At 44.9% G+C, this 71,338-nt stretch overlaps 7 protein-coding genes across 7 annotated transcripts; 4 read left to right on the forward strand and 3 right to left on the reverse strand.

Annotated features, from left to right (window-relative positions):
- Window positions 1-16,048: 16,048 nt before the first annotated feature.
- PtA15_9A700 (uncharacterized protein) lies at window positions 16,049-17,499 on the reverse strand (the record flags this gene model as incomplete). The annotated part of the gene is made up of 6 exons (XM_053172938.1): window positions 16,049-16,262; window positions 16,404-16,564; window positions 16,637-16,846; window positions 16,952-17,002; window positions 17,079-17,227; window positions 17,313-17,499. The coding sequence occupies 6 exons, from the start codon at window positions 17,497-17,499 to the stop codon at window positions 16,049-16,051; spliced, it is 972 nt and encodes a 323-aa protein (XP_053024128.1).
- A 35-nt stretch (window positions 17,500-17,534) lies between these two features.
- PtA15_9A701 (uncharacterized protein) lies at window positions 17,535-18,384 on the forward strand (the record flags this gene model as incomplete). The annotated part of the gene is made up of 3 exons (XM_053172939.1): window positions 17,535-17,957; window positions 18,037-18,177; window positions 18,244-18,384. 3 exons carry the CDS (start codon window positions 17,535-17,537, stop codon window positions 18,382-18,384), a joined length of 705 nt encoding a protein of 234 aa, XP_053024129.1.
- A 1,686-nt stretch (window positions 18,385-20,070) lies between these two features.
- Window positions 20,071-21,346, reverse strand: PtA15_9A702 (uncharacterized protein; the record flags this gene model as incomplete). Its single annotated transcript, XM_053172940.1, has 5 exons — window positions 20,071-20,156; window positions 20,254-20,271; window positions 20,364-20,894; window positions 20,993-21,201; window positions 21,276-21,346. 5 exons carry the CDS (start codon window positions 21,344-21,346, stop codon window positions 20,071-20,073), a joined length of 915 nt encoding a protein of 304 aa, XP_053024130.1.
- A 22,326-nt stretch (window positions 21,347-43,672) lies between these two features.
- Window positions 43,673-44,993, forward strand: PtA15_9A703 (uncharacterized protein; the record flags this gene model as incomplete). Its single annotated transcript, XM_053172941.1, has 5 exons — window positions 43,673-43,747; window positions 43,836-43,941; window positions 44,046-44,272; window positions 44,350-44,613; window positions 44,700-44,993. The coding sequence occupies 5 exons, from the start codon at window positions 43,673-43,675 to the stop codon at window positions 44,991-44,993; spliced, it is 966 nt and encodes a 321-aa protein (XP_053024131.1).
- Window positions 44,994-46,728: 1,735 nt separating this feature from the next.
- PtA15_9A704 (uncharacterized protein) lies at window positions 46,729-47,639 on the reverse strand (the record flags this gene model as incomplete). Its single annotated transcript, XM_053172942.1, has 2 exons — window positions 46,729-47,235; window positions 47,310-47,639. The coding sequence occupies 2 exons, from the start codon at window positions 47,637-47,639 to the stop codon at window positions 46,729-46,731; spliced, it is 837 nt and encodes a 278-aa protein (XP_053024132.1).
- Window positions 47,640-48,259: 620 nt separating this feature from the next.
- Window positions 48,260-48,933, forward strand: PtA15_9A705 (uncharacterized protein; the record flags this gene model as incomplete). The annotated part of the gene is made up of 4 exons (XM_053172943.1): window positions 48,260-48,306; window positions 48,395-48,489; window positions 48,628-48,719; window positions 48,787-48,933. 4 exons carry the CDS (start codon window positions 48,260-48,262, stop codon window positions 48,931-48,933), a joined length of 381 nt encoding a protein of 126 aa, XP_053024133.1.
- Window positions 48,934-64,885: 15,952 nt separating this feature from the next.
- On the forward strand, window positions 64,886-67,806 carry PtA15_9A706 (uncharacterized protein; the record flags this gene model as incomplete). The annotated part of the gene is made up of 16 exons (XM_053172944.1): window positions 64,886-65,000; window positions 65,115-65,454; window positions 65,557-65,618; window positions 65,721-65,773; window positions 65,842-65,896; window positions 65,966-66,057; window positions 66,171-66,223; window positions 66,297-66,433; window positions 66,493-66,592; window positions 66,701-66,770; window positions 66,855-67,132; window positions 67,217-67,331; window positions 67,400-67,464; window positions 67,529-67,577; window positions 67,664-67,682; window positions 67,754-67,806. 16 exons carry the CDS (start codon window positions 64,886-64,888, stop codon window positions 67,804-67,806), a joined length of 1,656 nt encoding a protein of 551 aa, XP_053024134.1.
- Window positions 67,807-71,338: the final 3,532 nt, after the last annotated feature.

The raw sequence follows: 71,338 nt of genomic DNA on the forward strand, positions 1-71,338 counted from the left end.
CACAGACCAGCTCCTAATTGGGACAGTGCCCCTTTACCTGACTCCCATCAACATACCAGAGCCAATTCCTATAAGCCAACTGTTAATGACAATAGTCCTAATGCCAATGATGAATTCCCTTATATTGATCATGGAACAATTGATTATGACATGAGGAGAGAGCTGTGGAAGAGCATACCAAAGAATAGTGAATGGGACAAGTTCTCAGGAGAATTACCCTATAATCATGAGCTTTGGATTAAGAACACAGACATCCTTGTTAGAGACTACTTGATGCTTGATAACATGATAATCAGTAGATTGACAATACTGTTAACTGACACTGCAAGAAATTGGTATCTTGGAATCAGAGATAAGTGTGGGAACAAGTCTTGGGCCTGGTGGAAGAATGCCATCAGAAACAAATTTGGTACTGAAAACTGGAAATGGAAAATGCAACAAGAGTTTGAAGGTGATCACTTTGCCTATGATGGGAGGAAAATCCATAAATGGTTTGGTACCCAAAGAGAAAGACTGAAAGCTTACCAACCTGAGCTCAGTGAGTATCTCATTTGTGAGAAGATCCTAAAGCAATGTCCTGCAAACCTTGAGCATGCTGTTAAAAGCAGATATAAGAGAGATGCTACTGAAATGAGCTTTGAAGACATGGTTATAATTGCTGAAGAGGTCATAGACAGAGTTATGAAAAGAAACAAGCCTGTGACAAACAATTATAATATTCCAAATAGATCCCAATGGAGAAATAATTCTGCCCTTGAGAAAACTGATAAGCCAACTGAATCTTCCTCAAGAAGAAATCCTGTCTCTGCTCCTGAAAAGGAGAAACTTATATGTCATTTCTGCAAACAAACTGGCCACTTCTCCAAGGAATGCCCTAAGAAGAAAAGCAGGATTAACAATGTAGGAATGGATGAAGATGATGATCCCAAGAGTGAAAATGGAGAAGATCAAGGTGAACAGCAAAAGTCTGAATCTGAACTAGATGAAGAAGAAGAGAACCATAGAACCAACCACATGATCTTAGCCATGGACAATGAAAATGGTGGCAGCTATGATCCTTTGGTTGACTTTGGTTTTGGAACTCATGCTGTAGAATGTGAGATAAACCAAGACTTCTCCATGGCTGAAATCCAAGCAGAGACTCATCAACCCCAGACCTGGGACAAATCCTGTCAGTCTTCTCATATAGAGGATGCCAGACTCATGAAATGCAAACCTGATAGAGGGAAAGCTCATCTGACTGGAAAAGCAAATCTTACTACTGTCCTTATTGATTCCAGAGAACACTCATGCCTTCTTGATAGTGGAGCTTCTTGTTCAATCATCAGCAACAAACTGCTCAATTCTATAATACCAGAATGGGAAAACAAACTCATGCCAATCAATCATGCTAAATTTCACAGCTGTAGTGATCAATTACAGCCAATGGGCATAATAGAAATGGCTTTAATTTTCCCTCACACTAAAGGTTCCATTAGAATTCTAGCAGAATTTTTAGTCATGAGAAATGCAAGAATAAACTACCTTATCCTTGGAAATGATTACATGTCTCTTTATGGTTTTGATATCACAAACAGCAAAGAGAGATTCTTTACCATTGGGAATGAGAACAAGAGGAAGAAATTCAGCTTTAAATCTCATCATCTGGAGAAAATGAGTCCTTCCAATGAAATTTCTGCTGTAAAGAAGTCCCACCCTCAACTACAGCAATTTATTGTAGAAGAGCTCTGTGAAGCCAAGTTCAGTGATAAGTTAACCATTGAACAGAAAGAGAAGCTATTTGAAGTCCTCTTTAATAACAAACTTGCTTTCTCTAACACCAACCAACCTCTTGGTGCCATCAAAGGTCATGAAGTTCATCTCAAGTTGACAACTGAAAGGCCTTATCCTCCTCTTCTCAGAAGACCTCCTTATCCTGCTAGCCCCAAAAGCAGAGAAGCTCTTGAGCAACATATTGAAGAGCTAGTAAAACTGAATGTTCTAAGGAAGGTTGGCCATAATGAAGTAGTTGAGATCACCACTCCTGTTATCATTGCCTGGCATAATGGGAAGTCCAGAATGGTAGGAGATTTCAGAGCCCTAAACTCCTACACTGCTTCAGACAGATATCCTATTCCCAAAATCAGTGAAACTCTGAACAATCTAGCCAAAGCCAAATTTCTGACTAGCATGGATGTACTCAAAGGCTTTCATCAGAATGTCATTGCAGAGGATTCCAGACACCTGCTTAGGATCATTATGCACAAAGGAATCTATGAATATCTGAGAATGCCCTTTGGAATCAAGAATGCCCCTTCTCATTTCCAGAGGATGATGGACATTGAGTTCAGAAAAGAAATTGATGAGAAGTGGGTCATTATCTACATTGATGATATTATCATTATGTCCAATACTTGGGAAGAACACCTGACTAGGATAGACAGGATACTTAAAGTTGTCATCAACATGAACATGAAAATCTCCTTGAAGAAGTGTAACTTTGGGTTTGACCAGATCAAAGCTCTAGGCCATCTTGTTTCTGGAATTGCTATAGGAATAGATCGGAACAAAGTAGCTGCTGTCCTCCAAAAGCCTGTGCCTAGTAGCAGGAAAGAAATGCAATCTTTTCTTGGTTTTGCTGGTTACTACAGACAGCACATTGAGAAGTTTGCTGAGATAGCAAAACCTCTGACTGAGCTCACAAGGATAGATGTCATATATGAGATGACTCATCATAGGATAGTGGCATACAACTTGTTGAAAGAGAAACTGACTACAGCACCCTTACTACTGTTCCCAGACTGGGCCCATCCCTTTACACTATATGTAGATGCTAGCATGACTGGTCTAGGAGCTGCTTTACATCAAGTCCAAGTCATTGATGGAGTGAGGAAAGAAGGACCCATTGTTTTCATATCCAGACAACTAAAGGACAGTGAAACAAGATATGGTGCTAGTCAACTTGAGTGCTTATGTCTAGTTTGGGCCCTGGAAAAACTCCATTACTACTTGGATGGCAGTGTCTTTCATGTTGTAACAGATTGCACAGCTTTGAGATCTCTGCTGAACATGAAAACTCCCAACAGACATATGCTCAGGTGGCAGATTGCCATTCAGGAATACAGAGGCAATATGACCATCATCCACAGAGATGGGAATATTCACAAGAATGCTGATGGACTTAGCAGATGGGCTTTACCAAATGATCCAAGTAACCCTGCTTATGACCCAGAAGATAAAGATGATGATAGGTTCCCCATCATGGGCATACATGTCTCTACCTTCAAGAATGAATTCTTTGACTCAGTAAGAGAAGGTTACCAGCAAGATAAGAACACTACTATCTTGTCTGAGCTTTTGCTAAAGGATGCCAAGGATTCTCAACTGAAAAACTCTCTACAAGAACCTTGGAGAAAGTTATATGATGAAGGAAGATTCTCACTGTTTGATGGCCTCATCTACTTCAGAGAGAAACACAATTCTGTGCTGGTACTAGCTGACAAAAACAGCATTAACACCATATTGCATGAATGCCATGACAGTGTATACTCTGGTCATCTTTCTGAAGACAGGACTTTAGAGAAAGTAGCTGATACTGCTTGGTGGGCTAATTGGAGACAAGACACAGGTGAATACTGCTCCTCCTGTGATAGATGCCAGAAAGCAAATAAAGCCACAGGCAAGAGATTTGGACTGCTCATGAAAATTGAAGAACCTTCAAAGCCATGGGATGTGATTAACATGGATTGGGTAACTTCCTTGTCCCCTGGAGGAGCTGCTAGTTTCAATGCTTGTCTGGTAATAGTAGACAGATACTCTAAGACCCCAATATTTGTACCCTGCTTCAAAGATGACTCTGCCATGGACACTGCCATACTGTTTTGGAACAGAGTAATGCCTAGAACTGGTATCCCCAGAATCATCATCTCTGACAGAGATCCCAAGTTCACATCTGAATTCTGGACTGGCTTACATAGCATGCTAGGAACAAAACTCTCCTTCTCCACTGCTTACCACCCTCAGACTGATGGATTAGCTGAAAGGATGATCCAAACACTTGAAGACATGATCAGGAGGTTTTGTGCATATGGTCCACCAGGAAAAATCAGTAGTCACTAGATGACAACTGACATGACACCTGCTCCAGCTGGCTATCCAGCCTCTAGTGCAATTTTCACGAGCTGATCCTCAGCTTTGTCCCAGGCACAGCTGCCTCCAGTCTTGGCACAGGACAAGCCACTGCTCAGCCTTTGCCTGAGCAAGAACAGGCATTGATAAATGCACACCTGTCCTCCGGGGGCACGCCCACGACCACGCCCTTTGAACAGGGTGTGTGGGACCGCGCACCCTTTATCAAGGGCGTGCACGCCCCCACATAGGCGTGCACAAGCGTGCACCGTGCCTGCTCGCCGAGAGCCCCTCGGTGGGCAGGCGCAAGTACATATACCTGCTCGCCGAGAGCCCCTCGGCGGGTATGGTGTATGTATCCCTGCTCACCGACAAGGATAACTCTCGGCGAGCAGGTATACAAACACCTGCCCGCCGAGCCTGCTCACCGAGAGCCCCTCGGCGGGCAGGTGCATCTATACCTGCTTGCCGAGAGAAATCCTCGGCGAGCAGGCATACAGATCCCACCTCCTCTCGGCGAGCAGGTATACATACACCTGCCCACCAAGCCTGCTCACCGAGAGCCCCTCGGCGGGCAGGTGCATTTATACCTGCTCGCCGAGATAAATCCTTGGCAAGCAGGCATACATATCCCACCTCGCCAAGAGCCTCTCGGCGAGCAGGTATAGTTGAACCTGCCCGCCGAGGGGCTCTTGGCGAGAAGGTATACTTGAACCTGCCCGCCGAGGGGCTCTTGGCGAGCAGGCTCGGCGGGCAGGTGTTTGTATACCTGCTCGCCGAGAGTTATCCTTCTCGGCGAGCAGGCAAGGCTCTCGGCGAGCGGGGATATGTATGCCTGCTCGCCGAGGATTTCTCTCGGCGAGCAGGTATACATGCACCTGCCCGCCAAGCCTGCTCACCAAGAGCCTCTCCGCGGGCAGGTGCAAGTATACCTGCTCGCCGAGAGGCTCTTGGCGAGGTGGGATATGTATGCCTGCTCGCCGAGGATTTCTCTCGGCGAGCAGGTATAAATGCACCTGCCCGCCGAGGGGCTCTCGGTGAGCAGGCTCGGTGGGCAGGTGTATGTATACCTGCTCGCCGAGAGGCTCTCGGCGAGGTGGGATCTGTATGCCTGCTCGCCAAGGATTTCTCTGCGCGAGCAGGTATACATGCACCTGCCCGCCGAGGGGCTCTCGGTGAGCAGGCTCGGCGGGTAGGTGTTTGTATACCTGCTCGCCAAGAGTTATCCTTCTCGGCGAGCAGGCAAGGCTCTCGGCGAGCAGGTGCATGTATACCTGCTCTCCGAGAGGCTCTCGGCGAGGTGGTATCTGTAACTGCCCGCCGAGGGGCTCTCGGCGAGCAGGTATACTTGCATCTGCCCGCCGAGGAGCTCCCGACGAGCCATGGTGCACGCCTGTGAACGCCCATGTGGGGGCGTGCACGCCCTCGCACGCCCATACAGGGGTGTGCATGCCCTTTCGCCCTTTATCAAGGGTGTGCGGTCCCACACGCCCTTTTCAAAGGGCGTGGGCGAGGGCTTGCCTCCGGGGGACGGGTGTGTGTTTATCAACACCCGTTCTTGCTCAGGCAAAGGCTGAGCAGTGGCTTGTCCTGTGCCAAGACTGAGGGGCAGCTGGACCTGGGCCAAGGCTGAGCAGCAGCTTTGCCTGGGACAAAGCTGAGGAGCAGCTTTTCCTGGGACAAAGCTGAGGAGCAGCTTGTGAAAATTGCAAGCTAGAGGCTTCAGCTGTGCCAAAATGGGCACTGAGCTGTGTGCCAGCCAGCCCTGAACTAGCAGATGGAGTAGCTTTGGAGCTGAAACCAGAGCTGTGTTATGTCAGTTGTCATCAACTGACTACTTTTTTTTCCTGGTGGTCTAGAATTCAAAGACAATGATGGTTACACTCATGACTGGGTTTCACTTCTACCAATCCTTGAGCTAGCATATTGCACCAGCATACATTCAACTACTGGAAAACCTCCTGCCATCCTGGAGAAAGGCTGGATCCCAAACCTTCCCAGGAATTTCTTGAAACAAGATTCTGTAGACATTCATCCTACTGCTCTTGCCTATGGGAAAATCTTTGAGAAAGCTAGAAAACATGCTGAGCAATGCATAACAGAAGCTACATCCTACAACAAAGAGAGATGGGACAAGACTCACAAAGAACCATCCTTTAAAGTTGGTGACAAAGTCCTAATATCCACTGCAAACTTTAACAACCTGTCTGGCCCTAGGAAGATGAGAGACTCCTTCACTGGACCATTCCTTGTGAAAGCTTTACATGGGAAGAATGCTGTAGAAGTGATTCTGACTGAAGAGTTCAGCAGAAAACATCCTACATTTCCTGTCAGCTTGGTGAAACCATACAAATACCCCAATCCAGATAAGTTCCCCTTGAGACAGAAGGTTAAAGTTGTTATTCCCCCAATGGATAATACCCCTCAGAGTAAAGTCATACAGAAGATTCTCAGAGAGAAAAGATTGAGAGTAGAGAACAGAGATGTGATGATGTACTTAGCTAGATACAAGGGTATGAGTGCTGACCATGATGAATGGCTCTTAGAGAAGGACATTCCAGACTCTGCTATCCTTCTCAGGAAGTTCAGAAGTGAGAAGAGGTCTACCCCTATGGTTTAATTTCTTACAAAAATCCAACCTTTTTGGTGGTAGGGAATGTCAGCCTTAGAGTCATCACAGCTGACCTAAAGTCTGCCTTTTATCTACTTTTACATATGAATTGCTTTATATCTTTTCCATCTTAAGAGATATATTTGTTTTGAATTCATATTGTGTTTCCTCATGCAATTTTAACCCTAGTTACAACTTAAAGATTCTTTGTAACTCTACCCCTTCCCTGAGTTCTTGAGTTGTGGCGCGCATGCACAGTTGTGACGTGTCAGCGCTACCAGGCGCGCCAAACCACATGTACATAGGTAATTACATAAGCAAACTGTGAAAATTTTCGAAGTCAGGATCCCCCTTGCCTGAGGAGGATCTACAGACTTCAGACCACCCAGAACCACACCGTAGATAACCCAGGATCACCCTACAAGAGGATACCACGCTCCCAGTACACCTACCGTCACAGGCGCCTAGGTTATTGACAGTAAGTATACTCTTCCTTTGAACCTTGATTATCCAGAGTGATTCTCTGTGTCTCTTGATTGCTCCTCTGTCTTGCTTTCACTTCAACTCTGCTCAAGATCACAGGTTACTCTGTTAATCCTAGACTCAGTCTAAAAATCAGAGCAGATTAGTATTACTATTCTGTGTCCCCCCACCGTCTCCTTGGTGCGCGCGGAGGCTGTAGCCCCTGTTGGTCTGGCACAGCTGTCCTTATCACTTTTCCAGGTGATTCAAGTTGACTTTTGAGGATCCTCCTATAAGGAGTAGATAGACCCCCTCCAGATCATATATTTCTCTTTCCTTTTTCTCTTTCTTTCTCTTTCTCTCTCTCTCACTGTTTGTAGTTCTTTATCCCAAGAAATACAACCAGTGTCCCCCTTTTTCTTGTGTCCTGTAGCCACTATAGAGGCTCAGGCTCACACAAAACCAGATGATGCTCAGCTTTGGCCCTGGCCCAGCTGATGCTCAGCTTTTACCCTGGCTCAGCTGATGCTCAGTTCTTTCCCTGGCCCAGCTGATGCTCAGCCTTGGCACCAGCCACCTGATGATCATCTTTGGCCCTGGCACAGCTGATGCTCAGCCTTGGCCGTGGCTCAGCTGATGCTCAGCCTTGGCCGTGGCTCAGCTGATGCTCAGCTTTGGCCCTAGCCTAGCTGACTTTCAGCTCTGGTCCTGTCCAAGCTGATCCCCATCTTTTTACCTGGTCTGGCTCAGGTGATACTCAGCAAGCTGAGCATCAGCTGGCCAGCTGGCTCAGGACTGGGTCAAAGCTGAGCATCAGCTGGGACAGGACTAGGAAAAGGCTGAGCAAGGCCTGGTAAAAAGCTGAGCATCAGCTGCGCAAGTACTAGTACAAAGCTGAGCATCACCTGGGCAAGGACTGGTCAAAAGGCTTTATTCCAATTCTGAGAGTGAGCTGCATGAAAAAGCTGAGTATGAGCTGGGAAAAAAAGCTAAGTGTGAGCTGGGTACCAAAGCTGAGTATCAGCTGGACAGAACTGAGGATCATTTGAGCTCATCAAAAACTGAACAGGACCTCCTTGGTAAATTTTAAGTTGAGGAGATTGTTGGGAGATTGGGGTAGATAGTGGATAGATATTGGATAGATGGTGGGTAGCTGGCTGGAGCTGGTGTGATGTCACTTTTCATCAACTGAATATTTTATTTTCCTGGTGCTAGTGTTGATGAAATGTAAGAAGCAGGAAAATACCAATGAAACTATGAATGCTAATAACTTCTGATCCAAAGGGAATTTCAGGGTGGTATGAGTGAGTGACTAGGGATGAAATGAGGTGTAGAATCTGATTCTGGAATAATAATGATGGATATGTGAAGGGTTTTGTATGATATGAGAATGATGATGTGAGTGGGAACAGGTTTACCACACTGGTAGCATCCTGCAAGCAACTGCGCTTGCGGGGATGGATATCCATCTGTCCAACCTTGTTTTTGGATATACACAAGTTGGAAATTCCAATGAGAATTTCTGCTGGGAATCCCCTCCAAAGAAGTCAAGCTTTTTTGGAATGGCTGCACCATCATTTTTACCATTTACAGTGTTTACCAAGCCACAGTATCTAACTCCATGAATATTTTACACATTTTCAGTTACTTGCTCTTTTCACAGCTGTTCATGAATCATGTTTGAGTGGTTTTATGTATATATATTTCACACTATAAAATTGTACATATAGTGATGTGAAGTTTCCAGATTGACATTTACCTCAGAATTTTTATGAGCAAAGCTGGTCCTCTGCTGATTTCCCCAATGATAGCAGGCTCCCTCCAGTTAGAAATTTAATTTATAGCCAAGCTTTGGAGTTCCTTTTGCACCAATTTTGGGTTATCTATCTCCAGAAGGAACCCTTTATATTTATTCATTCTATAAAGCAAGTTAACAACTTTTCTGGAAGGCCATCAGAAATTATGAAATTTTCCACCTGTTTTGTGTTTCTGGTATCAATGTTTGCCATTGCCACCAATGCAATGGATGGTTTGTCCCCCAGTCATTTTTGGAAGCATTTGGAATTATGGCCCCAGGATGATTTGACTAACTTTGATTCAGTTGATCAACATCTTTCCTTCTGGGACAATGCCACCCCATCTTACTCTCAGCTGAATGAGAGCAGCCAAGAAGAAAATCCAACAAAATCTATAAAGGCAGACGAAGCAACCCTCTGGGTTACCCAAGATGAAAAATGCAAAGGACTGGAAAAAGAAAATCACATGGATTCCCTGGAAAATTGGGAAATTCAGGGATTCAAGGGCAATTTCCATGTGTCTGAGGACCCTAACATAGCAAAAATCAATTCTATAACCCAGGAATCTCCAAAAAATATTTTTTCTCCTAGCCCCACAGCTGATTTTTTTAACTCACATGAGCTTGATAATTCCATCATTCCTTGCAATACAATCAATTCTGCCATAGGATTTGACAATCTTCAAAATTTTATTGATTCATCAGAAAGTAAAATCAAATCTCCATCCAACTTGAGCCAACAAGATGATGCCTTTGACCCTTTTGAAAGCCTCTGTTATGAATTTCCTCAAATCACAAAGTTTTCTATAGCAGATCCTCAAATGGGCCATATAGTACCACAGAATGGTGTTAGTAGTCTAAAGGTTGGAGGAAATAGTGAGGTATGCAACACAAATTTAAAAAACAGGGAATCTCATTCTTCTCTTGAAACAAATATCTTACCAGAAAATAAAAACAAACAACCAATTGGAAATAAGAGAAAAATGTATGATTCACCTGAAGCTCTGATTATTTCTCCCACCAAAAAAAACAGAAGCAAAGAGCAAGGTCACAAGAAAGAGAAATCTATAAATTCAAGAATAAATCCTGTTGATCTTTCCATGGGCAAAATTGGGGAAGGATTTCATTCAGAAAATTTTAAAATCTTTCCCAAACCCAAGGAAAAAATGGTTCAAGATTCCATACCTTCATTCTCATTCAGTGACTACAGTAAAGGACCTTCACACCAATATCTAGTATATTTGATTCCAGTTAATGTAAACTCAGACTTGAATATTCCAAGGTTAACATTTGATCATAGAGTTGTTGACTTGCAAAAATTGAACCCAGAATTTAGAATTAAAGTAGAGGCAATGTTTGAACTCAATGGCCTGTCTCCTGACAGACCATTTGTTATGCATCTGAATAAATTGAAATTTTATCATAAATTTATAAGAAACTCCCCAATAAAAACTGGTAGTTCACAATCTAAATCAGAGAGGAGAAAATACTATCAAGATTTGCATACTTCTAGCAGGAAGACCGTTAAGTCAAATTTAGATACCTGGTTCAGGTACTGGAAACACCAAACACAATCTGATTTTAAAATCAACTTTCGAAAACTTTTTGGATCCTCCCCCATTGAATTTAAGCACTTTAAAATTGAAGACATATACCCTGTTTTCTTATTTTATGTTGAGATGATTATCTCAATTTTCCCCCGGCCAATTGAACAAGCAGTAGAGAACCACACACCAAATCTTTATCATGATTTAGCATCTGCAAGAGAATCATTCTTGGAGTCAATTGTTCCTGGTGAATGGAAACCTAAATTTGAACCATTGGATTCAAAGATCAAGCCAAAATCTGCTCTGATGAGGAACTTAGAAAAACAACACCAATACAACCCTTGTCTTGTTTGGAATTTTGTTGAACGCTGGATGCAGAAACACTATCAGCTACTCTGGTCTGTTGGAAAGATTCATAGTGGAAAACTCAGGGAGGATTTTAAATTCTTCATTAACACACTCTTCAGTATTTCAATTGAAAAACTAAGTGAAAAATATGGAGATCTGATTCCTAAAGTTATGTAGTAATTTTTATTGGGTCTGCCTTTTTGCACACCAAAAAATTTTCCCACGCACACCAAAAAAGGCGTGCACTCCAAGGTTTTTTGGAGTGCACAGGTGTGCACTACAACATTTCTTGGAGTGAAAATAGTTCACTCCAAAAAGATGTGGTTTTTGGAGTGAAATATTTTCACTCCAGGAAATATTGCAGGGCGCAGAAGCGCACTCCAAAAACCCTTGGAGGACACCCTGCCGCACTCCCCCGGTTGATGGCTGGCGCAGACCGGACATTGAGGGTAGACTGGTCATTGGGAGGAACTAACCCTCTCAATGACTGGTGCTGGTCATTGGGAGGAGAGATGAGTCCTCCACATGACCAGTATAGACCGGTCACCGGGAGGAAAAAACCCTCTCAATGACCAATGCTAGTCATAGGGAGGAGGGATACTCCCAATGACCAGCACCGGTCATTGAGAGGGTTGTTTCCTCCTGGTGACTGGTCTATACTGGTCATTGGGAGCTCATCCCTCTTGATGACCGCTGCTGTTCATTGGAAGCCCATCCCTCTCAATTACCGGTCTGTGTTGGAGTGAGAGCTCAGAATAGTCGATGGATTTCACATGTAAAGGGGAAAACAGACTAAATACTAGGGGGATTCAAAGTTGGCCATGCACGACTTGCATGCACTTTTTCAAGTTGATGCTCAAGGCTTTTATTGAACACCAAATTTCAAAAAAAAAAAAAAAACATTCAAGCAGGCTTAGGGCGTGTATTACAGTGTGGCTTGGATGCACTTTTGCAACTTGTTTTTCCAGAATGAACTTGAACACCAACTTACAAAAGTGCATGCAAGTCACATCTGGCCAACTTTGAAACCCCCTACTATCTACAAGTGACCTGTGACATGTGTCGCAGTCAAGCTATATGACTATGTCACAACAGTCTGTACCGGTTGTCAGAAGGACTTATCCCTCTCAATGACCGGTCTGTACCATTCATTGCAAGTCCCCTCTTTGTGGAGGGGGGACAACGTCCCGCAGGGACCCTCCAAAGGAGGGACTTATACGCTAAGTGGACCCCGCGTCCTGAGAGAATCAGGAACTTGGCCTTTTTCAATCCTGTGCAGCTTCATCACATCACATTATGTGATTGATTTGTAGGGGAACAAAAGATGCAGAACATCACGGAGAATCTTTCCAGCTATTGTCCTATTTTTAGGGATATGTAATGACATTTAAATTTCTTTGTTTGCAACTTCATTAGTTGGCTATATCCCGTATCACACATGTTGCACCGTACAGAATCTGGAATCCATGATGTTACAAATCTGATTACAGCTCAACAAGAGGTGTTGAGGATGGGAAAAAATAGTAGAAAGATAGGGACAGCTTGGGCCGTCCAAGAAATTTAAACAATTTGAAAAATGGTTCAGAGGCTCATGAGGGATATTGATTTTAAAAAAGTCCCCACCAAAAGTCATAATTCTCTCAGGCCACGGGTTCCACATAGCGCAAAACTCCCTCCTTTGGAGGTCGCTTTGCTCCCCCAAGGAGGGAATTAGTTAAGTTAGATTCAAACACCACAGGAGCTTTCTTGACTAGATTTGAATTGAAGGGTTGTATTACTAACTTGAAGGTAAAATTGTCCATAGTTTGAGCTTTCCAATCAAATTTTCTGAACAAATCCAGAGCACTTTCCCTGGCCCAGGTTGAGAGTTCACCTTTGAGTAATTCCATGATTCCTTGAGGTGACATTACCAAAAATTCTACCATTTCATATGTAAGTACTATCAATGATGTGCTTGGGGATAAGGATAGTGATCTTAAAAATATTCAACTGATGCATGCTTGTGATAATGGAGGTTATATGATAATGTTGATATGGATGGGAGGATCATCAAGGGACCAGACCACCATTTCCATGAAAACAGCTTTGATTTTTACACATATGTAGAATAGAGGCTAAGGCAGCCTTGCCACTGTAAATCTCAAGGCTAAATATCTGCCGCAAAGGATCCAGAAATGCCCTGGTGATGGAACATAAAAATTTTGGTTAGGTTTTCAGTTTCTCACTCTTTAAACAGCTGTTCATGAATCTTGTTTATGTTTAGTGGATAAAAGATCATGTGATTTGCATACTCAATCTTTACACATAGTTTGTCAGAGTTTACAAATTGAGACTTACCTCAGCATCTGTATGGGTGGAGCTAGACTTCTGACAATGTTACCAAATTCACTGGGTTACCTCTGACTATCTGGGCCATTCATAACCAAGTTTTTGAATTTCTTCTCCACCAATTCTGATCCCACTCTAGATAAAATTAATTACATCAATCATTTTCAAGAACAAGCAAACAATTTTTTCAGAAGGCAATCAGAAACTATGAAATTTGCCACATGTTTTGCATTCCTGAAATTCCTGGTTGCCTTTTCCACCAATTCAATGAGTGGTTTCACCCCTAAGAAATTTGGAAAGAATTTGGAGTCTCTGCCACACAATGATTTTACTGAATTTGATTCAGTTGATCAACATTTTGCATTCCAGGAAAATGCCACCCCATCTCAAACTCAACCACCCAAGAGTGGTCAGACAAAAAATCTAATGAATCCTTTGAAAGAAGTTAACCCAGATGAAAGTTTTGGAGGAATGAAAAAAGAAAACCATGTGGCTTCTCTCCTGGAACAATGGGAGCACCAGGAAATCAGGGGAAATTTCCAGATGTACAAGGATCTTAATATAGCAACAAACAATCCTATCACCCGGGAATCTTCAAAAGATTCTTTTTACAATAGCCCAACATCCAAACTTTTGAAATCAGATAAATATGTTCATTCCCACATTCTGTCCAACATAATCAATCCCACCATTGGGCTTGAGAACATTGAATTATTTCTTGATTCACCAGAAAATGAAATTCAAGATCTACATAACTTGACATTACAAGCAGAAGCCTTCTCCTCTTTTGAACGCCTATTATCTGAATTGCCTCAAAGCACAAAGGATTCCACAGTGGTGCCTCAAATTCCAGATGTGATATCACATAATGAAAGCTTGAATGTTGGTTGTAGTTTAAAAAGTGGAGGAAAGAGTCAGGTATCACACTCCAAAAACCAGGAATATCATTCTTCTGATGACATGACTATCATGCCAGACAATGAAAACAAAAATCATCCTGGAGATAAAAGAAAAATTCATGATTCACCCAAAGCTCCAATTCCTCCTCCCAAAAGAAACAGAAGCAATCAACAAGGCAAAGAGAAAAATTCTTCTGTAAATTCTCTAATACTACCATCTAGTCATTCTTCCATGGAGATGATTAGGGAAGCAGTTCATTCAGAAAATTCCAAAATCATTTCTGAACCCAAGGAAAAAATGGTTGAAGGGTCCATAACTTCAGTCTCCACCAGTGACCAAAATCAAGGAGCTTCCCACCAAAATCTAATATATCTGATTCCAGTACAAGTCAAACCAGACTTAAATCTTCCAAGGTTAAGATTTGATCATACAATTTTCAGCTTTGAAAAATTGGATCCAGAATTTAGAAGCAAAGTAGAGATAATGCTTGAACACAACAGGCTGTTTTCTGACAGAAAATTTATTATACAACTAGATGAAGCAACCAGGTGTAACAGATTTACAATAAATCCTTCAATAAAAACAGGCACTTCGAAATCAAAATCAGAAAGAGAAAAATACTATCAAACTATGCATACTTGTAGCCAGAATACTTTTAAAGAAAATCAAAATATCTGGTACAAATACTGGAAATATCATACACAGGCTAATTTTAAAATTGACTTTCAAAAACTTGTGGAACAGTTTGGCATTGAATGTAAACCTTCCAAGATTGAGGACATATACACTGTTTTCTTCTTTCATGTGGAGATGATCATTACCATTTTGCCCCGCCCAGGTGATGAGAGTGCTGTTGAAAACCATGCGCAAAATCTTTGTCAAGAGTTAGAATCAGCAAGAGGATCTTTCTTAGAATCAATGTGTGATATTCCTCAGGCTGGGGTATTGGATCCCAAATCCAAGCCATCTGGTCATTTACAACCTGCAAAATCTACCATGATCAAGAACTTGGAAAACCAACATCAAAACAAACCATCTCTTATTTGGAACTTTTTGGAGCCCTGGATGGAGAAGCACTATGAATCACTTTGGGCTGCTGAGAAGATGCAATCAAGTGCTAAACTCAAGACAGAATTTAAATTTTTGTTAAACTCAATCTTCATCATCTCAATTGATAAAATTAGTGAAAAATATAGAAATCTAATTCCTGAAGTCATGTAGCCCCCATGTACATATCCTTCTCTGGAAAATTGAAACTCACAGGAGCATGCAGGATTGAGGAATTTTGGGCAATGCTTAGTTGGATTTTATTAAATATTAAATTGAAGGGAAATTAATTCATAGCGTGTCACTTCAGTGCCAACTTCCAAGTGTTCAACCAAACCCCCAGGCCGGGAGCAATAGTTTAGCTTGGTACAACTCCAGAATTCCTCAAGGTGAAGTTGAGGATACTCTTGCATGTATGCATAGAGTGCTTGGAGCTTAGGAGAGTGATTTCAACAGCAGATTCAACTGATTCACACTTGTGAGAGTGGATCAAAAATCTGCCTGGGACCCACCACAGCCTTTTACATGTAGAAGAGACATCACTCAAACAGCTCCATTCATGAGCCATGGGGTCTTGCCCGATTCCCTTGATTGGGGCCTATGGCTCTGGCAAAAAAGATGAGCCACTTATAAGTATCTATGTGTAAGCCCAGTCAGAAAAAGATGAAGTCGCGCTCATCTTATTTACAGTCTTGATCTTTTTCCTTGAAAGGAAATAAATAAGTCAGGAAAAGTAGAATTTGATTGAAAACATGAATACATCTTACACATCATCGACTGGATCAATGTCATTATAAAAAAAAAAAAAAAGAAAAAGAGAGGGGGAAAAGGTACGTGAAAGTTTTTGTAGGATGAAGGAAAGAAAAGATGATTTTTTGCAACGAAAAAAAAGGAAGGGATGAGCTATGGTTGGTCTTGTTGAGTTTGTTGATCAGCGGGGAGGGTTTGGTCGGGTGGTGGCTGGGGATCGTGATGGATAAGAGCAGTCCATCCGTCGATCTGTTTCTGGTGATCGGGTTGGCCAGGGTTATCTGAGTCTTGACTGAGCTGGTGCTGATCGTCAGCCGCCTCGTCTTCTTCCTTGATGACCTCCGAGACGACGTTACTGAGCTTAGTCCTACTAAACGGCTCAGTCAACTCGGTGATGTTGGCTGTGGTCTGGGGGGGCTGATGTTGATCTAGAGTCTCCTGGTTGTTGTTGCTGAGTGTGTTGATGCTGCTGCTGTTGTTAGAAGAGAAGTCATCTGCGATCCCTAACATCTCCCTCAGGTAGTCGTTCTCCCGCCGCAGCCGCTCCGTCTCGATCGCGCTCAGCAATGCATAATCTGATAGTGAGCCGTTCCGTCTGCCGACGTACCCTCCACTGGATGGGTCCCTGATCCGGGGCCTGTAGTCGATGACCGAGGTGGACTTGCGTCTCTGTTCGGGGTCGTTTTTCGCCGTTGTCGTGGTCGCCGCCGCCGCCGCCGCCGCCGCCGTCGTCGTCTGGGCCGTTTGCGAGAGAGTGGGTGGGGGTGGTTTGAATGGGTCTTGGAAGGCCACCGGGATTGGTGCGGCTGGATCGGTGGGGGAGGCGGTTGCTAGTTCTGAGTCGATGATGGCCTGCTGGGACTCGAGTTCGTCGACCTCGTTCAGGTATGGCTCTTCGCCCGAGAGTTCTCGCATGGCTTTTTGGATGAGGATCGATATGTTTTGGATGGCCTGGAAGGTGTTGGGATCTAGTTCGGGGGGTCGATCGGGAGGGTATGGACAGCTGATGTTCTGTTGATGTTGTTGTTGTTGCTGTTTCTCGAGCAGGGATAGGACGAGGGATTCGTAGTACTTGGTTAGTTCGAGTTCGTGTAGTTGGGTAGAATGCTGGTTGTAACATAGTAAGACATGTCAAATCAGTCAGTCTTCTGGTTGTAAAGAGATGGAGATGATTGCTGCATACTGCATGATTCCTGAATCGGGTCATGATCTGTTCGAGTGTGGTTTCGTGATCTTTGAGCAGGATGGTCAGATTGCGGTTCTCGTGCTGCAGGGTCTGGTTTTCGATGACCAGCTGGGCGTTCATCCGTTCGACCTCTGATTCGAATTGTTCTGTGGCAGACGAGATGGTTATGTGTCGGTTAGTGGGTTGGTTGGTGTGCTTGGATGGTTTGCTTGGTTTGCTTGGTTTGCTTACCCTTGCTGAGGTCGACATTGAATCGTTTGAGGGCATATCCTGTTCCGGTGTGGATGGCCTGTGTCTTGAGCTCGTCGGCCTGCTTCTTGAGCTGTTCGGTCTGTTCGCGGTTCTGGGTGAGCTGGGAGGAGAGCTCGGCGAGCAGCTGCCACAGCCGTTGCAGTTCGTCCTCCATCCCGCCAGCCATCTTGTCGTGGTTCGCGCTGAGGTTTCCGCCAGCTGATGACCCCGCACCGCTTCCCCCTGAGCTTCGTCCACTCGGACGCCGGCCGGGCCGAGCTGCTCCCCGCCGGCGCCAGCCTGCTCCTGCTCGACTCCATCCACGCCCCCGCCAGCTTCATCCTCCTCCACTTCCTCGCAGCCGCCCTCCGCAAACACCGCCCAGTCATCCTCCTCAACCTCAGCCAGCCCGCCGGATACTGGACCAGCCTCCTCCAGAAGCAGGGCATCCAGCCAGAGTCGGCCCAGTACAAGCACCTGCTCACCACCATCGACCAGCTCGAACAACTCGAACCATCCATCAAGCTCCAACAATCATCTCCACTGGTGATCATCGATGACCTCAGCTCGATCATCTGGGCGAGCGAGCGGCCAGCAGACCAGCTGATCGACGCATTCCAAGCATTCCTACCCGCCCAGCTCAAGGTAAGTCCACGCTCACCATAAACAGAAAACAGAAACAAAAAAAACTAAAAAAACTCATCCAAAATCAATGTTACAACAGTCTCCATTCTCGCTCGTCTCCGTCTTCCACCAAGACCTGGTCCACACAAACAAACGAGACCGAGAGATATTCAACCATCTCATCAACCGATACCACATCATCCTCAGAACGAGAGCATTGGGTGGACAGGGACGGGGTGAAGTAGGCAGATATAGCTGGTGTATGTAGATGCAGAGACCTCAAAACTGACACGCTCTTGCCACGTAGTTGATCATCCAGAGAGGACCGGGATATCTCAGCGATCTCAACCTGCCCATCACCCTGTCCAGCGAGCAAACCACTCAATACAAGATCACCGATAACTCACTCTCATTCTATCCAAAAGGCCTCGATAAGGCCTTCATCTAATCATGATCATCATTCTTCTGTTGTTTACAAGCAGCTCACATCCGAGCTTCCATGCAGATTTGCTTGGTGACCAGATCAATCACAAAAAAAAAATTATTTGGAAGAGAAGTCACTCGAAAGCTGCTCTGGTTCCAAAACTGCACCCATCTTTCTTTTTCATAACAATCTGGAGGAGGATGGCAAACAAACTCCACAGACAAAGAAAGAAAAAATATGAGATCTACAAGGGTGATTGAGAAAAAAGCCCAGTTTCCTCATTTACCAGGTCATGTGTGCAAAAAAGTGATCAGCCAATCCACCGCTGGAGCTGCCTCAACAGTGAGTCGAACACTGGACCTTTTGCTAGCGCACATACTAGGCAAACGCTCTACCACTGGGCTACTGAGGCTTGCTGCGCAGTTCGGGTCGTGTTTTGACTACCCCTAGGCATTTGGAGGATCTAAATAACCCACCTGGCTAAACGAGAATGTGAAGCGCGATGACACAGATTGTCAAAATGTTGAAAAGGCACCTTTAAAGTGTTGAATTTGAGCATGGATGTCATCTTGCAGGGACTTTATTTACTATGTTGATCGTCAGGAGAGAAAGAAATGAGACTGTCACAACAATAGCCCGGTTCACGTTGGGGCATTTTATGCCCCCGACTAAAATTGGTGTTGCTGATTGATAAAAAAGTAAGCTTAAAGCTTTTAAAAATGGCCGTGTGAGTCTGACTTATAAGATGCCGTATGGAGTAAGGCAAATGGGAACTGGACAAAACAGCCCCGTCGCTGATTAGCACTCGGCACTAGTCGATCCCGGTCTCCAAATCTCGGTGACATTGCTGACAAACTCCGGAACAACACTCACCTGGACAAAACAGCCCCGTCGCTGATTAGCACTCGGCACTAGTCGATCCCGGTCTCCAAATCTCGGTGAGGAAAAGATTTGGAGCCGGGGCGCGGGAATGTCCAGGCTAAGTAGCTGCCGCAGTCCTAACCCGGGGAATCCCCCGGGGTAGGATAAACTAAATACAGGATTATGGTTGTAGATAGTTTTTGTAATCTTGTAAACCGTGTTTCTGCCGCCTCTACTCTAACACAACTTTCAGCAAGAGCTGACATTAAACACGCATGATTCTAATTAAAATCTTGCTGGTCAAAGCCCAACGTGAACCAGGCTAATTCAGCGAGGCCAATTTACATCTTACTCTCGTGCTACAAGTTACTTCCTCTGCAAACCTGTTTACCTCAGGATTCAAGGTATCAACTGTCGCGATGTCAACAAAAAAAAACCCCGCGAAATGTTGAGCTGAGGATGAGTGTTATTGCAAGTGAACAATTATCTGGTGGGTTGAGGTAAATTCTCTGGAGGCGAGAAGGGGGGATTGATGATTTCCATTGAGGTGCCATCAACCCAGAGAGAATCTCAGAGAAACGCGATGTGAAAAAAGCTATGTCAAGTAAGGTAGAGAGGGGAATGAGGACAATGTGCCGAGAGATGGAGAAAAGGAAACAATGTATGACAATTCTATGAATATATAAACGTAAAAGACCGCTCGCTCTTTTTTCCTCCTACCGATACATTTCCTTCTTGGTTTTCATCCGATTATCAGTCTTGTAGGAGTGGAAAATAGAAAGAGAAAAGTCAGTCGGATGATGGCGCGGAGTGAGAGCGAAGAGACGATGGAGCGACATGCTGAGAAACTTACTTTCCCTCTTCATCATTGAAGTCGTAAGCTGGTACTTCCAAGTTCAAGGGAGCAGGCCCTCTACGAGCTCTACCGCTGATGTCTGGAATTGGGAAATGGAAAACAGATAGGGTTTAGAACTATATGTATCACTATTGCTTTTCAAATTGAATGATGCAAGGCTGCGAAGGATAACCAACCGTAGTGAGAACCGTGACCTGAAGAGGAAAAAGAACGCAAGGAGTGGGTGCGCAGGGTTCAATCTCTCTGATCTTTGGAAATTAAAGAGATAACTGCTTCGATGACTTACAAGGACAGTACCATCCACCAAAATCACCAGCTTCGCCGATCGGCACACAACCGAGATGGGTACAGACACCCAACATGACGAGCCACTCGGGACGCTTGGCTCTGTCCGAATCGGCTTGAGGGTCTCTCAAGGAGGAGATATCAACCGAGTTGGCTTCATCGATTTCAGCAGGAGTACGATGACGGATAAACACGGGTTTGCCACGCCATTTGATGATCACGTTTTTCCCCTCGGGGATATTCGCAAGATCGATCTCGACTTTGGCTAGCGCCAAGACATCGGCCGAGGCGGACAGGTTCGTCAAGAAGTCCGAGACTAACGATTTCGCCCCTGATGCGGTCACTAATCCCATCGATCCGACCATCAAGTATGAGAACGCTCGTCCGGTATCTTCAGAGACGGTCTTGTAGTTGCTGTAGTTCGGAACTTCTCGTGTATCCTGGAAGGTTGCTGACCCCGAGGTCTTCGGAATCATACTGGCCTTCGCAGTGCTCGTTCCGAATTGGCGTTGGTGAGGGAGTGTCGGGTTGGCTGTTGGTATAGATGTGATGAGATACCGAGAGGTTAGAGATGCATATGCCAGCACCCAATAGTCAAGACTGTGGTAAGATAAAAATGAATAGACTGACCATTCACTGGGGTTCGAGATGATAATTGGGCAATCGCACAAGCAGGCACATTGACTCGGGTGGCGAAGGAAGGGATGTGATAGTTATGACGATCTTTTATGCTCAAGGGGCCATGAGCGTCATCATGATGTTCGCCATGAGCGTCATGAGCACAACGAGCTGCGAGGTTGAGTCGGGGTGCGATCGGGATGCCTTTGGCGGATGTAGCCCTGTTTGTTGAGTGAAGGTACAAGAGATCAATCTCACCTAGACATCTCAGGATGGTTCGGGCAGTTGAGCTTACACGGTGGTTGGTAAGGTGAAGGACTTCCTCGATAGGCTAGCCCAGTTGGCAGTCAAGTTGTTGAGAACCATCCTTGACTCTTGGTGATCTTTCTTGGGTTAAGGGTTGTCTCGTTTTCGAAGTGTTGGCTAGTTGTTGATGGTCTTGAGGTTGTTCGGTTGGTGACCAGTCAGGTGAGTTCTATTTCTGGGCGCGGGTCTGACCGGGTGACACCTCAACCTCCCACGGCACCGATCCGATCGACCGGGGGATCCGGGTACTGACAAATCCGGCCACCGAAAAGCAATCTGACTGGGGACTCTGAGCGCTGCTCTCATGACCTCCAGAGGCTGGACGCCATGGGAAGCAGCCCTCCGGGCTTTCAAAAGCTAGCTGGATTCAGAGGGAAGATCAAACTGTTCACAGCCAAACAGAAGAGGGTATACAATGAAAACATGAGTGTGAAGTTGGACTCTGGTGCTGCATTTTATGATTGGGGCTTGCAGATTTATAATTGACTCCCAGAAATTAAATTTCCACCTCCCAAAAGTAGTGCATCTTGGGAGTACCAAATTTGGATATCCTACTCGACTCCCCGGGAACACAAATTGGTCCAAGTGTTTTTTGGGAGTCACAAGTTGAATTCCAAAAAAAGAATATGGCTCATGGAGTCAGAACCCCAATTTTGCAAAAAATGGCTGAAATCAAAACAATTATGATGTCTTTCTCAGGGGGCCCAAAGTGTAACAAAAAATTAAAGCGGAAAGAAATAACTCTGAAGAGCACACTGTATGGCATTAGCAAGGGGTGTGCTACTGTGGGTCCATTTTGACAGGTGTCCTACTGAGGCAAACTACCAAAACCCTAGCCGGGGTGGCCCAAAAATGTTTCCAAATGTTTCAAAGCTTTCCCACACAATACAGAAGCATTTTTTGCTGTGTGGAAGTGTGTTTTGAAGTGTGGACGTGGGTTTTGCCGCTGTGGTATACAAAATGAGAAAAATCAAATGTTTTCTCTCATAAGTATATTTTACTCATAAAGTGCCTCAAGATACAACCAACGGTGGGCCAGCCACGCTAACATTAGCGCTAGCGTAGCGCAGTGTCAGCTTTTTTAAGCTATGCTATGGCAGTGCTAGTGTTAGCGGCCGGATTTGCCCGCTAACACTACTAAGATAGATAAAAGTGGTTGTGTAGCGCTAGCGGTTTTTTTATTACGGCCGCGTGTTTTTTACGGCTGCTAGCACTACAATTTTTTCTGGATAGCATTAGCGTAGCAGTGTCAGCTTAGAAAAAAGCTACACTAACTTTTAGCGTAGCTTTTGTGTACGCTAATGCCCCCTGAGGAAATAACTGGGCAGAAACAGGCCAATTTTGTCCCCGTGCAACTACAGGGATGAAACTGGGCAGAAACAACACCCCAGTTTTTTCCATGCAGTCACGCAAATACAGGAAAAAACTAGCATGTTGTTTCTGAACAGCTTCTCCCGCCCTAGCGCAGTGGGGATATATTCCGCTACGCTACCAGGGGAGCAAAAATCTGTTAGCGCCTATCCCGCTACACTAACTTTTAGCGTAGCGGATTTTTTTCTGTGCTAATTCTTTTTTAGAGTTAGCGCAGAAAGAAAAGCTAAGCTACGTCTTGGTGTTAGTGGTGTAAAATACCTCTAACACTGCAGGAAAACAGGCATCCTGTTAGCGCTGCTGTGCTAAGGCTAAGTGGCCCTGTAGTGTAGCAGTCAAGCGTTGATACAACCAAACAGACCCCATAATCATATTATACGGCCAAACTTACCCTTAGTCCCCACTGAAAGCATAACTAGATCTCCGCTACAGTGGAAGTGTAACTGGAAGTGTAACTGCTGCTCTGCTAAACTAGAAGTTAGACCCTCTGGACAACCATTGGAACCCCTTTGACCCCCTTTCACACGCCTCAAGTCACCTTTCCTCACTATACACATATATACACATACTTTTCCCTACTTCATTCTATCCCCAGTGCCACTGCCTATATTATTTTGCCTTTGTTTTTTATCTGCATGACATCATTCAGCACTGCCCCTGCAGGTAGAGATGGCCTCTTGCACATGGGTACCCGCCTGAAAATTTGCAAATTTTCAACACCTGCACCTGCACCCACACCCACAGTGACAAGTACCCAGGTGCAGGGGTGGGTACCCGCTCTGATATAATCACTTCCCATGAGAAATCCCTCCCGGTCAGCAATACATACACTTTCTGACCAGGAGGGATTCCCACAGTCAGCAAGCTCATTGATGACTGGCAGGGGATCCTCCCAGCCATCGATTATATCAATGACCAGGAGAGAATCCTCCCAGCCATCAAGTAGATTGATGACCAGGAGGGAATCCCCCCAGCCATCAAGTATATCAATGACCGGGAGGTAATCCCTCCAGCCATTGAGTATATCAATGACCAAGAGGTAATACACCCAGCCATTGAGTATATCAATGACCAGGAGGTAATACACCCAGCCATCAAGTATATTGATGACTGGGAGGGAATCCTCCCGGTCATCTATATACTTGCTGACCCCGGGATTCCTCCCGGTCATCTATATACTTGCTGACCCCGGGATTCCTCCCGGTCATCTATATACTTGCTGACCCCGGGATTCCTCCCGGCCCTCCAGTCGAAGAGGTGCACATAACTCTTCAACTGGAGGAATCCCTCTGATGGAGGAGGGGTGTACACCTCTCTGACCGGAGGGATCCTTCTGGCTAAGGAGATCCCTCCGACCCATCTGGCTCACCAGGATGGGTGGGTACCCGTTTTTTTCCTGCCCAAAACTGAAAACCTGCACCCGCACCTGGCACCGGCCAGCAAGTGTTCCAGGTACCTGCTGGCGGGTGCCAGGTACACAAGGGCCATCTCTACCTGCAGGCTGTGCCCCCTCAGCTGAACTTTTTTTTGCATTCTAGAAATTTTTACCTCCACTTTTGTTTGGTTTCATTGCATAAATTGAGCACAGCCTCAATGATGTATGCACTCCTTGCATAAATTTTGCCCAGCTCAGGCCAGCTAAAAATCTTCACTCAGGGCTGACCTGGAGCTAAAATCCCTCAAATTTTTTTATAAAAATAGCTCTCTCCCACCACCCATTTTTGTTCCCCATTTTATTACTCATCAGTGATTCACTCACCACTGTGCGGCGTGTACTCACAGCACTTGCAACTTAGAACTATACTCATAAAAACCCTTACATACACCACAGAAGCAATATTATGGTTTCACTTTGAAAGTACTTTGGAAGGTTACTGCTTGATATTTTTAAACAAGAATTTGAATAATATTCAAAAATTATTTGGGACATATTCAAAAAATATGTGAAAACTGGTGTGGACCAGGGTTTGCAATGTCCCTACTGAATTGATTTTCATTCAATTATCATTTGAAGTGACTTTGAAGCTCCTTTGTAGTTTTGTGTCTGTGGTGTATCAATAAAAAGTCTTTATATGGTGTCTCAAAAAAACTCATCTTGAGCATACCACTCCTATCACCTTATTAAAACTTGCCAAGCCAAGCTGGGGGGGTCGTGTAGCTGGTAGTATAGAAGGGCAGAGATTGTACCTCCTTCATCCCCTTATCCATTCAGCAAAAGGGTTTCACAACTACTTTTGAGTCTTACATCATTTGGAATTTTGTTTCACCGTGCAGAAGTGTGTTTCACAGGCCACTACAGTGTGTGTTTTTCAGTTTTCAAAATGCATTTCCACACTGCAAAATGCATTTCTGCACTTTTAAATTATTACACACTGCAAAGTGCACTTTTGCACTGCAAAACACACTGTGGGGGACAGCTTTTCAATGTTTGGACACAGTTTTGGGGCACCCTGGCCAAATTTTTGGTATTTATTATTAGCAGGGAATCTGTTAGAATGGATCAAAATTACCACACCCCTTTCCCTGGTTCTCTAATGCCATGAAGAACAATATGCGCAACAGTGAGCCAATTTGATGTGTTACCTTATTTGGTTGCAAACATATAACACATGAGCTGTTATTTCTAAGAAGAAAACAGTTATTTTATTGATTTTTTTTGTCTTTTCAATACTTGACAACAGCTTACCATAATTCTTAGGCTGCATTGACAAATAAATGCCTGAGGCTGTATTGGCTGTTGTCAAGGGTATTTTTGAACCTGTGGATTTTATATGTACCAAGGGTGTAACCGCTGTGCTGCACTGACAAAAGCGGCACTGTTAGCGCAGCGCAGCGGTTTAGCGCTGACACCCAAGCCCAATCAGTGTTAGCGCAGCGCAATGGCCGCTGCGCTACCGCTGAATTCAGCAATCTAGCACTGACTCTCGCCGCCAAACAGCGTTAGCGCAGCGCTGGAAAGAGCGCTAACGCTGACAATTAGCAAAGCGCAGCAGGAAAACCTCTGAATGGCCGCTGACCACAGCTGACCGCTTTTTCGGCGTTCGCGCCCTGATTTTGCTGCGCCCCAGTAGCAGCGCTTACTATTGCCATAGCGGTAGCAGGGAGGAAAACATCAACCAACCCCTCTGCCAGCTCCCATTCTACCTCAAATTGCCTTTATCACCATGTTTGGGGCGCAGCAAATGCAGCGCGCTGACGCTGAAAAAGCGGTAAGCGGCCATGAAGCGGTTTTGCCGCTGCGCTGCCGCTGAATTCAGCGCTTTGACACTGATTTCATTGGCAGCGCAGCCGTTTGACGCTGATTGGCCGCTGATTTAGCGCGCTACAATACAAGTTTTTTTTCCGTTGAGATGAAAAAGCGACAGCGCAGCAACCCAACCGCTGATTATCAGCGCAACAACGCGGCCCCAAAAACCACTGTGCTGCGCTTTTTGCAGCGCAGCGGTTACACCCTTGTACGTACTCAATGGTGCAAAAAAACCAATAAATGGTGCAAAAAATCTAATAGATGGTGCAAAAAATCCAATACATGTATTGCATATAAATTATATTTGTATTTTATTTCTCACACAATACAATACACTGTATTTTTTACATTTTGTATTTCCCCTCTCATACTTAACATCTGTTGGATTGCCTTCCAAGGTTGTGAGTACACTTAGACAGTTAGGAATTGATGAAGTTGGGGCAGTGTGGTTAGTCCAACTCTGTGCAATGGGCTGGGAATTTTCTGCTTCCCAACCTGATGAACTGTTTTTTTTTTTTTTGGCAAACAATGGGCATCCAGCTTTGAGGAGATCTTGCATTTTATAGGAGACTTCTTTTAAGGACTCTGGATTTGATTCCTTCGCTGAATTCAAGGGACCAGGCGCAGGGGAGCTCGGATGCCTCTCAAGGCAGCTTTCTAGTTCACGAGCTTGATTTTCAAAGGATGAAAGAGACTAGCCGTGAGAGATGTGGGAACAGGGATCTCTCAGTACAACTGGAACAGGGGAGGGAAAGGAGATAGTGAAAGGGTGTCTCTTACCTAGCCGGGAGAGATATGGGAACAGGTATCTCTGCCGGCTAGGACGTGGAAGAGGACATGGGTTGATATAGTCTAAATCTTGTGACATCTCATTGTGAAACCCTGCAATGTGCGGGGGCTTCACACTTCTGGACTGGAGTAGATGGCTTAGGAGACAGCTTTGGTGCAAGTGGTTTCTTTGTAACGGGTGGCCTATTCTTGTCCTGAAATCCCTTGTTATGTTTGTGATGGGTATCTGGGCTGGCGGCATGCAAGACATAGTGATGAGTGGAATCCACATTGGGCTAAGAGAACAAAAGAAAGAGAAGAATTTTCAGAACATATATTAGATTGATAGATAACTTGAGCTTGAGAAAGTTAGACTGTATTTATTGTATTGGGGGGACAATGCAATACAAATACACTATGTAATAGAGATGGCAATTGGGAACCAGGTACCCGCGGCCGGTCCGGGTACCAGGTAGTTTTTTTCCTCAAGCCAGATACTTGTTACCGCACCTGTACCCATCTAAGAGGGTACTCGGAGTACTTGGGAGGTATACCGGCGGTACCCGCCGGCCAAATTATCATATCACGTTCAACAAGTCATGTATTGCTTTCACCCCTCTTCACTAATCATCTTAAACTTTGGTCCTTGACTTATCCTTCCCCTTCTTCCACGCTTTTGCCTTCTTATTATCCTGAATCCCTTTCTTCCACTGAGCCAAGACCCCCTCAGTAATCAATCCCTTCTTCAAATTTCTTCAAATAATAAGCCACGGTCATAACCCTGCTCAAATATCTTGCCAAGAGCCTGTGCCTCTTGGACAAAATGTAATCACACCCAAAACTGAATGCCCTTTCAACATCAACCAATGTTGCTGTCAAAATAAGATTCAGCTGAAGTTCCTTAAGAAAAAAAAGGCATGTTGTCAAAAATTGACTCACCTGGACAACTAAGGACATCAAGTGCCATGTCAACCAGGCCACCGTGATTGTTTCCAGAACTCTTTTGTTGAATCTACCATTTCAATGGGTTTACCGGTTTGTTCCCCTCAAGGATCAGTCCCCTGTCAAGCCAGATGTCCAACAGATTGGATGAGCAGTGGCCACCTTGGGTGGCAGCAGCACTACCAAGCCCAGCTAGCATGCCTGTCTTGGGCTGTGATAAAAGATGGGTTTCATTAATATGAACCACCATTGCAGATTGAGAAAAGAAAAAAATACCTTTAATCTTTGATTTGATGTTGCAGGTTTAGGCCTGTAAAATGTTACCCACATCTCTCGAGTAAGCCGTATAGCTTTGGCAATCCATTTGGGTTCCCAGTTAGCTAACTTGAAGTACTTGTCCCAAAAGGACGGGTGAAGGACTGAATCCATTTTTATTAGTTAATATTACAATGGATAGAAGCAAAAAATGTATAACTTAATAATTGCTATCCTATAAAGAGGGGAGGTGTCAGTCAGGCTGTAATACTTATTGGTTATTTTCAGCCCAAGCCATCAGGAATTCCTAAGTGCAGGTGGATAATCTGGGTTACTAATTGCGCTGAATAGATGATTGGTGATTTGACCAATGAATATCACTATATCTGCTATCCAATCTGAGCCTGATACCAATGCTTGAAGTTTTATCTCGTAGAATAAGTTGAGTATGTTTGCCAAATCACATGCCAAGTCAAAATTGGCCTGGTCCAAATAGTGCTTCCGGTGAACTCCATGTTGTTCATGACAGTGCCACACAAGACTGAGGATAAAATTCAGAATCAGTGCAAAAATAAATCAAAAAACCCAGCCAAATCAATGTTTGACTTACATGGCAGCCTCACATCTGATGATGCTGAGGAGTTGGGCATGGGTGGAATTCCAACGGGTCTGTACATCTTTTTCAACATTGTGAGGAGCTTCACACCCCTTTTCAGAGCATATCCCAACCAATTTGGCTTTTGAGTTGGAAGAAAACCCGAGTTTCTTTGTGATAGCACAAAAGTGGAAGCCAAAGAAGTCAGCTGCAACTTATCCTAGTGGTTAACTAACCCTTCACTTACTTTAGCCAAAGTTCTTTACAGCAAGAAGCTGTGTAGTGATCACCATCCTCTTCATCACTAATGTGTTTGATGTTTTCCAGACGGAGTGAATCAGAGTCTTCTTTATCTTGTTTGTCATCAGAAGTCGCATTATCATCTTCCAAGGAGTCACTGACCGTGTCGTTGAAGCTATTACATGTACATGGGATAGAATTAACTGAGCACTCAAAAACATGAGGAAAGGAAACAAGGAAGAAAGAGATCAGCTTACACTCTGATTTGTTCTGCTGCATCATTGTTGTATGAATTGGAATCCAAGTCTCTTTTGGTACATTTTTTTGCTTGCTTATGTGTCCAAAAAGGTCGGAGGATACCTTGGATGATCAGGTTGAGCACATGGGCAAAACATTGCACCCATTGCACCTGACCTACCCTTGAAACCGGGCCCACTTGAATTGCTTCATCTCATTAACCATGACTCAGTTATTTGATGCATTGTTGCTGATGATCCTACAAATCTAAATTAAAATTTTATCATTAGCCCAGGGATCAATGAGACCAAGACAAAAGAAATTAGTGTAAGATACAGGGCAAAGATAAAGGCTAACCTTGTGCTGAATATCAGAAGGCATAGCCTTGATCTTTGAATTGCAGGATTTGGTCACTTCTAATCAATAGATGACAACTCCCAGGATAACAAAACCATTCAGTTATTGCCACGTGTCGACTCCTAAATACAATGCCCTAGTTTGGGCCTAAGATAAATTTGAATCAGCAGGAGGATATTGATGATGAAGAAAAAGAAATGATATACACTTTCAATATATTCTGAAAGTTCTGTTGCAAAGTGGAGTAAATCATGTGTATATCAGTCAAAACCATCTATCTGCTTTGCAAATGCTTGACAACAGTTGGATGTAGTATTGCCTGATGTCCAGCATCAACTAGGGCCGAGAAAGGTCTTGCAGCCTCCACACACCATACCGCACATAGTTGTGGAACCTAAGTAAAAAAACAGTCAAGTCAGCTTTCTTACCTTGATCCTTCTAACTGGTCTGAAGACTGTCACCTCTTTTGGATTGATATCTCCAGTCCCTTTAATTCCAAGAATAGCCACATTGTGGGTTTTTTTTGACTTCATTCTGCTTCTGGAGACAGTTTGAATCATGTTTTAAAAAATTGCTACACAATGAGTCCAATGTTGGATGGTTTATCTTTGTCCTGCATCTACAAGTGGTTTTCCGCTATGAGCTTGAGCTCTGAAAGGGTTTGGTAATAGCAAGAAAGAAAGGAATATTACGTTTTGCAAGGATAGGTGATCATTTTTTGTGGAACTCCTACTGTGCCAGGAGGTAGGCAGAGCGTCGAGGGGATGGGTGCTGTTGAGCTGCCCTCGTGGGTGGTCCGAGAAATGAGATGAGGATTGAAAAGAGTGATAGCGTTGGGGGTGGATTTTTGAGAGACGGCGGGGATGGAATACCGTTGGCGGTGGTTGGTTTTGAGGAGAATCAGGTGATGATGATAAGGGGGATAAGGATCAGGGATAGTGCTGGGGATGCTGCCAGCGGATCAGAAAAGTGATGGAATTCTCTTCAATCAGAGCAAGTCCCATGCCGTCCCATCCTCCAAGTTCAAACTCGAACTTGGACTCTGGGGAGTGACATGTCACAGGACATGTCATCACATCCCCAACTACAAACATCAAACAGGAAAAGAGGAAAAAGAAGAAAATACCACAACAATCAAAGATAAAGAAAAACCAATAAGAATAAGGAAGAAAGGGAACACACAATCAAATGATAAAGGATCTAAAAAATAAAACAAAAACAAGATAAATGAAACAAAACAAACCCACATGACACATGTGTTAGGACCAAGAAAGGAAAAGAGAAACTGGGAGGGATCCAGAATCTTGAGGCTGTGAGAAAGTGAGGAAAGGGATCATCTTGAGGATGAATCTTGAGGGATCTTGAGAATCTTGAGGCTGAAGGGTCTTGCTGGTGAGATTGCTGATCTTTCTGACTTGATGATTTTGATGCTCTTGTGGGCCTCTACCATTATGACCACCACATTGTCTGCCGTGCTTGTCAAGTTGATCAGACAGCTCGGGTGTCTTGTATGATTTATAGCTAGAGCTGATAGCGTTTGTGGCAACTTTCTGATCTTTTTCTGAGTGATTAAAAGGTCAGAAATAAATCAAAATACACAATGAAAGACAGCTTGCTGGTAAACTTACGCAACTCCTCAGCATTGGTCATTTGGTTAGTGATTCCCAAAGGAGGCTTGGTGCTGCTGGGCGTGGTGAGTTGTTCTCTGCTCAGGTCTTGTTCAGTTTTGTTGTATTTGCAATGATTTTCCTGAGTTGATTCGCGGGTATTTCCCTGAGTTGATTGACGGAGCTGAGATTGAATGGGAGAAGACAGGACTGATGATGTATGTGACAAGGTTTTTTTCTTTTGCTTGCGGGGGTTGGCCATTGTAGTTGGTTGGTATATGGTACTGGATGAAGCCCAGCTTGGAGGCTCCAGTGGGGATATATCTCACACCTGCCTGGGGGGGGGGGGGGGGGGGGGCTCAGTCCCCCCGCCCCATAAGGTGGGCCCCAGGCCCTCCCTGCCCCATAATCAGGGGCTTGTTGCGGGTGTGGCTGGCGGATACCCAGGTGCAGGCAATATTCTCTAGAAATTCAAGGACCCGGTACCGCACCCAGCACCGCCTGGCAGGTGCACAGTGGGTGTAGCGGGTACCTACCCACAGGTGCCGGGTACCAACACTGCAAGAGCTACGCTTCGCTACAAAAAGCGGCGCTTTTGCGTAGCGAAGCGGAAACACGCTACTCTGGATCCAGAATAGCGTTAGCGCTAGCGGAAAATCGCTACTTTGAGCGGTAGCGAAGCGCCAGAACCGCTACTGCAGTTTTGGCCTGCGCGTAGCGAAGCGCTTTTTTTGCCGCTTCGCTACAGTATAGCGCAGCGGAAAAATTGACGCTTTTTGGCGCTAATAGCGCTTTTTAGCGCCAAAAGCGTAGCAAACCGGGTCGCTTCTGTGTCAAAAGTGTAGCGGTCATCTCTGCCTTTTGGTGGAAAATGCCAGAAATAGTACACAAACATCAATCCTCCATCATTTTATGATGTTGCTATGGTAGCGCAGCAAAATCGCTACAGTAGCGTTTTTTCCGCTACTATAGCGAGAAGCGTAGCGAATTGCCGCTACTCTGCGCTAAAAAAGCGTGCTATTTTCTTTAATTTTTTCCCCTTAAAAAATGTAGCAAATAGCGAAGCGCCAAGTCCGCTACAAAAAGCTTAGCGAAGCGAGGCTAAAACCGCTACGCTTTTGCTACGCTGCCGCTTTTTGTAGCATAGCTCTTGCAGAGAGGAAGGAAGGAAAGGAAAGACAATTTGCAAAGAAAGAGTAGGTAAACAAAAACCAATGACATCATGACAAACAAACACGTCATTGATTATGCCGTCGAATTAATAAGGCAATCTATCCCGATCATGATCGACCGATCATGGCTTACATTTAATAGCACAAGACAGCGCAAGCCCTATGATTATCAAAGCAATTCGTTACAAAATAAGCCTCGCCTACTACCCTTGAATTGTATTTTTCTTACCTTTCTTCTTACCTTTATTTAACTTTAAATCCCACAACTTGCGGAACTTGTCAAGCACATGATCAACTGACACCGGAATGTGATTTTGGGAAACCCAGGTATCTTTGCCCGGTGTCGAGTTCTGCCAAGAAATCAAATAATCAGTCTTACCTTTTGCTGTACTGCGCATGTCCAGAATAGCTCTGATCTTCGACCAGTCAACGATCTGTCCATCAGTGTAATACTTATCTTTAATTCCCAGGGAAGATAATCGTCCCGAGACTGAAACCGGACTCACATAGCGCGTCAGCAAAGATACATTAAACACAGGATGAAGCTTTGGATAATCTCCAGCTAAATCCAACTCTACAGCATTTTTACCGACCATTTTAACAACCTTAAAGGGTCCGATGTACCTATAGTCTAACTTAGAGTTAATACGCCGCGATTGAATAAACTTGCGAAGCAAAAAAACCTCTTCCCCCGGTTGATAAACCGGAGCGTCGCGCCTACCCTTGTTATAATAGATAGCTTGTTTAATGCAAGCTTGGCGAAGGCATTCCACGGCTGTTTCTTGAGTCACCTGCAAATCAACAATAAAATTGTCCACTCCCTTGCGGCCCGTGTTTTCAGTAATCACATCAAAACGCGGATGAAAGCCGTAGGTGAAGAAGAATGGAGAAATTTTCAAACTTGCCAAATCCGAGTTATTTATCAAAAACTCAGCCATATCCAAACACCTGTCCCAATTATCCTGATAGTAGGAACAGAAGTGTCGAAGGTAATCTTCGACAACCTGATTCATTTGCTCATTTTGGCCATCCGTCTGCGGATGATAAGCCGTCGACAAAGCCAATTTGACTCCCAGCAGCTGCATCCAAGACTTCCAAAAGTTGCTGACAAAAGTACTCCCCCTGTCCGACATGATCTTGTCGGGCAAACCATGCAGCCAAAATATGTGCTTCTTGAAAAGGCCGGCCAAAACTGCTGAAGAGGAAGCCTCCCTGCAAGGAATAAAGTGGGTAAGTTTGCTCAACAAATCCACAACTACCATCATAGAATCGAAACCGCCCGACAACGGAAGCTTCACTATCATGTCCATGCCAATTACGCTCCACGGTTTTCGATCAGCCACAATTGAGACCAGCTTCCCTTCGGGGGCAATTCGCCTTGCCTTCACAAGTTGGCAAGAGTCACAGCTCTTGACGTATTTAATGACCGCCGCTTTAACGCCTGGCCAAGAAAACGTCCGCGTCACCGTTGCCAAAGTTCTTGCTATACCCGGATGACCGACAGCCGGGGAATCGTGATACATTATTAAAATCCTAGTATACAAGGATGCCGGAACCAAAACTCTGGAATTATACCAATAAACATTGTCAGCAAAGGCAACCCCTTTTCGTTTAACCTCCTTGGGAGTATAAAACTTCTTAAAATAAGCCAGCAAATCAGCAGTAGGTCTTTGGAAGAACAAGTCATGAGAATGGAACGGCAAAGGTTTTGGGCCTCCTCCCGCCGCATCGCAACTCACCATCCGCTTGACAATCAAATCGGCATCCGTACTCAGAGACCTCCCATCGTAAAAATCATCACGTCAGCTTGGCCCATCCGCCGGATTCTTAGAACCACCTATGTGATATATCAGCATATTAAAATTGTCTAAAAAAAGTGCCCACTGCGCCTGCTTAGGAGATAAGTATTTAGCGGTTTTAAAATACAGCAAGTTAGAATGATCAGAAAACATGGTAACTGGGTTTATCGTACCCATTAACCACGCCCTCCATTCTTGACAAGCCGATACAATTATCAACAGTTCCAAGTCAAAAATCTTCCACAATTGCTCTCTGTCGGAAAGCTTCCTGGAAAAATAGCTGACTGGAAGGTAATCGCCGGACGCATTAGGCTGGCTAAGGACCGCCGCAATGGCGTAACCCAAACTATCCACGTGAACAACCCTATCTCTCTCAAAGTCAAAATGAAGAAGCAAAGGCTCCTTTATAAACATAGATTTCAGCTTATCAGACGCCAATATTGCATCAGGAGAGTTTAGCAGAGTAGAATCAGAATATTTCTCTTGAGTCAGCATTGTCAAAGGGCCAGCCACCGATGAAAAGCGCGGAATAAAACGCCTGTCAAAGTTCGTAAAACCTAAAAACTTTCTCAAACCCCAAACTGTTGAAGGAAATGGCTAATCCGCTATAGTTGCAAGCTTGTTAGTATTCATTTTTAAGCCTTGATCCGTAATGTCAAAACCTAGAAAAGTTACCATCTTGCAGAAAAATTGGCATTTGTGAAGCAAAGCCTTCAATGAGAATTGGTGAAGCTTTTGCAAAATCCGATCCAAATCAAGAATGTGCTGTTCCTTTGTTTTAGAGTAAATCAATATATTGTCAATATAAACAAAGCAACAGAAATCCAGAAACTCGCGCAACACATGCTGAATAAAACGCTGGAACGTTGCTGGCGCATTAGCTAAGCCAAATGGCATCACTTGATACTCATATCACCAGGAAAAAAAAATAGTCACTTGATGGCAAGTGACATGATGCAACTTTGGTTTCTGCTCCAGAGCTACTCCAGCGCTGCTCCAAGTCTTCTCCACCAGCACTTGTAGAGCTTGCAGGACTGCACCAGAGCACTCAATGTGGCACAGTCAGCTGATCCTAATTTTTTCCCAGGAACAGCTGATGCTCATCATAAGCTGAGCAGTAGGCATTGACTAAGCCTGGGCCAAAGCTGAGCATTGGCTGAGCCTGGGCCACAGCTGAGTATTGGATATTCCAAGCCTGAAACAAATCCAAGTGTCAGCTGGACCAAGAATATTCCAAATCTGAGCATCAGCTTAGCCAACAATGGTCCAAAGCTGAGCATCATCTTGGAAAAGGCTTGTGCAGAGCTTAGGATCAGCTGGGACAATACTGTTCCAAAGATTAACACCAGCTGGGCCAAAATTTTTCAAAAGCTGAGCATCAGCTGAGCCAAGGCTGGTCCACAGCTGAGCATTGTCTTAGCCAAGGTTGGTCCACAGCTGAGCATCAGCTGAGCCAAGGCTGGTCCACAGATGAGCATAAGCTGTTACAAGAGTGGTCAGACTCAGAATCTGAGCATTGGCTGGGCCAAGATTTATCCAGAGCTGAAAATCAGCTGAGCCAATACTGGTCCAAAGCTGAGCATTGGCTGGGCCAATGATAGTCCTAATCTGAGTCTAAGCTGAGCCATGACTGGAATAAAGCTGAAAATAAGGTGGGCCAGGACTGGTTCTGATCTGGGCAACAAAGATGAGCATGAGCTGGGCACCAAAGCTGGGCATAAGCTGGGAGCTAAAGCTGAGTATCAGCTGACCAGAAATGGGGATCAGTGGTGCCCAGCAAAAACTGAGGATCTCCTGTGGAAATTCTTAAACTGGTTAGATGGTGGGTAGATGGTGGGTAGATGATGGGTAGATGGTGGGTAGATGGTGGGTAGCCCGCTGGAGCTGGCATGATGTCACTTGTCATCAAGTGACTATTTTTTTTTCCTGGTGATATATAAGCCCCAGGGTGTTCGAAATGCCGTCTTCCATTCATGGCCTTCCGCCACCCAAAGCAAATTGAAAGCCGCCTTGAGATCGATCTTTGACAAAAACTTACAACCCTGCAAGTTATTAAGCAAATGAGCAATCACCGGGAGTGGGTAAGAGTCCCGCACAGTCATATTATTGAGAATGCAATAGTTGACGCATGGTCGATTTGCTTTACCTTCCACTTTGACATAAAATATCGGCGCCGCCGCGGAAGAAGAAGAAGCCCTAATAAACCCCTTTGCAAGGTTCTCATCAACATAAGTTTTCAATTCGTCTCTCTCTTGCTTACTCAAATTGTACATTTTACCAAAGGGCGGAACGGCCCCCTTTTTTAAGTTAATCATGCAATCAAATTCCCCCCTATGGGGCGGGAGGCGTGCCAAAGACTCCGTGACAAACACGTCAGAAAACTTATCTGTAAGAGCTGATGATTCATTACAAAGGTTAATATTAACTTCCTGTATAGATTCATACATTTATGGTGTTCAAAGTTGGTTTGCATAATTTTATGCATGCATAAATCATAAAATCATAAAATCTTTTTTGCAGGGGATATGACTGTCTGATTATGTAATACAAAATTTCCTCACCAAAATATTTTTATGATTTTATGATTTATGCATGCATAAAATTACGGACTTACTTTGCGCACTGCGGAAAACTCTTCGCGCACTGTGGGGGTCGTTGTCTCGACGTCCAGCCCCCAGTGCGCGCTTCTGCCACGGCTCTTCGCGCACTGCATTTTCCGCCAAAAAAACGGCTTGCATTTCTTGAGATATTTTTTGATGAATCAATAGAATGGCTTTTTATGATCCCCATAAAAAATAATCAAGTCATTTAGGGGTCTCCTTGAGCCTAGAGAAAATTGTCATGAAAAAATCATATTTTAACGCAGCAGGGACCTGTAATATTGCTTCCTGTGCCCCATTAGCCCCAAATATTTCACAGTATCATGGCACATGTGCAAATTCATGACCTGATAATTTTCAGAATTTTTCCCAGAGATATAAGGGGTGTGCGGCAGGCTTAGTAGGAAAATTACTGCTAACTGTATAGCTTTTTTTTTACACACTCAAACAGTCCCAAAATTTCAGAAATGTTTTCATTGTGGATATTCTCTGCGCAGTAAATTTCTTGGCAATAGTGTGACATGATAACATGAGATGTAGTGTGGCAGGCTTAGTTGGAAAATGACTGCTAACTTATCTCATGTTTTAATGACACACTATTGCTAAGAGCTTTATGGCGCGGAGAATATGCAAAATTGAAACATTCCTGAAAATCTCAGACTGTTTCAGCGGGTAAAAAAAATCTATACATGTAGCAGCCATTTTCCTACTAAGCCCTTCGCGCACCCCTTATATCTCATGTTATCATGACACACTATTTCCAAGAAATTTATGGCGCAGAGAATATCCACAATGAAAACATTTCTGAAATTTTGGGACTGTTTGGGTGTGTAACAAAAAAGCTATACAGTTAGCAGTAATTTTCCTACTAAGCCTGCTGCGCACCCCTTATATCTCATTTTATAATGACACACTATTGCTAGGAATTTCAGGGAATTAATTCGAAGAATATTTCTCTGTGCTCTCAAAATTTTGTGCCTTTGGTGTGTGTAACAAAAAAGTTATACATATACACAAAATAATAAACACAATACCTATTTGGGCTATAGGAAAGCTGGTGAAAATTCTGAAAATCATCAGGTCATGAATTTGCACATGTACCATGATACTGTGAAATTTTTGGGGCTACTGGGGCACAGGAAGCGATATTACAGGTCCCTGCCGCGTTAAAAAATGATTTTTTCATGTCAATTTTCTCTAGGCTCAAGGAGACCCCTAAATGACTTGATTATTTTTTATGGGGATCATAAAAATTCATTCTATTGATTCATCAAAAAATATCTCAAGAAATGCAAGCCGTTTTTTTGGCGGAAAATGCAGTGCGCGAAGAGCTGTGGCAGAAGCGCGCACTGGGAGCTGGACGTCAAGACAACGACCCCCACAGTGCGCGAAGAGTTTTCCGCAGTGCGCGAAGTAAGTCCGTAAAATTATGCAAACCAAATTTGAACACCATAATTACAACGTCACAATCAGATCCTCCAACAAATGTCCCGGAATCTTTTAACCACGAATTCCCTAAAATAATATTGGCAGATGCTAATTTGGTTAAATATAAAGTAACATTGGAGAGAAGAAAAGAACCGCAAACAATGGGAATTAAAACACTCCCTTTTACATAAGAAAATATCTCGCCCAAAGCTGCCAAAGAACCATCGAAAGACTTGCACTGTACTGGAACATTCAGGTCAAAAGTTGTTACATTCGTTTTCTGTGCATAGTCAATGTTAATAAAAGAGGCGGATGCGCCAGAGTCCACCAAAACACGTGCGTCAGCATAATAATCATTATTAATTAGTAATCTCCCGTCAAAGAAAGGACGATTATCAGAAACAGAAGCTCTTCTTACGAAATGAGCCTGCTTACAATCTGTCGGGTTCATCTTTTCCGACATACAGGTGTTAAAGGAAATTTCCCCAGCCCACATGTCCGTCATGTTTATCATGTCGGCTGACAAAGATGGATCCGTCATCGCAGGATGTTCCGTAGAAGGGGATGCCCGTCTCTTGAATGGCAAACCGTCAACCTCAGCCAAAGATTGGCGCTTCTTCCCCTTTTCCGCACGCTCCGCCGGGGAATTAGATCGACTCGCAACAGGACGAAGATTGGGCTTTGGCCGGGCCGCACCGGCAGAACGAGTAGGTAAATTCTTGGGCGCCCACTTCGAATCGCTCCGCTTGACCTTCTTTCGACGAACCGAACCGCCCCATTCCTTCCATAATTCTAACATATCCGACAAGTCCATTTTCATATCCCTCCCCAACGTACAACCTCGAGCCTGATAATGAGCGTCATCGAAGGAGCCGCCACAACGAATACATATGTTGCGATTGACACAGCCTTGACGGAACTCAGGATAAGTAAACCCCGTGTCTCGCATAGCCGAAGACATCTAATCGACATCCATCGCATCCCCATCGGCCGGCAACTTTGTCTGAGGTTGATGAACCGGCGGGCGAGGCTGAGGTGGGTGATTCGGACGTGGCTGAGAAGATTTTGGGTCGAGGATCTTGCTGACACCCGAAACATTTCGCGAAACTGACACCGCTATTTCTTGCTTTGCAGTGAGGTCGATAAGATCGTTCCACGGGCCCCGAATTAACGCCAGTTTGACAAGGTTTGAGTCAATCGCCTTATCATAAGCCTTGCACTTGGATCGCTCATCCAGTTCTAATGGCCGAAGAAGAGAATTGAATAAAATGTTAAACTCTTCAATGGACTTATTCCCCTGTCGCGCAGCATAAAAGGCCGTCTCCGCTTCTTCATATTCATGATGATTAGCAAACGTGCGTTCAATCGCATTGATGAAAGAATCCACATCGCGCAGCTCAGCTAGTACATATTGCATTCCCGCCGAGGCTCGAAGAGGTGGCAAATGAAGGGCCTCCGCATTGCTCGAAAGAAGACCACGGAACCAAGTATAAGCCGGAACCTCGCCATCCATGCGACCCGTCCCTGAGCGAAAATAAACGGAGATCCACATGATTTTCTGTTTTTCCCAATTGAACTGCTCGCCGATCCGATCAAAAGTATTCCTCATTGTGAAACAAAAATTATTAGTTTCGCGAGGAGAGCCAGTGAAGAAAATATGTGGTTGATGGGGGGGCTCAATAAAATTCTTAGGCCTCTCCGTCATCGACTGAGTGTTCATCACTTCCAAACGGCCCAGTCGACCACCAAGCGCGGTATTTGATCCCTCCATTAAACCACGGAGATGCGAAATCGATTGCTGATTATCCGATTGAGTCTTCATCAATTCGCCATGGAAAACATCCTTAATGTTTTTTGTTTCCGCCTGTAAAATACTGATCGATTTTTTGTCTTGCCGGGCCTGCGCGGTTAAAAGAGCGATTGATGCCGCCTGCGCCTCAATCAAGGACGACTGATTTGAGTTGTCGACTCGGAGATTGGAAAGTAAGGCTGAAATATCGTCTTCGGATTGACCGGGAATGCCAAGATTCTGCGAGGAGCCATGATGAATAGGTTGGCCGCCGGCTTGAGAAGGGCCCTGTAGAGGGATTTGACCGCCACCTGATTGAGGGGATACCGTAGGGATATGACGAGGCGAAAAAGCCAAAAACAAAGGCAAATTGCGGTCGATTGGTGAAGGACTGCCGATTGCAAAAAATGAAGACTGATGAGGGGTTGATGGTATCGGAATATTTGCTGCCTGAGGTGGAGAGGGTGAAAATCTTGGAGAGTTTTGAAGAGGAGTCATAGGTGCCATTTCAGATACGTCGGACATGATTTGTATGGTAAAAAAAATATTTATACGAGTATTTTTGAAGAGATTGTGATATAATTGTGAGGCCTGGCCTACTAAACAGTTCACTATATGGCTATGAAACTACCCAAGAGGATAGTTCGCCAATTGCTTGTTTAGTAAGCTTAGGAAATATAAGATTTTGAAGTTCTCCCGAGTCATGTTGATGAAGTTTATATGTATAAGAGTTTATCGATTTCTGAGTTATAATCCTTAAGATTTGAATTTCTTAGGAAAGTTGATAACTTTGATTGTGAGGAAAACTATGACAAAGAATATCACGATAGAGAAAGAGAGGAAGGAAGGAAAGGAAAGACAATTTGCAAAGAAAGAGTAGGTAAACAAAAACCAATGACATCACGACAAACAAACACGTCATTGATTATGCCATCGAATTAATAAGGCAATCTATCCCGATCATGGCTTACATTTAATAGCGCAAGACAGCGCAAGCCCTATGATTATCAAAGCAATTTGTTACAGGACAGGACAAAACATTGGCTCTGTCCTGTCCGTTTGCGGGACAAAACACAAAACATCGGCTCGGTCCTGTCCGTTTGCACCAACACCTCTGTCCTGTCCGTTTGCACACAAACAGACAGGACAAAACACACGCAAACAGACAGGGTGCCTCTCCCTTGTTATAAGGTAGGAACACATTATAACGTAGTAAAAGGCAAAACAAATGTTAAAAATAAAAAAAATGTACAATTTTCTTTTTTGGCTGGGGCCTGCTGGCGGCCCAAGTCATAAACGGGTTTGGGTTGGGTTGGCATTTGAGAGGAACTGGCCCAGCCCGACCCGTCCACTGACTTCCCGGGCTGAGCCGGGCCGGCCCATGGGCGCCCCAAGCCCGCCTGATTATCATCCCTAGGCGTCACAGAGAGCTGGGACTCTCTGTCAAGGCCTGGTACCTCCTCCAAGCAGGACAGAAACCTCGCGCTTGGGGAGTGGGGTTTGAGGCGCTAAGCCCACTCCCCGCAAACAAGCGCTGGGTGGGTGGGTGGAGAAAAAAAGGAAAGCAGGAACTAGGTTCCTGGGTGACAAGTAGCAAACAATGAGTGGGAGCTAGGAGAGTGATCCCTTGCTCACACTCCGTTCACCAGAGTGGCCTTCTTATACAAGGCCACTGCCCCGTTACCTCTTCTTGGTGCCCCTGGGAACCTGTCTACAGGCGGAGGAAACTAGTCTCTCACTGCCTATCGTGACTGACTAGTTTCTCCTGCGGATCCTGCCGCTCTAGTTGTAAAAACCCCGGGGAAGGAAGGAAAGGTACCACCCAACTACACGACCGTAGTGGGCATCAACTCTCTCCCGGAGAGGTATACACCAGGCCATAACACTCCCCCACAAGCCAATATCACTGATAACAGAGGTGATATTGGATTGGACACCAAATGGGCTGGTGTGAAACTACATACAAATCTAAGTGTTACTCCCCGACAGACTTGTTAACTGTCAACTTTCACACATACTGGCTACTATACTAATGCTATTTTTTAAAGACTATACTATGATTTATCCTAAAATGGGACTTTTGGCACCCATGAACCGTGGAACTATTATAACGCAACCACACTCCTAAACCAATAATCAATAATATGCTTATATGTAAGACTAGGAGTAGCTAACACAGTTATGTCATGTTATGCGAGGGTTACAAGCTGGGAAGATGTGATATGTGTGAGATGCAGGAAATGGGAATTGAACACACAACAGAGGCAACGCTGGGCTCATAACCTGTAAAAACCCCGGGGAAGGAAGAAAAGGTACCACCTGACTACACGATCGTAGCGGGCATCAACTCTCCCCCGGAGAGGTATACACCAGGCCATAACACTAGTGAGATCTAGCCCATCGAGTCCCACCCTGACGTGTGAGACTCGCGGGCTAACGCTGGCTAGACCTCCGGCTACGTGGACACCAGGGGTCTTGGAGCTGCGCTCTGCCTACCCCTTCCCATGATCTTATGTAAATAGTGACATATGCAATTATGGTATTCAAAATTAAGGGTGTTCAAAGTTGAAATCATATTTTTTTCAAATCATAAAATCATAAAATCATGACACTTTTGAGTGATCATTTTTTATGTACTATTTTAGAATTGTTGCTCTTTTTTTAATGATTGGGTGTTACACATTTTTTTCAGATTAAAATTTTATGAATTTATGGTGTTATGATTTTATGCAGTCAACTTTGAACACCCCTATTGTATAAGATTTTTTTGCATAAAATCATAAACTGCAATTTTGGCTGGGAGATGTCACTTTAAGTTTGATGCACGCTGACATCTCCCAGCCAAAATTGGCTTTATGATTTTATGTAAACAGTGACATATGCAATTTTGAATACCATAAATTTTGAACACCACAACTTTACAATTTTTTACAGTTATACTTAACTGTAATGGCCAAACTTTGCATAATAGGGTTCACAATTGAATTTTACTAAACTTTGGAGGCAAATTTAAGGCCTTTATGAACAAAATTTTAAAGTTTTGGGAAAATGCACAGTGGCAGGTGATACAGATCAATCAGTGCAACTTATCAATTTTTTTAAAAAATGTTCATAAACACCTTAGAATGTGTCCCAAAGTTTTGTAAATTTCAATTGTGAACCACCCTAATATGTGCTCTTTAGAGGAATTTACTCCTGTAGAATTTTGGTATACTTTGGGAGTAAGGAAATCCTTTTTGATTCTTGCAGCTACAATCCCAAAGTCTACTCCCTTATATCAGGAGGTTCCTTCTCAAGATTTGCTTTTTGAATAATCTTATTTTGCATCCATTCAAATGACCTAATTGACAGGTAATAATTATACATGTTTCTTATCATTCCCTCTTCTGCATATGAGCATACTGGAAGACTCCCCGTAGGATCTACGCCCCCCGTACAGACTAAAATTTCACAGATCTAAACCTTACTTGCTGGTGAAAAGTGATTGAGATCAAGTTCTCACCAGCCAGTAAGGTTTAACCTGGCCTGAAAGATCTGGCTTTTTAGCCCACAGGAAGTCATCCACTATCTATCAGCTGAAGCCTTATATGTATGCTAGAATGGATATGTATTCTTCCCGCTTTATTTTTGATCAATCAATTTGACACACATTCAACAAATATATGATGTGTATGCAGATACCAATTATCAGCTGGCCATTTTTAGGTTTTATCTTCTGGAAGCCAGCTTCTTTGAAATTGAGTGTCATGATCCGCTGTTTTTTTAACTCGGCCGGATACTGCAGATTCTGTATGTACTGGTCTGGTTTACATGACGCTGTGTCAGTGAGTCTGTGACGTCAATCGGGGGCAGGGAGCAGAGTGTATGCGGGTCAAGGACAAAAGCGGTCAGGCAAGCAGTCTTGATCAGCTTTATATGTACCTCGATCCATCCCGACCAGCACCTTCGGTCAACCATCTCACCAACACGAACACTCGAAATGAATAACAATAACCCCGCCTACACTCACCCATCCCCAGGTCCAGCGGCCTACGATCCAGCCGCGGATATCATCGTCAGTCAGACAAATTTACATCTCTAAAGAGTGATTCCGTTTCACTGATTCACTGATTCTATTCGTTCGAACCATCTCTACGGTGCAGCCTGTCGAACAGAATGACATCATCAGACTCAAGATCTTTGTTCCGTTGGCCACCTTGACTGCAATGTTTTCGAATCTTGTGTGCGCCTTGCTCATTGAGCCTTCAAGTAAGCACAGCCATCTCGTCCTTTCCCGTTTCACCACTCGCACGTCTCTCTCTTTCTTGAAAACCTGCGATTCGTTTACTCCTGTGACTTCTTTCCACCCGTAGTGGGTGACATCAATGATCGGTATTACACTCTACTCACTCCCAGTAAGATCCTCGTCGGATTTTACTGGATGGTAATCTTTGCCTGTCAATTCGGTATGGCTTTCATGGTGGTTTGCACTTCCAACCAACGCTACCGAACCGAAGAAACAAAGCAGACCTTTGTCCATGCCATCGGAATGACCTATGTCGTCGCTCTGTTTGGTTTTGCTCTTTGGCCTATCTTCTGGGTACGTCACACAGCACTCCTTGACTCAACATTCTGCATATCCTCGAGAGGTCTCAAGTGGAAATGTGCATGTCATAGGCAGCAGAACTTTTTGTCGTGGCGACCGCACTTCTTCTCGTGGTCTTCCTCCTGATGACCTATACACTTCACTCGATCTGGAAACATTCGCCGCCTTCCTTCACTTCCAAACCTTTCAGTTTCATCTTCATCTACATTCCCGTCCAGCTCTTTCAGACCATCCTATTCACTGTCGATCTTCCTCAATCAATCCTCATCTCCTTGAAATGGTACCGATCCCCGATTGACCACACCTGGGAGAAGCATTTTTCGACTCATGCTTGGGTATTCAAATTTTAATAATTATCATCTCAACACCATACTTGGTTTAACTGACTCATCAAAATAATTTGGCCGACAACTTCATTCAGATCACATTTGGCGTCGTCTTGCTGATTGGAGTTGCCAACGCGTTCGCAGTATACCGAGCCAAGGATTTGATCCGCATGCTTGCGGTCGTCTATCTATCGATTGGTCTACTGATCAACAGCAAGGGAACTCTTCAGAAAGTGGCAGATGCGCCCCAAGTAATTACCGCTTTGATCGCCGGTGCCGCCGCCTGCGTCGTCTGCTTCATTGCCAGTTTCGTTGATTTCGGGTCTAGAAGAAATAGGATTATTCTCCTGGACGAAGATGAGCGCGAGGAGGAGCCAATACAAAGATGATGTGTCATTCCGGTTTCCCTTCGATGAAGTTCATCAACATCCAAAATTGCAGCATGTGTGCTGTTCTGCTTTGAAATTACTCAATCTGTTCATTGATGTCTTTACACACCCTCGAAGTATTTGGACCAGTGCATAAACTGATTCACATTGTATCATTCATCCCCCCCCCCACAAAGCAGCATCTATTAGGTTTACATACATGATTTCCGACTTCTTTATCTAGAATTCTGATAGCCGTTTTGCTGTCATATGACTGTTCCGATAGTCTTCCAGGTTATCTTTCCCATTTATGCATTCATCGAACGCGTTTATGACAGCAGCATTTGAATCTTTCTCTTGAGTGGAATCGATGATCAGCACTCGGTCGGATGAATTTTGGATCCGTGCGTAAGTATCATTCCTATGGAAGCAACGGAAAAAAAGTATACTACTTGCTACATACGCCGACTTGGCGGTGCTCTCCGGCCGGGTCCCAGTGGCACTCAGGTTTGAAATAAACTGGAGAAGAGGCAAACTCAAACAATTGGGCCTCAGTTGCAACAAGCCACTACAGCTGGTCTTGCCATGATGTATCACTCCAACTCAGGGGATTCTTACAGCAATGAGCTACTCATCGGTACATAAGTGAAGCATCTACTGAGCGTTAGATTGCCAACAACCAACTCATCCCGCCTTTTTTATGCAGGTTCTCGTATGGTCCAAGTCGCCATCGGTATCAATGGCGGCTATTCTCCTCATCCTTTGTTGTTTACTCTTTCGGCCGCGAAAAGTCGGCCGCAACATTCACATTCTGAGCGTCAAATCCGCTGAACCGACATGGGCATACCAAAATAATAATCACATTTTAGTACAATTCTGTCAACTTCTCGTACAACTCTCCTGCCAATAATAATATTGCCGACATAACGGAAAATACTCGTCTAATGATTCCCCTGAAAAAAGATGGAAACCATGTTTTCACACGCTTTCGTTAATTTTCTTTTTACCAGTAGCCTTGGTTGAACCGATTTTTTGTACTGCCTTGCTTAACGAGTAATTGTACTAAAAACTCTCAGGAGTTGAGTGAATTTTCAGCTTGTGCGTATGGCGTTTGCGATGCCCTACCCCACAGGCTGGATAACATGAGAATTTTGCACATTTTTATTTTGACAATCCTACCGTTTAATACTCTTTCTTTTCACTGAGTGATTGCAAAAGAAACCTCATCTTGTGCGATGCTAATGCATTCACTAGGGGAATTCACAGTAAGCCAGGATATACCTACCGCTGATGACTCAACAAGAGACGGTCACTAAAGTTACATAGACAAAGGGTGAACCATTAAGGGTTCTTGGGAGCTTCATTACTAGTAATAACAGGGTTTGTGAGTGGATATTACAAGATGAGGAAGAGAGAATACCGTAGGAAGTCTAAGGGGTGATGGCATTATGAAATTTATCAAGAGGGGCTGACAAACAACGTGAAAAAGGATATCGAGTCAAATGGAATAGTGTCGAGACCACATTCTTTTTCATGGGGATACACGGAAATGGTATTTGTGATGCAAACTAAGGACGACGAGGGTAGACGTGGAAAGGGAGAGGGTCTTTGCTTTGACAATGAAATCGAATGGGAGGGGCGACAGGAAAGACCACAGGAGATTTGATGCTATGTTTACAAGACGCGACGATGACACCAAAAAAAGAAATTCAAATAGGAGCGGAATAGAGAAAGAGATCGGCAAAGAGAAAAGCTTTCATTGCGCGATAGAGCTTGAGCGGGGGGGAAGCGGGTTACCAATGAACTGCTCTTCCTCAGGAGGACTCCTTCTTGCGCGCGCAGGGGTACGGGGAGCAGAGAGAGGCGATCCGAAGGCAGCGTGGGTCTGGACGGAGGGAGTGAAGGGCTGTGCGTTGGAGGGATGCGGGTCGTCATGCATAAAAGGTGAGTAGCCAATGTTGCTTCGGTATTCGTCATCGCTGGTTTCTTCCAGCTCTTGATGTATCCGGTCTTCTGCGTCAGCCGAAGTCTCCGAGGGACTCGTTGTGCTCGAGGAGGACTGGGATGAGTTTTTGAGATGGAGAGCAGTCCGCTTGCGTAAGAGTCTGTGAATGGAGCTCTTGAAGGCACCGGCAGAAGAAAGTGTTGGAGTTAGAGCGCCCTCGGGGACTCCTGTGGATAACGGTAAAAGGTCTCTCCGAGTGATGATGGGTTGAGGGGTCGGACGGGTGCGCTTCCCGACTGATGGTTGGTAGAGCCGGGCCTAAAGACGCGAGCGGATGAACCAATTGAGCTTAGGGTCTTGAGAGGGAATATGATGATTAAGTAGACACTGACAATTTCGTACAATTCTTCTTCATGGTGGGCCCTCCTAGGTGAATCAGAGGGACACCCTGCATCCCAGACAAAGTTATTCAGATCTTCTCCTGGCGTGGTTGAATACGGGCTGCTTGGATTTGGCAGGCAGGGGGAAGGCAAAGCGTTGTTCGCGGGTGAGCTGTGGCCGGGTTTATGACGTATCAGGTTCGCCAACACCATGGCCGGGAACCTAGCGCGGTTCGGGGTAGGGGACATCAGGGATGACCACGGCGAGCGAGGTTGAGATGGGGAGCGCGAGTCGACGGGCAATGAGCTCGAGGTCATCAAGGGAGAAACTGGGTTGTCCATGCTGGTAAGGAGAGCGTTGCTTGGAGTGTGTAGGATGCGTTGGGGAAAGGACACGGGCGAGACGGGAAATGCGCAAGTCTGAGAATGAAATTGGGAGCGGTTGCGGGGGAAAAGGAAGGAATCTCCTGGAGAATCTTTATCGACCCTCTGACTAGGTTTCAGCTGGTTTCAGCTGGTTTCAGCCGCTCGGGCCTGGTCCTGTGTTTCCCGGTCAGACCGCCTGTATGCGAACACCGCCCGCCCATCCTACTATCCTATTCCTGATTCCTTGCGCATGGATCTCGGCACCCTCCTGCGTACAGTTGCGCGCGGCATATTACTCATGTTATGTACTACATACATAATCTGCAGAATATGTATGATTTGAGTGGTGGAAGGAGGGGGAAGGTGGTGAAGCCTCAAAGGGAGGTCCGAGAAATCGAGGGGCTTCTCAAGGTGGCTACGAGACTTACATAATCACAACGATCTTGATGACGTCAGTTTGAGCAGAGGTGACTCCCGGCTTCTATCCTTTGTCCCCTCGATATCCCTCGATCAACCTCGGTCTCCTCTGAGCATACACCATCACAATTCCCCATACACCCTCATCATCGCCAGTACTCTTCCAAATCAAGCACAACATGTCGCCACAGATAACCAAAGTAATTTACAAGCCAGACTCGACATCGTCAGTTTCTTCACAGATCATCTTCAAATATTATAAAACTAGACCCGAAGTGCCGTTGTCTAATTTTCTCCATCGCACGTTATCGCAGGACGGACGAATTCATCTGCATAATCGCCGACGCTGGTGCATACAAGAAATGGTTAGGAGGAGACAAAACCGTCCCATTAGTAGAGATTGTCGATTGTAAGTTGTCATCTAACAATCAATGTGGAGTGGTATAACGATTTCATGAATATTGTTTTTCTTCTCGTTTAACCAATCGATCTATCTAACTCGGCGGCTGATCTCAACGGACCATTTCAACGTGCGATAAATGTGTAGCTTTTGATGTATTTCATACCGGCCAGGGTGCTCAAGGGCTTTTGATCCGACCCAGTAAACAAGAGCTTGAGAATACCTTTGGATCATCAAAAGTCAGTCCCGCAAGCCCCTGTGATCTCCGTGGCATGTGCTCAAGAGTTCCTTTTTCCTGACTCCCAGGATGATGAAGTGGTCACAATTGTCCTTGAGAAAGGTCGTCTCGAAGTTAGCGATGGTCACCCCCTCAAGTTCGCTTCGAAGAATGACTCTCGAGGTGGAAACACTGGGGCGCGGGTGGCTGGTGCATCTGGCCATGGTGGCCGATAGATAATCAATCTATCGGTATCTCTAAAAGAACTTAGTGGAGAGTTTGTGCCTTTGCATTTTTCGCGTGCTTCCTCACCAGGGAATCCAGACGCCCTCTAAACTACGTGACTCACCTTTCAGAATTTCAGGCTAAAAGAAACAAATTTCAGTAAAACAATCACTCAAAGAAAATACAATAAAAATAGTTCTGAAGATTTTTGCCTGAAAGAAACAGGAACAACAGTATGATGAGAACTGAATTGAGATATACCCACCACAGGTCTTTTATGACTAACACCATAAATAATAATTAGATAAGCTACACGGTCAATGGGATGAAGATGACAAGAAAAACTAAAAACCTAAGATAGATGCCTAGGCTGATGACCTCGACAAAAGTCCGCAGATGAATTTCGATGAATTGATGAGTCTTGCGGATTGGAAGGTAAGTCTCAAGATGAGGAAAGAAGGAAAGGAAGTGGCAAACTGATTTTGGGATAAAGTGGTCAACTGTCCTCTTGATTTGAAGTATTGGCACTTGTGACGTCATTGTACAAGTCCTCCTAGAAATGTGCTGTGCACGCAGTGAGACAGGTCAATCAGTAATCCGGGTATAGGTTTCGACAATCTTGACTGTGCACATGTTTTGGTGTTGCTCAAACCACCTCAAACCAAACCATTACACTTCAACCCTTAGAGCATCCCAAGCTTAACTAGGCCTCCGGGTGGGAGCGGGAGCAAACAGCAGAGCTGTCCACGCCTGTGGAGGCCTATACCTTAAGTTGGAATTCCCGTGTGATGAGTTTCCTGATTTCGCGGGAAAACTGTTTATTTCGTCTTCTTCCTCCTGTAGCTGCTTCCTTCCTTTCCCAGGCCATAAAGGCCTGCTTCTTGTCTTTCTTTTGTTGTTATGTACCTTTTTTACGATCCCTCACTATTTTTATAGTGATTTTTGAGAAGCGTGACTTTTCAATGTTTGAGGACTTGTTTTGGTGTGCGCGGGGTGCTCTCACCTGAGTAGTTGGCATATTCCCTCCTTGAAGGATTGTTCCCGCGCGCGCGGGTGACATCCTTCAAGGGTGTGTTACACCCAACCAGCAACATGCCAAACTTGTCAAACATGGCAGTTTGGCTGCCATACCTTGCGCGACTTGAAGTCCGGATTTTGACAAAGTCGGAATCCAACAACACCCCACCTCTCAACCACCCCAACCAGCCCTTAGGTTAGGTCCTGGGGGGGATAGAAAAAATGTTGACAAGAGGAACAAAGTCAATCAACGGTAAATGGCAGCCAAACTGCCATGTTTGGCAAGTTTGGCATGCCTCTGGTTGGGTGTAACACACCCTTGAAGGATGTCTCCTGCGCACGCAGGAACAATCCTTCAAGGAGGGAATATGCGGACCGGTCAGGTGCTGTCAGGTGGGTGCTCTAACTGCTTGTTTGAGCAAAAAAAAGTTCAAAGTGTGATTTTATAAAACTCATTATAAAATCAAAGTTATGTAGGTTTTCTGAGTTTGGGTTGGATGAACAGGAAGATGCTACTCTTCCATAAACCCTGCCCAAACATCCTCAAAGTTTTGAGGAAAGTGAGCAAATCAAGGATGAAGTTTCCTCCCACCAAAAGGTGGGAAACTCATCACGCGAGTTTGTTGACTTAAGGCGCAAGTCTCCCCTGTGGGGAGGTTCGCTTTGCAAACCAACCAGCCAGCTAAATGGCTGGCGCGCCCCGCAGCAGGTGACTTGTGTTAATTTTGAGAGCATCCTTACCATTTGAGCTAAGTTTGCGCAACATTTGACTTACAGCTATTGCTAACTACAGTAGAAAGGTGTGATTTGAGTGTATTGGTGTGTCCCCTTTGTGATATGTGTGGGTACACGCCGGGGGTACTTCCTAGCAAGCGAGTTCGTGAATGCGACGGGTGACGCCAGCTTTGTGAAACCCACGTGGATTTCACTGTGCCCGCCATTGGTATCACCAACCCATTAAGAATGGAAGGAGACAACGGGATACCCAGTTGTCTCCACCCTCCGGGGGTCTCCTTGTGATAATCTCACAGTGGAGCCAACATAGGATTCCACGGCTGCCCTTGGGTTCCCTGTAGGGCCAATGGGGACCTCTATTTTTGTTCAACGGGATATCCTTGTTGCTCCCACAGACGAGGATTCCACGGCCATCCCTGGGCTCCTGGTGGAGCCAACAAGAACACTGTTTGACGTGCGGGCCGAACCGACTGTTGATTGTTAATTTTTCAGTCTCATGAAATCACTGCTCCCCCAGTTAGGTTTCCTCACCACCAGAATTCAATGAAGTCCTACGCAAGGGCAAAGGCACTTTGCCGACTTCAACAAATCTCAACCCAATCTTTTCATCAAGGATTGCCCAGCCCATCTCTGCCAAACCCTCCCCCACCAAACAAGTCCTCCCGGTACCGCCTCACCCACACCTGGATTGAGAAAATCAACCACTCCTTTCTCTCACTGGCTGCTCTGTTTACTGATGCAAGAACAAAACGGACTTGGAGGGGGTCGCGTCAGCGGATCACTCAAGGATGGGGGTGAGTCCCAATCTCCTCGCACTTGCTCATCTCTCCGCCCCGGCTAACACTGCTTGTTCTGTTGCCCTCAGGATTGCCAACAGCGACTTATTTGGTGAGTCTCTGGTGACAACGCCATCCCAGCTTATCTGGACCTGTAGAGATGGCAAACAGGTACCTGTCTGAATTCAATGAAACCGCTTCTTGAGTGCTTGTGATCAAATAAATTCAATATGTAAAACTTCCATGAGATGAAGAACTACTTGAACTTGAGTGGGACACTCGGCTAACTGCATGGTAAGGCACACATACAAGTGCAGATGGCAAATAGCTCACAGGTACCTGCCAGGAGGTACCTGTGGACTATTTGCCATCTGGCCTTGTATGTGTGCCTTACCATGCAGTTAGCTGAGTGTCCTACTCAAGTTCAAGTAGTTCTTCATATCATGGAAGTGTCACATATTGAATTTGTTTGATCACAAGCACTCAAGAAGCTGTTTCGTTGAAATCAGACAGGTACCTGTTTGCCATCTCTATGGACCTGATTGGTGTTTTGGTATGTTTGGCTTGCCTTGGCAACCCTCTTACAACCTTTCAAGGCCTGCAAACACAAACTTGGCGCCAACGGGCAACCGGCGCAGGGGATACCGAAGTTGGCGTATGCAAGAAGGCGCACAGTCTCCTCCTCTCAGTCCTTTCCATGCTGTGATTGCTGAGCCTTTCCGGCGGGTTGCAGGTAGCCTGAAGATCAAGGAAAGGATTAAGACGCTCCTGGAGAACGAGGCACTGATCCAGCGTCAAGCGGATTGAACCACCACCTTGGCTCACTCACCCTGGGAGGTGATAGATTGGCACTTGGAGAACTTACAAAACCACTCCCAAAACTACAAAGCACAGTAAGTTTTTTTACTGTCGCTTGAGCACATTGTGATGATATCGACATTGTGCTGATATCACTTTAATAACCAGGTACACCCGCCTGGTTATTAAAGAGATATCAGCACTGTTTGACGGTACCAAGCACTATGAAAAAAACTCAAGAAACTGGTGTCAGTTGACATGCCAGATGCAGGCTGATACAATGCCTCTTACCTGAGTTTATCCAGCTTCATTCCAGGTTGAGTCCATGTATTTTTACAAACTAGCTCAGGCTAAAAATTATGTTGAGACTCCGCCAGCTGCACCATAACTTAGTGCACATTCACTTTCAAGGTGCTCAGCTGGCACAGCAGGAGCACCTGAGTGAATATCAGCCCCCTTGTCCAGCTGGAGGAATCCCCCAGCCAACTGACTAGGCCATACCTCCTATATTAGGGGGGTTCAAAATTGATCCAGGAAGCTGTCCAGGTCCAAAAATCCAGGAAGAAAATCAGACCTGGAAGCTCTCCTGGGGACCTGGGGGCCTGTTTAGCAAGAGGCTCCAGGAGGGTTGTTCCAGGTCCAGGAATCAGGCCAAAACAACAGGAAACAACTTCATCAAAGACTTTTTCCACACCCCAGCCACCCCCGACCCACAAGTGTAGTGGGGCCTATCCTCCTCAACCGTATACACATGACAGAAAGAACAGGCCATTGGAGCAGCTCACTGCACCCTTGATGGCTGGCACAAGACATTCATTGAGCAGAGTACATACACACTCCACCATGACCAATGGCCGGTCAGTAGGCTGTATATTCTTAATAGCCGGCCTGGTCATCAATAGGAGTACACTTCTCCCTTAACGCCGGGTCTGTACTGGCCATTGATAGTCATTTGCTATAATTCTTGATGACCAGTTTGTTCCGGTCATATACGTACTCCTCAAGATGACCGGAACAAACCGGACATTGAGAGGAGTATGTATGTACCTCTCAAGATGACCAGAACAAACCAGTCATTGAGGAAAATGATGACTTCTCTTGGTGGCCCACCAGGGGGGAAATGGTTGCACTCTCCAGAGAGTGCCAGACTGTAATTTGGTCATTCCTTGTGTCTGATGTGAGTTGAATGTCAAACAGTGAGTATGCAGCAACTGATGTTGAAGTCAATGTGATATTGATTCAATGGCATGTTAGGCTCATCAGTAATTATGTCTGAACAGACAAGCTACTATGGATGAGATCAGGTAGTGACAGTTTATTCTGATCCTGTGTCTATATCTAAGCTTCAGTGCCAGCTAATAATTCTGCCAGGATTTCACCTCCAGTGTGGCCCCATTGTAATGCATTCCATCAGAATAGCGAGGTGTTTGTGTCATGTTACAAGGACTATCTCAGAACTCAAACCCTTTTTTTCCCCACACTCACTTTGGACAATCATGCACCATCAATGATTTAGAATGATTCTGGGGCCTGTGCCTGGGGAGCTTGTTCTTTCCTGTCTCTTGGGAAAGGCAACAGAGATGAAAAGGTGTGCCACAGGCACAACATCCTGCTTGATGAAGCTTCACAGATAAGAAATAGACAACTTTGGAGGGAGCAGAGAAATCTGCTGTTATTCACCCCAACCACCTTCAAACTCCATAAAAGCCTCACATCTTGGGTCTCAATCCATGGCCTGAGTGGCTGCTGCTTTAATTAGTTGATGTCTAGATGCTGCAGACTGCCGTCTCACGTTCTCAGACATGCACTGTCCACAGGAATCATCTGTGACAATGGTTTTGTTTTTGTCCATGTGTATTCAAGGCCAAATTATCACTGAGTGATCCACAAATTTCTGCACAAGTATTGATACATTTGAATATGGGGAGCTCCTATATCTCCCACTGGATTGAAGAGGAGGGGATGTGTAATCAAATCAAGTCCTCTGTGGTTTCAACCTTTGCTAGTGCAGCCATGCACAAGTAAAGCAGCAAGCTGTAAACCAAGGTGCTCTTTTCAGCCCTGGATGTTAGGTGTTGAAGGCACACAAGCCAAATATTGTCATGTCCCCGTTCCATTTTGTTGTGCTTGATTTGCCCTCCTGTTGTGATTGTGCAATCTGGTAATGATCTGCGTCTTTGGTGCAAGCCCTTATCCATCCTGTTTACATGTCCCTCAGCATTGCCACACGGAGAAATGAGGACCACCTTCTACGTTGGCCAATCCATCACTCCGTTATCTGCATGTTTTCTGGCCTCCGGTAAGGATGTCCCACAGGCCGGCTTTGTTCAACACGGCCACCTTTGAGATCATGCATATCACACCCCAAAACATTGCATTGGCGATCTTGGAGTACAATATACTCCCTCCAATGGCTGGCACAACTTGGCCATCGAAGGGAGCCAAACTACACACTTGCTTCGATGGCCAAGTTGTGCCAGACATCGAAGGGAATGTGTCATCCCTTTGATGGCCGGGTTGTAACGGCCATTGAACAGAGTGTTTACTCCCTTCAATGGCCGGTGAAACCCGGTCATTGAGGGGAGTCTATGTACACCTGATGGCCAAGTTGCACTCGCCATTGAAGGGAGTACGCACTTGCTTCAACAGCTGGGTTGTACCGGCCATTGAAGGGAGTGGACTCCCTTCGACGGCAGGTACATCTCAGCCACAGGTGGCATATTCTCCTTGATGACTGAGTTGCACCGGCCATCAAAGGGAGTGAACACTCTGTTCAATCGCTGTTCCAACTCAGCCATGGAAGCCCTCCATGGCTGAGTTGTAACAGCCATTGAACGGAGTGTTTACTCCCTTCGATGGCCAGTGCAACCCAGTCCAGCGAGCTGGATACTTATGTGTCCAGCTTGCCGACGGGGTTTCTCCCAGCAAGCTGGATACTTATGTATCCAGATTGCTGGGAGGAGTCCTCCCGGCAAGCTGGATATACAGCCATTCCAAAAAAGCTTGGCTTTGTTGGAAGGAATTTCCACCCAAACTTTGTATTGGATTTGCCAATAATCACTGGCAAGGTTGGACATATGTATATTCATGCCCACCTCATTCTTATATGCAGGGTGCATATACAGCAGCCAGATGCCCTCAATCATCTTGTTCCTTTCATTTTTTCCTAATTCTGAGTTCAGAATCGAGCGATTTGGCTGATTCTACCCTGGATGGCATTCTGATCAAGGTTGCAAGGTTGGAAGGTGCTGGTCCCAGCAGCCGGCGTGTTTTTTTTTCGCTACCAAACGGCTTGATTGGTGGGATCCTGCAAGCGACTGCGCTCGCAGGTCTGGATATCATGTGTCCAACCTTGATATTGGATGCACATACATTGGCAAATCCAGAAGGAATTTCCAGCAGAAATTCCTTCTCAAGAAGCCAAGCTTTTTCGGAATGGCTGTATATATATAAATATATCCAGCTCGGCAAGGAAAATTGTCTCCCATGTCCACCCTCACGTTTGCCCAAACGTGAGGGTGGACCTGTAAAGCAGGGCCCCTTGCGACATTGCCCATGTATGTCACAGGGGCAACTGGGTCATCGCAGGGAGACTCCCTTTGATGGCCAGGTTTTACTGGCCATTGAAAGGAGTGTCTCCCCTCAATGGCCAGTACAAATCTGCCATCAAGAGGAGTTCACACTTGTGCGCCGTTTGGAAGAAAAAAATTGGTCCCTTGTTGTTCGACAAGCCCCGCTTGCTTGTCTTTTACAAGCTCCTGACAACAAGACGTCCCGTGATTCTTGCGATGGCATTAATAACAAACCAGCGGTGGGCGCTCTGACGACATTGAAGCCTTGGCCGGTATTGCGCTATCTTCTGGTCAATTTTGTGTTCAAACGCCTCCAAAATTCTTGAAAGATCATCCATGTTTGGAGCAGGTTTTGACGGCGCTGGCGCTTCCTTGGGACAACGGTCCTCACCCATCTTCTTCATGACAGAGTTTCCCTCCTGAAATGAGGGAGATGCAACGGGCTGCCCGGTCCTTGACTCCTCAAAGGTGAGCGCAGTTTGCTCCTTCATTACACCGTCCACGGTGTCCTTGGGAATCTTGAAAGTTGGTAATTTAAACCAATGGTCCAGAGTTGTCACCATATTCCCATCGCGGATCAACTTCTTTCTTATCTTTTCCTGCACGGTGGGCGAGAAAGCTTGATAGAAGGAGTTTCAGATCTCCTCAACCAAGTAGATATGAGCTTTCGAGAGTAGATACAACTGGATTGGCTCCCAAGACTACCGGAATGTCTGATTTTCCACCGCCGAAGCCACCCCACCCTTTGTTGCCCAGTCCTGGACCAATGATGTCAGGTCTCGCTTCGCAAACCTTGTGGTGTCCACCTGACCCCAATAGGCAATCATAGAGGCCTTGAGCTTTGACCAATCCGGAGGGCTAAATCCTTCCAGCGTCTTGAGGATGTCCAGAAGCTCGTTGGTGGCCAAAAAGAGCCGGATCTGCTTGGCCATGTCAAGCTCGGTGGCCTCATCTAAGCCCGCCACCATCTCGTAAGTTTTGATGAACCGCTTGACCTTGGTCCCATCAAAACACAGCGGCTTGTTTGGCAATTTGATCTTGACCATCAAAACAAATCTCCTAGGAAGAATTGGCAAACAATAGGGTGCGGCTCACAGCATGGCTAGGTTGCTTTTGACAATGTGTAGAAGAGCCCGGAGGTGCACTGATGGAAGGGACTTACTTCTACCTCTCCCTTGCCCCGCGACTGAACCTTGGAAAAAAATATTTGAAAGAAAGCTCAACAATATTGATTGCAAAAGAAAGATCCCAACGGTAGATTGAATGAGCCCGAATTTGTGCCAGAGATGATTCAGACCAGATTTGGCTTGGATTCTTTGAGAGATTGGATGAATATGAATAAGAAGATTGTTGGAATATATGCTTCAAGCCCCATTTGAGTGGCCAAGTTATATGATCTAATATCCAAAAATCACCGGTAAACCCAGCTGTGTGTTTAGCTCAGTGGTATAAGAGCAGCTCCCATGAATGTAGAAGGTCGTGGGTTCAAACCCCACAATACACAATTCTTTTCACCTGAGTAATTTCAACAAAGATGAGATGATAAAAAAAGAAAATGTAACCACCCGACACTTCAAAAACCACAGCCGAGACTGTAAATCTTGATGTCAGGCTTGGTGATGCCAAGAGCAAGAGTGCTCTTCTAGCTACGCCGGCGACAGAGCACGGTGCAATAGCGCGCGCAGCAAAAGCGCAGTGAAAGTGAGAAGTGACTGAAGACAGTTACTTCTAATGAACCCAACAAGGGGGTTGAACGGAGGGGCCAGGGGCGCCTGGGGTGGTTTAGTGCCCTCTGCGGTTCTTACAGGGCCTGCGCACGAAATGCGCAGGGGCTTTTGTAGCCTGTGACGTCTGGGGCCCTTGGAAAGGGGGTGATTGCGCGATAAATTGCTCCCAGGAGATATAAAGGGATAGAAATCCCGGTAGAAAGGAAAAAAACACAGACTTACTTGTAAAAGGAAGTCTGCAACAAAAAAACACGATCGATCCAAAAAAACCAAAGTCAAGGCGATGTCAGGCTGGCAAACTGGTCAATGAGACTAGTGGCAAGACTGGTGATGCATTGAACTGGTTATAATAGGTATCTGAGGGGCCTTCCTTTGCCCAAAGGCCCTCGATTATATATTTGAGCTACAACCGGTAGGGTTGTAGCTCTTATTGCAAATGCTTCCTTGGTTTCTCGGCCGGAGGAAGGAGTGCTTCTGACAAGGATGACGGGAGTGAAGGGGGATTCCACTAGTCCCTTTGCTCCCGTTCATTCTCATTTGTCATTCTATCTTTTTGCTATTCCTCGGCTGAAGGAATAGTGTGGTTTTATGTTCCATCATCGGCCGGGGGAGGAGGAGTAGTATAATTCTGTTTCTTTCCTCCCCAACCAAAGTCCTTCTATTTCTCATGGAGACTACTCTCTGTTTAGTAGTCTCTTTGAGAGTTTCTGGCAACCCTTTCTCTTGGCTTGAGAACGGGTTTGAACTATTGTTCTTTCTCCTGCCGATTCTTTGGCCGGAGCTTATTACCCTTACTCGTCTAAGGGATCTTTATTATTATGTATGTAGTTATTTGTTGTTCTTATTCTGTGCGCGGCGCTCCGCGCCGCAGCTGAGACTTTCCAAGAAAGAAGTTTATTTTGTACGTGGCGCTCTGCGCCGCTATTAGTACATACAATTTTTGTAATGTTACAATAGTTAGCCGGGCTCTAACTTATTATAGTAGCCCGGCTGACACTTGAGGTCACTGGTTCAATCCTGGCTTGGGGGACTAAATATGGAGCTCCGTCCGGTGCTAGGCCGGCGGCAGCGCTGGGAGGGGAAAGGTGCTCTGGGAGCTGCCCTCACGGATGGTCCGCAAAAATGAGTCAACGGGGATTCAAGTGATAGCTTTGGGTGGGGGTGGTTTTGAGAGTTTGCCGGGGTTTGGATCCTCGGCGGCGGTTGGGTATTGTTTGCTTGGATTCTTGAAGCTCAAAGGGACTCTGGGGACTCTTGACTCGGAAAAAAAAAATCTTGATTTTTGATAACTCCTGAATTGGATCAGAACAGTTTCTATGGCCTCCCATCCTCCAAGATCGCCCGGAACTTGGATTCCTGGAGGCCTGTCACACATATGTCATCATCTCCTCACGTGCCATGCGCGCGCACTACAAAACCAAACCAAACACAAGGGAGGAAGAGAGGAAGATAGGGAAACAAAACAAAAGTCCACTAGAGGAAGGAAACCAGAAATGAAACTGAAGAAGAGCTGAGAAAAGGAAAGAGAGCCACATTCTGAGGGTTGAGAGGACAGAAAAGAAGCAAGAGCCAGAGAGGAGAGCAGGGGTCCCAAAATCAGACACAACACATAAAAAAAAACCCACAGTCAACTCTCTGTTAGGACCAAGAAAGAAGAAGGAGAGAAGGAAACGGAATCTAGAGAAAGAAGGAAGGGGGGGGAAACCTTGCTGTCTTGAGGTCTTGAGTCTTGATTTAGATGAGGGTACCGGTGAGATTGAGAACTAAAAGCTGTTCTGACTACCATATTGGCCACCACATTGGTGGGGATGATTAATTTTTTCTCATCCCAGCTGAAGATTAGAGACATCCAGCCTGAGAAAATGGTCCTTCAATCATCCACAGAATGGCTCATGGTCCATCCATTGGATGGTTTGTCTGAACCATCCAACCCAAGGGAATTACAATGTATGTCCAAAGGATAGACCCACCCACACCAGAGCTAGACAGCTGAAGGTGCAACCATTGGTCCATCCAATGGATTTCCTGGATGACCCGTGGTGTAGCTAGCTTGTGAGCTAACTGTTGCTAAATGTAGGAGGGGTTAGCTCAAACTGTAGCATCTCTCTAATTTAGCTGAGGCTTAGATCAACTTGTCACAATTCTTGGTTGCCCACGTGGGTGTGTGGACTGATAGCCGCTGGTCTGCCCCCTGCAAGGGTCAGCCGTGGAATCCTTGTCAATTTTAAGTCAGTCCCACATGGAGTTACTCCCTGGGTGTACATTACAATACAGTAAAAAATTACATATTTTATCCCAGAGGGCAGATATGGATAACTGAAAATAGTTACAGTGTCCAAAATTGCCCCCGTAACGTACCGTAACGTATCTGACCAATGCTGGTGGTGGACACACTTTTCATAGTGGCGGTGTAAGACTCAAAAGTGATTGTGAAATCCTTTTGCTGAATGGAGAAGGGGATGATGGAGGTGCAAAACTCTGCCCTTCTATACTATCAGATAACAAGACCCACCAAGGTAAGCTTGGCAAGTTTTAATCAAGTGATAGGTCTGGTCTGTTCCAGATGAAGCTTGTTTGATGACAGGGATGTGAAAGTAGAGAGTGAGGTGATGAGAGTTGACTGGTTGTCTCCGGTGAGGATTGAACCCAGGTCCTTGAGGTGGGGGTACAAAAGGTTGAGAAGAGCGACTAGGTTGAGCAGGGCAAATGTCCCAAGCAGGAGTTGAACCAGGAGCTAGGCAACTTGTGACAGGCACGTGAATTGTCAACCAAGTGATATGAGGGTATGAGAGTGAGTTCAGTTGTTATTGCAGATATGTAAGGGTTGTTATATGGGTTGTTATAATGGGTAAGGGTACTAATAATTGTGGTTGTTGTGTCTGTATAACTGGTGGGTACTGAACTGAGGGAAAAACAACTGGGGGAGAGAGCTCCTTATATAGAAAAATGTGAGGGAATTTAGCTCCAGGGCAGCCCCTGGGTGAGGGATTTTAGCTGGTGCAAACAGAAGATTGAGGGAATTTAGCTAGTGGGGCTGTGCACAAGTGGTGTCAGAAGATGCTAAATACAGGTAAAAGTGGGGTGAGAAATGAAGAATGAGGTGATACTAATGCAAGGAGTGCATAAATGAGGTGGAGAAATGTCAAATACAGGGGTCTTTCATGCAAGGGGTGCATGAGTGGTGTCAGAATAATGTAAAGAATGCAGGAATGGGGTCAGAAGAATGCATGCAGCTGCAAGGGGTACATAAATGAAGCGGGACCATGTCAAATACAGGGGAAATGGGGTGCAACCCCTGCATATGCAGTGGATATAAGTGGGTCTAAAAGAGAGTATGTGTTTGGATGGGCTGGGTTAATGTATACTTGGGAAAGGTGGCTTGAGGCTTGTGACAGGTTGATAACTGGGGCTGGCTGTGTGATAGGTGTCCATGAGGGTGTAACTTCCAATCCAGAGGGGTTCCAGTGATGCTTCCAGTGAGGGCTAGGGGTAAAATTGGCCGTAGAATCCATTCCTGGTGTCCATTTGGTGCTATCTTGAGGCCTAGTATGAGTAAATCTGTAGACAAGAAAAAACTTTTGATTTTTCACTTTTCCATCTACCACAGCGGACACACTTTTCATAGTGGCCGACACACTTTTCATAGTGGCAGACACCCTTTTCATAGTGGGAGACACACTTTTCATGGTAGCAGACGCACTTTTCATAGCGGCGGACATACTTTTCAGAGTGCCAGAGGCAGAATTTTTTTTTGTGCTGTACCAAAGGGGCCGTAGATCAGGGCCTATGCAAGCCCCCTAAAGCTTGCGCAGGCTTTCTACGGGCCCCTCTGAGCCTTATTTGAATTTATTCCAATATTTGAGTTTAAAATTGTGCAGACATGTTTGACTCAAATCAAATACAAATACAAATACTCAAATTGATTTGATTCAATGTGCTATCCTTTGAGCTGCAGGCCTTCAATCTGGCACCAGGGCGGCCTAATTGACCCACCGGACACAATTTTAGTGTGGTGTCCAAGTTTGAAACCAGCCAAATGATTGGAGGCAGTCCTCAGTGCTCACTCAAAATTTCCTTACTCCCAAGTTCCTCCTTTGGAGGCTTGCACTTTGCGCAAGGGGCGCCAGCCTGCCAACTCAGAACACTACAAACATTATGTACTTTACATGCATGTATAGTGGTTCAAAGTCATGGTATAGCGGTTTGACATATAGTGGTTGCATTTTTTTTAAAGTAATCCAGATTGTATTATTGAATTGAAGAAGCAATTGACTTTGTATAGTTTCAAATTTACATCTTAATGTCAAAATGCATCTTTGAAAATGGCCCATTAGCAGCATTTTTCCTCATCATCTGGAATAGAAGTAGCTTAGAGCATGCACATTGGGGTGGACAAATTCCACAACTGTGAATCAAATGGCGCACAAATGTTCTCCATTGAATAATCTTCTATAATAAAAACTCTCCTCACTGATTGTGGCATTACACACTGGTGCAAAACATCAAAAACAGGTGAAAATCCTGCTATTTAAGCTGCAAGCATGCACATTGGGGTAGAAAAATGCCGCAACTGTAGATTGAATGGTCCCCAAATGTTCTTAATTAAATATTCCTCCATAAAAAATGCTTTCCTCACTGATTGTGGCATTACACACTGGTGCAAAACAGCAAAAACAGGTGAAAATCCTGCTATTTAGGCTGTGAGCATGCACATTGGGGTGGAAAAATGCCGCAACTGTAAATTTAATGGTGCCCAAATACTCTCCATTGAATAAAATTCCATAATTAATACTCTTCTCACTGATTGTGGCATTACACACTGGTGCAAAACAGCAAAAACAGGTGAAAATCCTGCTATCTAGGCTGCAAGCATGCACATTGGGGTGGAAAAATAGTGCAAATGTAAATTGAATGCTGATCAAATTTTCTCCATTGAATAATATTTTATAATATATACTCTTCTCACTTATTTTGGCATTACACACTGGTGCAAAACATCAAAAACAGGTGAAAATCCTGCTATTTAGGCTGCAAGCATGTACATTGGGGTGGGAAAATAGCGCAAATGTAAATTGAATGCTGAAAATTTTTTCTCCATTGAATATTCTCTCATAAAAAACACTCTCCTCACTGATTGTGGCACTAACCACTGATGCAAACCAACTTATATTCCAGATAATGGTGCAAACTCTTGCTAATGGGCCATTTTCAAAGACACATTTTGACATGAAGATGTAAATTTGAAACTATACCAAGTCAATTGCTTCTTCAATTCAATAATAAAATCTGGATTACTTCAAAAAAACGCAACCACTGCGTGTCAAACCGCTATACCATGACTTTGAACTGCTATACATGCATGTAAAGTACAAATGTTTGTAGTGGATGGGGGGACTGACTGAGTTTGGTTAGTGAGTCTGTTGGACCCCAAAAACTTTAACTTAATGCAAATCCCCCCTGGTGGGCTCTGTGGCTGGCAGGGAAGCAGCCCCTCCCGCAGGGAGGGACTTGCGCATTCACACAAATTTTATGCGGAAGCAGAAAGTCCATTTGGCTGAGAGGGTTTTAATTTTTTACAGCTCCTCCTCCAGAATCTTCATACGTCTTCCCCATTGGTAAACTATGCTACATTACTCTGCCTTCAATTTGGCCTACTCAGAATTTCTCTATCACTATCTGTTGACCTTCAATGATCTTTTGAAAAATTGAAGACTGTGCCAGTTTTGCAAATGAGGGTCCACTGGTTTGGGACTCCAGGAAACAGTTTTCTGGCTACAAGACAACTGAGTGGCTCAAAGTCTTCCCAAGGACAGTCATTACAATTCTGTCTATTCAATTTTACTTGATGTTTTTTTCCTTTTGGTGTAGCAGATACTTTCTGCTTATGCTTGAATTGAGAGATAACACATGCGGGTCCCCCGGACCTCCGTTCGAGTGGCTTTGTTAAGCTCGTTGGAGATGCTCTAAGGGTTGAAGTGTATAGATATCCGAACCAGATATTTACGGATCCTCACAATCATCATGCCGTTGCTATAAAGTAACCCGTCCTCTGTTTATCATCCACCACCTGGCTAACGTTAGTCATGGAGGGATTGATGACACCAGCCATTTTCTTTCCTTTACTTTCCTAGTGTGAATTCACAGTACATCCTGATCCATTTACCCCAACGCTTACTTTTCGATGTCTGTTCCACACTTTCCAAGGAATTGGTATTTAGCTTATGGGGTTCAATTCCTCGATTGTTCTTTCTATCACCAACACCCAAAAATTCTGTGGCATCTTAGATTCTTCCGGCACATCAGGACTTTCCCTTCCGATTAGCCTCTATAGCTTTTGTATGAATTGATCAAGTTGAACATCATCACTTCCAAAAGCTAGCTAGAATTCATAAAAATTCTCTCAATCTGATCTTGGTAGCCTTGAAATGCAACCACCAGTCCTTATGAAAGGAGAAGCGCGTGCATACTGGCTAAGGGTTGAAGTGTAGATATCCGAACTGGATATTTACGAATCGTCACAATCATCATGCCGTTGCTATAAAGTAACCCGTCCTCTGTGTATCATCCACCACCTGGCTAACGTTAGTCATGGAGGGATTGATGACACCAGTCATTTTCTTTCCTTTACTTTCCTAGTGTGAATTCACAGTACATCATCCATTTGCCCCAACGCTTACTTTTCGATGCCTGTTCCACACTTTCCAAGGAATTGGTATTTAACTCATGGGGTTCAATTCGTCGATTGTTCTTTCTATCCCCAAAACCCAAAAATTCTGTGGCATCTTAGATTCTTCCGGCACATCAGGACTTTCCCTTCCGATTAGCCTCTATAGCTTTTGTATGAATTGATCAAGTTGAACATCATCACTTCCAAAAGCTAGCTAGAATTCATAAAAATTCTCTCAATCTGATCTCGGTAGCCTTGAAATGCAACCACCAGTCCTTATCAAAGGAGAAGGGCACGCCGCTCGGTCGGTATCCATATTCTTGATCCTGCTCTTTAGTCTAGTTACTCCGATCTCGGCAGCGCCTCAATTCGAAAAGATCATACACGAAAAAAGAGTACCGAATACCTCGTGGAAGCGACAAGAAGATTTCCAATCAATCGTTGGACCTTCCTTCCTTCTTTCCCTTCAGTTTGGTCTCAAACAATCCAATCTCCACACGTTACACGACGAGTTAATGAAAGTATCGCATCCCGATTCATCATCCTATGGAAACCACTGGAGTCCTGAAAGGGTTAAGAAACATTTTTTGCCGTCTGAACAGGCGATAAATGAAGTTTCTTCTTGGCTCGAAACCCAGAAATCCGATCGGGGAGGTCTTCATCAGCCTAGAATGAGTCCAGGAGGGACCTGGGTCAACATTCGGCTCCCCTTGTCGGAAGCAGAGAAGCTATTAGATACTAAGTATCATGTATATTTAAATGAAGCAACGGGCCAGACTCACATCGGTAAGTATTTGATTTTTATCACAAGCAAGCAACAGTGAAACTCAGTTCTAACCTCATGGACCCTACTTCTATCCCATTTCTCGTGATGATCTTGGGGGAACGGTTGGCCCGCAGCGTGTGAGGACTATAAGCTACCAAAGCATCTTTTGCAGCACATAGATATTGTCATGCCCACAGTCCACTTTGACACTGCACCGGCCACTAATAGGTATCAACACGCCGGTTTTGGTCAAGATCTGCCAATTACTTCGAGGAAGCAAAAGCGAGGAACGCCCACCGGTCAATCTTTTACTGCCCCTCAAGTCATTCCGGTTCCAGGAGCAGCTCGGCGACTGGGCAATCCAAGTAGCGGAAACATACCACATTACTCAAAAGACTTCAATCCCTCTGAAATCTCGCACATGAAACACGATCTTGCGCACTGTGCAAACGTGACAACAATAGAATGTTTGAAGTAAGTTAAAACGGTTGTTGATTGTTAGATTTCGAGACTCATCGTCTTCAGTGTATTTTCCAAACTGAGATTGAACACATCCGTATTCGTGAATTACTAAAGAGCCCTTTACAAATTCGGAGATTATGAAATGACCTCACCAGCTAAACACAGCCTAGCAATTGGTAAGTCTCCGCTTAGGCCTGTGGATCTTGCTTTCCCTTAGAAAACCCCTAAAAATTCCCGTCATCGGTATATTGGCTTAATTCATTCATGATATCTAACAGTCGAGTATACACCCCAATCAGTCATCTACAAGGATATGGACTTGTTTTTCTCAGTTCAGTTAAGAGAATTTGTAGGTTTTTCCTGAGAGGCCCTTGACTTACATTTTAAGTTTTTCTCTAGACCTTCGCTCCGAAAGTTAAAGGATCCCGTCCGAATCTTGTCCCGATTGATGGCGGTAAGCTTGGTAGAAAATGAAATCAAATCCGCGCCCTCGAGAACTGAAGCTGGTTGCCCATCTATTTAGGGGAGCTGAATCAAGAAACCACGGAATTCGGCTTGAATGGCGAGAGCAATCTTGATTTGCAATATTCTATGCCCCTTGTATATCCTCTCAATGTTGAGTCATTTGGATCTCGATTATCAGTGCATCGGGTATGCATTAATGAGTAAACTTACGCGTTCGTGGCCCGCTTCCTCGGTATCCCTTACCTTTATCAACACTGGTTCAGATCTCGCTATACCAAGTGGGGGATCCCGAAATAGGAGGAAGCTTTAACAACTTGTACGCGCCAATATATAATCACCTTGACGACTAGCCGGCGTGCCGGAAATTCTGACTTTTTGTGATTATATAGTCTCGATGCCTTAGATTCCAGCTATTGTTCCTCGCCATTAGACCCTATGCAAGATGGCCTTTACCCAAATCCACGAGGTTACCCCAAGCGTGACTGTGGAATTGTCAAACCTGCTAATGTTATCTCAACTTCGTATGGTAAGTCTGGACCTTTGGAGCCTCTTGAATTATTATTTAACGCATCACATTCGATCTAGGAATGAACGAAGCCGATGCAACACCGTCATACCTTATACGACAATGCAACGAGTACGCAAAGTTGGGACTCATGGGGACCTCTTTCCTCTTTTCTTCAGGGTACGTGCACACATCTTCATCTTTCTTTTTTCTAGTATTGGCTCTCACTAGTAGATTAGAAAGGAGATTCGTTTCCTCACCTTAGTGTTTCCTGTTCATCGCGCGAAGTGACAACGGTGTGGCCGGGAACCGAGGAGTTTGCCTCAATCGTGATGGTAGCCAAAGTGTTGAGGGCAAGGTGCGTGGCACAGAAGTATTGAATACTTCCGGATTTTCTATTGATAAGACCCCGTTTATTTTTTCAAAAAAATACCTGCATAAGATCTTCAACCCGTCTTTCCCGGGGACATGTCCATACGTCACATCAGTCGGCGCGACTCAAGTTCCGTCGGGCAAAACGGTCCAAGATCCGGAAGTGGCATGTTATACAAAGATACAAAGTGGTGGCGGATTTAGCAACGTGTTCAAGATGCCTTCTTATCAAGCCTCAGCGGTAAAGAAATTCTTCAAAAACCATCCACCAAGAATTTCACGAGACAGGTACAACTCTTCAATGCAGACCAGGGGATTTCCAGACCTTAGTGCCAATGGTGCAAACTAGTAAGTCGGGCCAGTTCAAGTGACATGGTGCAAGTTCTTGTGATTTTTTTCCTGCTGATGCCTTGATGTTTTGCGACACGAAAGCGTGGTAGCTGTTGAGGGTAAATTTGGACTGGTTTATGGGACTTCCGCTTCAGCGCCAGTGGTCGCATCGATGCTCACCATGATCAATGACGCAAGGATGAGCTTGGGCAAAAAGGTGGGTAAAAAGAAGGGTGCGATGGCTTAGTAACGTATCAGCTAAATCACCTGTGATCTAATCCACAGCCTGTAGGTTTTATAAATCCAGTAATCTATTCCCGGAGATTTGTCAAAGCTTTTAACGATATCAGGTGAGCTAAAATCAGTAAAGAATATTTATGTCTAGTCATGCGCTTAACCTGGGGAACATTTTAGCGGTGGGACCAATCCAGGGTGTGATACCGAAGGCTTTTCTGCCGTAGCTGTGAGTCTCCTCTGTTCAAAATTCACCTCCCTCCAGTGAAGTCTCACTCAATCTCTGACCTGGTCTTAAATGTGCTCGTAAATCAGGGGTGGGACCCAGTTACTGGTGAGTACTCCGGACTCCTCTTTGGCTGAAATTAGCACTGTTCTAACCGGCCGTCGCCTCCAAAATTTCAGGCCTCGGAACGATGGACTTTACAAAGTTTTTACCGATATGGAAGAAATTGTAAAACAAAAAGCATTGAGCTTTTGGACAACTCATCCCAAGTTCTATGGCTTTCTTGCGGAGTTATCTTTGATATTGAACTTTACTCGATAGACAAAATTGATCTATGCTCACAAGAAACTTCCACATATCTGGGTCGTGGTTTTGTTAAATCTTCAAACATATGTTATACCTTGGTTCATTTGCCTCATAGACAGTCAAGAACGGATTACTAAATTCTTCACATCCAGAAGCTAACACATGGCAACCCAAACGCCATTTTGATAAAAGGTTCATCAAATTTTTTCATGTTGGTGACTAGCTTGTGATTTCAAGATCGCACAAGATACAGTGAAATTCCTTGACCGGCTTGATAGCTTTCAGCGAACAAAGATTTCATAAATCGTTTCTCACCATCTATTGTTTGGCATTGCTCATCAATACCGTACACTTCTACCATGCAAATCATGTATAGAAATTGAGAATACACCAACACAAAAACAATTGGACCTACTTTGTGCAGCAGCAAAAAAGTCTTCGCGCACAGAATTGACTGTCCCCCGTCGCAAGCCCGCTGTGGCAGTGCGCGCAAGCCCAAAAAAACTTCGCGCGCTGCAGTGATCTCCCCCAAAAGAAGCAGAGGGGTTTGCCTCATTTTTTTTTGATAAATCAAAAGAGGGGGTCTTCCTACACCTGGGGAGTCCTTCGACGAGGATATCCCGAGGAATCCTTGTGGATTCCCCGTAGGGCCCCTGCACGAGGTTGGATCAGCGGCTGCTGGTCCACACGCTCACGTGCTCTCCACCAAATTGATCACGGGGGCACCTTGTGATGACCCCAAGGATTCCATGGATATTTACAGATATGTACCCATGGAATCCACCTGGTCGTATGGCCGGGCCTTAAAAATGCAGCGGGAGAACAGCCCGTTAAAAACTATCTTCAGCAGGGCTCGAAGTCACAACAGAATGGAGAGCCTGTATGTGAAGCAACATGGCACATGCAACTATTGGCCATTTCACACTGTTGCCCTCTGCTTCTTTAAACTAGGTGACCCCCCCAAACAATGGTTTGCAATCAGGGTTTTTGTTAAGTTCTTTTTTTCAATTTCTTTTCCTCCCTTCAAAATCAAGTTTTCTTGGACTTTAAAAACCTCAGGACCAGCCTGAGGTGGTCTTGGCTGGAAGTAAAAAAAAAATGCTGTGGAACCGACGTGAGCAACAAGCTGACCTGGTCTTCGCGCGTGCCAGGAAGGCAGATTGTGGAACCAACGGGGAAAGGTGTGAAGCCCATTGGTTCCACATGGAAAAAAACCGTTCTGTGGAACCAACGTGCTTACCAAGGGGTTACCAATCCAATCCTCATTGGTTCCAGAGATTACCCTCCTGTTGTTGGTTCCACAAACGGGCAGGGCAGGAAGTACCCCCGCTGTGTAGTTGTTATGTCAAAATACAGAATTATTTCTATTTCTATGCTTTCTCATGCTGTCACACTTGTTTATCAAAATATTTTCTATTTAGGTAGTTTCTCATGGTTTTATCTTTGCTCATCAACCAAAATATGTACTTACATTTTCCTATATATAGGGAGTTGAAAATTGACTCCCATATCGACTCCCAAAAGTTGTTTACGTTGCGCGTACCACCTCAGGACGTCTGTCCCCGGTCCGCGGGATCAAATTTCGACTGGCGCGCATTTTGAGAGTTGGAAAATTAATTCCGCTATCCAGAATGGGAGTCGGAATTTTAATCTCACAAAAAATGATGAAAGATAAAAAAAAAATTATACCTCCGCACTGGGGCACCTAAAGCCCCCCAAATTTTTACAGCGGCCATAAAGCACTCTGAATAGCACCTGATGAGGCTCACGGCATTGGCACACCCCAGGAAAGGGGTGTGCTACTGGTCTGTGGGTCTAATTTGGTGAATTTCCCACTAAGGAAATCCGCCAAAGCCTTAGCTAGCTATAGTGCCCCAAATTCCCCCAAAATTTCACAGTGGGCATAAAAGCCTCTGAAAGGCACATGTTGAAATTCTTTGCAGTAGGAAACCCCAGGAAAGGGTTTTACTACTGTGGGTCTAAGTTGCCGGATTTCCTACTGAGAAAATCTGCCAAAGCCTTTGCCGCAGTACCCCAAAGTGCACCAAAGTTTTGGATCATGAAATAAAATAATATGTACCCAAATGGTAGCTGCAAAGAAGTAAAACACCAGCATAAAATAATTTTGAGGCAGCTGGGGCTTTTGGTTGTATCTGCTACTAATTGCCTCCGCAACAGATAATAGTGCCTCCTCCACAGTTGATAGCGCCTCTGCAAGAGTTAATAGTGCCTCCTCCACAGTTAATAGTGCCTCAGCCACAGTTAATAGTGCCTCCAGCACAATGATTAGTGCCTCCGCCACAATTAATAGTGCCTCCACCACAGTGATTAGTCCCTCTGTCAAAGTTAATAGTGTGTATGGCACAGTCAATAGTGCGTCTGCCACAGTTGATAATGCTTCTGCCACAGGAACTATTAACAGTGGCGGAGGCACTATTAACTGTTGTGGAGGCACTATTAACTCTTGCAGAGGCGCTATCAACTGTGGTGGAGGCACTATTATCTGTTGCAGAGGCAATTAGTAGCAGATATGACCAAAATCCCCAGCTTCCTCAAAAGTGTTTTATGCTGGTGTGTTACTGCCTTGCAGCTAACCATTTGGGTACAGATTATTTTATTTCATGATCTAAAACTTTGGTGCACTGTGGCAAAGGCTTTGGCGGATTTCCTTAGTAGGAAATCCGCCAAATTAGACCCACAGTAGCACACCCCTTTACTGGGGTTTCCTACTGCCAAAAATTTCAACATGTGCCTTTCAGAGGATTTTATGCCCACTGTAAAATTTTGAGGGGCTTTGGGGCACTGTAGCTAAGGCTTTGGCGGATTTCCTTAGTGGGAAATCCACCAAATTAGACCCACAGTAGCACACCCCTTTCCTGGGGTGTGCCAATGACGTGAAGCTCATCAGGTCCTATTCAGAGTGATTTATGGTTGCTGTGAAAATTTGGGGGGCTTTAGGTTCCCCAGTGCGGAGGTATAAATTTTTCTTCATTTTCCATCATTTTTTGTGAAATTAAAATTCTGACTCCCATTCTGGATAGCAGAATTAATTTTACAACTCCCAAAATGTGCGCCGGTCAAAATTTTGTCCTGCGGACCGGGGATGGACGTCCTGAGGTGGTCCGCGCAAGGTAAACAACTTTTGGGAGTCGATATGGGAGTCAATTTTCAACTCCCTATATATATCTTCACTCATTCAAAATATTATGCCCCTTGGGGCCGTTTTTCAATCCTATCTTCAATATTTACATAGGATTCACAACTCTACAGGTTATGAGCCTGTGCTGTTACCAGCGGGGTTTCCCCTTCAATCATTAGATCTCCATCCTTCTGTACTGGAGAGCATATTTCCTAACCTAGTACTGCATCCTTCCGTAAAGCATACATATCCCCAATCTTACGCTGTGCTTCCTGTTTCATATCTAAGAACTTTTTTTATCATTCTTCCGTGATATCCA

Source organism: Puccinia triticina, chromosome 9A, assembly GCF_026914185.1.
Source record: "Puccinia triticina chromosome 9A, complete sequence".
In the NCBI taxonomy this organism is placed as follows: domain Eukaryota; kingdom Fungi; phylum Basidiomycota; class Pucciniomycetes; order Pucciniales; family Pucciniaceae; genus Puccinia; species Puccinia triticina.